Source organism: Eleutherodactylus coqui, chromosome 10 (assembly GCF_035609145.1).
Source record: "Eleutherodactylus coqui strain aEleCoq1 chromosome 10, aEleCoq1.hap1, whole genome shotgun sequence".
NCBI lineage: Eukaryota > Metazoa > Chordata > Amphibia > Anura > Eleutherodactylidae > Eleutherodactylus > Eleutherodactylus coqui.
The window spans coordinates 99,734,202-99,791,298 of NC_089846.1; the positions used below are offsets into that span (position 1 = coordinate 99,734,202).

Sequence of the window (57,097 nt, forward strand, 5' to 3'; positions counted from 1 at the left end):
GGGGTCGTTTGACCCCATTACCCATTGGGCTATTTGGGCCGCCTTGTAATATTTGATTATATTGGGCACTGATAGACCTCCCAGCCTTTTATTATAATGCATTGTTGTATTAATTTTATTGGCCCATATGAATCTAAATATAGCGTATTGGAAGTTGCGTAAGGTGGCTAAGGGAATGGGTGTCGGTAAACATCGAAAGAGATATAATATGCTTGGCAAAGTAGTCATTTTTATTGCATTAATTCTTCCTACCCAGGAGAGTTGAGGATTATCCCATTTCCGCAGGTCAGATGTTAGTCTCTTTATTAATTCTGGGTAGTTCCCCTTAAAGAGCGATTTTATTCAGGTAGTCAGTTCAATCCTTAAGTATGAGATGTAGTGTATTTTATACTGAAACTGAAAGTTTACGTTTATCAATTTCATTAGGGGTTCTGGGGTGTTGATAAAGGATATTTCGGATTTATCCACATTCACTCGAAGGGGGTTAGAACGGATTACTTCTGCCAGAGGTTCAATCGCTAAGCAAATAATGCTGGGGAAAGGGGGCAACCTTGTCTAGTACCTCTACCAATTGGTATAGGGGCTGCTTTGTTGGATGGTAGTTTAAGGTTTGCAGAAGGTGTCGAGTAGAGGGCTAGGAGGGCTGACAGATAGGGTCCTCTAATCCCAACGAGACGTAGGACTGAGAATAAGTAGCTCCAGGATAGTGTATCAAAAGCCTTCTCTAAGTCTAATGCTAGGAGGGTCATTTGGGATTTTAAAGTGTTAATGAAATCTATAATATTTAGGACTTTTCTTATGTTGTCTGGAGCTTGTCTCGCTGGTATGAAACCTACTTCATCCCTGTGGATCAGGGAGGGGAGAAGGTAGTTCAGTCTGGTTGCTAGTATGGAGGTAAAAATCTTGTAGTCCTGGTTCAATAATGAGATAGGTCTATAGTTTTTTGGTGACAGGTTGTCTTTGCCTTCCTTAGGAATCACTGTAAGTTGCGAGTCCAGAAATTCCTTTGGGGGTATTTCCCCATTCAAGAGTTTCTGGAACATTTTCTTTAGAGGCTGGACTAGTATGTCTTTGAATTTTTTGTAGTTTAGCACGGTGAAGCCATCGGGGCCTGGGGCTTTTCCCATTTTAAGATTTTTAATGGTGTCTAAAATTTCTTCATCTGAGATATCTTCATTCAGAACTTCTCTTTGAGAATCAGAGAGGAAGGGGAGTTTTATGGTGTCTAAGAAGGTGGCTCTCGGGGGCGCGGGGTTGCTGTCTTGGGCTTTATATAAAGTAGTATAGTATTCATGAAAAATATCATGGATCCTGTCAGGATTGGATGTAGTGGTTCCTTGGGGGGGAGGGGGGGGGGGTTAATCTTAAAGACTGTATTAATTTTTGTCTTGTTTCGCAAACTTGCTGCCAGCAGGCGATCCGGCTTGTTTGCATATTTATAACAAGTTGCTCTTGTCCATTGGAGGGCTTTTTCAACCTGTTGCGATAGTATGGCATTTATTTGTAATTTGGTGTCTTTGATTTCTTTGGTCGTAGCTATAGTTGGGTTTTATTGATTTAAGGTCTCTAGTAGGAAGAGTTTCCTCTCCAGAGCTATTATCGCCTGGCCCTTTTCCCGTTTTTTCTTGGATGCTAATTTGATCAAGTGTCCCCTGATGCACGCTTTATGGGCTAGCCATGTCCACATCGGGGAGGAGTCTGGGTTAGTGTTGATTTCAAAATACTCTGTTAGATGTTGTGTGATTTGTGTTAATAGTTTTGGGTCTCTCAGCAGCGATTCATTTAGACGCTACTGGGTCTTTAGGAACAGTGCAGAGGACCATAGTATAGAAGATACCACTATGTCGTGGTCAGACCACGCACAAGGTATATGTCTAATTTGGGCTAATTTTGGAAGGAGAGAAGTTGAAATTAGTATGTAGTCTAATCTGGAATATAAGCGGGCCGCTGGGGAGTAATATGTATATCCTCGCTTGTTGCCTTGGAGCTCTCTCCAGCAGTCCGCCAGTGATAGAGATGTTAGGGCGTCTGACCATCTTTGCCTCTGTGTTTTAGTGAACCTGTCAGGTCCAGGGGCCGTTCTGTCCAGCTTTTGGGAGAATGGGAGGTTAAAGTCTCCTGCCCATACCAATTTTGCCAATGTGAATTTTGCTAGTTTTTGGCTCAGGAGGAACAGCGTGGAGAGTGGGTTTTCCAAAGGGGCATAGACATTGATAAAGACTACTTGCTGGTCATATAATGTTCCCGCTATCAGACAGAAACGCCCTTCTTCATCTATGTCAGTTTGATTAACATGGATAGGAAAGGAGTTATGAAACAGAGTCAAAACTCCTCTGTGTCTTGTAGGGGCGGAGGCGGAGTAAAATCTTGTGTATTAAGGGTGAAAGTATGTAGGTGAGGAGGCTTGGGAAAAGTGGGTTTCCTGTATACAGATAACATCTGGGCAATGTGTCTTATAGGATATGAAGGCCTGTTTTCTTTTTCAGGGGGAGTTGAATCCCCGTACATTATGTGAGATGATGTGGACCATGTTTAGGAGGTGGGAGATGCAGTGGAATTTCTAGTGGACCATAGTACAGTAGGCTACTAGTGGAGCAATTTGATAAAGTGGACTCTATTGATGACCTAACTAAAGGGAAAACAAACGTAAACCTGAATTTCAGGAACATTATGAATAAACAATTGAAAACAATAGTGTGGGTTTTAAAGGCCCACTGATGGTGACTGAAGACCTTTCCCGGTGAAGGGTGTTCAGCAGTCATATTCAGTGTAACAGCCTGTACAGCCAGGCCGGACCTGCACTGGCCTCCTGTACAAATGGACTTTGAGGTTTAGCTCCTTAAATCCGGGACGGGGAACGAGTGTCCCTCCCCAAAAGACTATGACCTTAATCCAACGTTAACTTCACAGGTCCTTACTAGTACGATAGTTGGGGTTGCTGGTTCCAGGTCTCCCCCACATCCGCGTTCCGTGTTATACTTTGTGCTAGAGTGTAGAACCTAATATTGATCTTGAGCGATGAATGTGTGGGGGTAGTCCCGGGAGCAGCTTCAAAATCGGGTCATCTAAAACTTATTTAACGTGAACTTGGTTCTAATAACATTAACTTAGAAAGCATAACCAGCTTTGGCGTTATCTGAGTCATTTGACCCATATAAAAGCCTCTCCTACTTCTGCTCAGTATTTACCCTATAGAGCAAATCTGGCCGAGTATATGAGCTTACTGATCCCAGGTCCCGCAGCTTGGTATGCTTCTTCCAGTGTTTTCACCGAGTAAGATCTGCCCTGTTAGGGAAGATGAGGGCAAAAGGGAAGCCCCATCTGTATTTTATATTAGCTGATTGGAGGGCTTGGGTAATCGATCGTAGTAATCTGTGTTTCGCTAATGTGGAAGGAGCAATGTCCGCAAATAGTTGGACAGATGGTGGGAGGCCTGGGAGGTGGATCAGTTGTCTAGCTGCTGACAGAAGTTGATCCCGAAGTTCGCTATAGTGTAGCTTCAAGATTATATCTCGGGGCAAATCCGGATTAGGCGGTCGGGCAAGGGCCCGGTGGATCCTGTCGATTCTGAGCAGATTCTGGTCGACTGCTGGCAGTAATGCTGTGAACAGGTTGATCGCTGTCTCCTTCAGAGCAGTCACTGTTTCAGGAAGTCCTCGGATGCGGATGTTTGCTCGCCGAGATCTATTTTCGAGGTCTTCATATTTAGTTTCTAGGGCCTCAATTTTTGACTCTAAGTCATCAATACGTTGTTTATCTTCTTCCTTCGCTTCGACAATGTCATCTGTTTTACGTTCGAGTTCATCCGTTCTTTGGCCTAAATCTTTTATTTGATCCGTGAAATCTTTAACCGCCGTCGCTAATTCTTCCTTGAATATAGACTTCATATGGATTAGCAAGGTAGCATGAGGACCCGTCAGGGCAGCGGTTATTGGATCTGGAATTTGTTGTGAGGCGGGCGCTTCATATAAACATTCTAATGCAGCTGGACTTGCCGGTCCGGATGTTGTTTGGGATTTGGCTTGAGACTGTATTGCAAACATTTCTGGGAGTGTACCTTGTACAGTAATAATAATAATAATAATAATCTTTATTTGTATAGCGCCAACTTATTCCGCAGCGCTTTCAGGCATGGCTAAATGCAAAACAATACAACAATTACAATGTGAGGTACATTGGGTTAGACACAAATGGGTTGAGGGTGGTACAGAAGGTGCAGGGGTTGGGGAACACAGGCAATAGGAAATTTTATATACAGATCATTTATCAGAAGGCAAACAGGGTGGAGCACCATAGGGAGGGGCGAGGGACTAGGTCAGGAGATTTGGTATGCTTCCCTGAAGAGGTGCTTTATTAAGGCACGTCTGAAATTTCATGCATCGGGAATTGTCCGGATGCCTTGGGGTAGAGCATTCCAGAGGATGGGTGTTGCTCTAGTGAAGTCCTGTAGACGAGCATGAAAGGGTTCGTATTACAGGGGTGTTTAGTCTGAGGATGTTAGCCAATCGGAGTGAGCGCGCTGGGTGGTGTACTGACAGTAGGGAGGCGATGTATGGTGGCGCAGTGTGTTACACTGGTAGATTGGAGGGCGGGCATAGTCTATGGTTTCTGGTTGTCAGTACTGCATGTCACAGTCATGCGGCTCAGGCTCTTTGCTGATCATACATTCATGGAACCTGAGGGGGTTGATTCAACACCAGGGGAGAAGCTTGGGCTTTTAGAATGTGCTGTTCTAATAGATGACCACTAGGTGGCGGCGAATCTTCATTAATGTCCTGCTATTTTAGGATTACACACACTGTGCTTCTGCAGATTGTTACTCAGCTTTCTTGCACACTGGCTGCTGATGTTTTTCTGCAAGGGTGAGAGGGGGGTTGACCCCACAAAATCCCTCTATTGACGCAAGTAGTACTCCTGGGGCCCTACTACCCCTCCTGCTTGGATTTCACAGTTTCCGCAGATGGTGAGTGGGGTATTTCTGGAAGGAGGGGGCTGTTTGCTCCAGGTGTATAGGGGAGCTATAAATTCCCCTCTTTCCTCAGGCTGTCTCTCTGTATATGCATTCAGGGGCGCCCAGGGCTGTGTTTTAAAGTCCCCTGGCTCGCTAGGGCTCCTCCTCACCTTTCTTCCCCACTTTGGGGGTGTTGTGAAGCTCCCTCTCAGTCCTGGGTCGGGTCCTTATGCTCCTGGGCCCTCTGCGATCTCCTCCGGGGGGGGGGGGGGGGGGGGTCAGTCAGCAAGTTTGTGAGACTCACCAGGCCTCAGGGTCCTGCAGCTGCTGGTCGGGCCGTTACGCTCCTCCTCCCGCTTCCCCCGGTGTTCTTAGGGTAGCGGTGGGTTCCGTAGAGGTCTCAGGCGCTGTGTAGCCCGGGACGGCAGCAATCCTGTCTGTGGCCTTTATCGGGGAGCCTCCTCCGTTCGTCCGCTTCTTCCGGCGGCCGGCCGCGGCTACAACTTTAGCCCGGGGATGCGCCTCCCCGTGTAGGCTGCGTTTCTTCACTTCCACCTATAGAGTTGGGGAAGGTCTCAAATTGTTCCCCGCAGTCCCGCGGTGTCAGCGGTAGGGTTCTTCAGTGGCTGGAAGCCTGTGGGGCCCCGGGGTACCACCGTGAAGGTCGCGCTGGTCAGGAGCTCCTGTGAGACCCTCTCTTCCCGCCGCTGGCCAAACCACGCCCCCCAGCATACAAATTTTATAGAGGATTATTGGGAGAATGAATGAGTTTAAAACGTTTTTCCTTCCTCGAACCACGATATAAGTGGAAGGTCATATGAACTAAGGAGATTCTTGACCTTTGTCAGAAGGGGCTGGAAATTAGTCACATAGAGGTCTTCTATCTTCTTTGTTAATTTGATGCCTTTCTCAAGCATAACATACATGTAGGAACAACACATATGTACATAAATGCATGTGATACATTACCTGCAACCTGTCTCTTCTGATGTGGGTTGCACGCTGCCAAACATGGGTGCTGGAAAGGGACGTCACGGGCCACATAGGTACTAATCTAAAGGTCAGATGGAACCAAGCGGCATGACGTCTGTAATGCTGCAGATGGGGTGGATGGTGGAAAGCACGTAGCGTTCCATCTGACATTTTGATTACATTCTAGTACCTATGTGGCCCGTGACGTCACTTTCCTGCACCGATCTTCGGCAGAGTGCAACCCACCAGTGTTAAGTTATACTATCAGCCCGAGTGCCCTAGATCTCACCCACAACCCCTGTCCCTGCCTGCTTGCCTCCACTCCTGACTAACCCCAGGCGGGCAACTGGGCGGCGGTCCCTACTCTAACTAGGGCCAGAAAAGGGACGCTGGCGTACCTGGATGGAAAGGGTAGAATACCGACAGAAAAGGCAGATATAATAAACCAACATGAACAATGCTAAGCAGAACTGAGGCAGATGGAAAAAGCTGGCGGATAATAGCAAGGTATAGCAGACAAGCTGACAGAAGCAGGAGACCAACAGAGGCAGACTAGCTAGCAGACTGAGGGAAACCAATAACTGGCCGTGATTGCAAGTCTCTGCCTGACCTTTAAACCAGGGGCGGAGAGAGGGAGACAGCCAACTCCCAACAGAAATTAATAAAAGGGAGCTCGTGCACGGCAGCTGCACTCACAAATGCGTGCGTGCCACCAGCACCATGCCGCCAGGGCACCCGCATCCCCGGCAGCTGAACAACAACCGGGGGGGGGCGCCCCGACCGTGGGCCCCGCACACCACCACCCTGGGAGGACCAGCAACCGCCGCATGGTAACAAACAGGTCCCATAGGTCTCTGTAGCAGGCAAGATGGAAGATCTCTTCCCGCAATCAAACACTCACATTTATAACCTCACTTGTACCCCATGACACAATAGAATAGATACATTCAGCAGACAGAGCTGACAGGCAATGATTTTATTAAGGTTACCCCTTCAGATGCTGGAGCTGTGCAACACACATACAGAAAATGAAAGGACAGCTTTGCACAGTGCATCCACATAAGACAAAACATGTATGACATTTATGGAGGGGACCAGGATGGTGTTCTGGGCCATTACACCTAGATTGTATACAAAATGTGATACGGGCGGGCATGGAGGCATACAGGTTCCATATGGAATCCTGAAACATATTGCTCCACATTTGCTGTAACTCCGCCTCTAGATCGTGCAAACTCGTAGGCTGTTGAAGATAGCATCCTGGGTGGTCCCATACATGTTCTGTTGGTGATATATCTGGCGAACGGGCAGCCACGGAAGTGTGACAATGTTGTCGAGGCATTCCTGTGATACCCTTGTGTGTGCGTGGCCAAGAATTACCCTGCTGGAAAATGCCTCTTCAAAGCCCTGTCATGAGAGGAACACTTGCAGGATGTCCTGAACATATCGCTGAGCTGTCATTATCCCTCAATGACACAAAACTATGTAAAGAAATAAACACAAGAGAGGCCGCAAGGATATTGTAAGAGGATCTGCATAAACTGGGGGCAGAAAAGTGGCAAATGTCGCTATTAGACATCAAATGGGAAACCATGGGGTAACACTGTCATGGAAAAGTACATGGGGGTTTAAGAAGTTTACTGTAAGTTTAACTAGAGCAACCAGCATCAGGCAGCTGCTGCCAAACCAAATAGGATCATGGGGGCATCACAAGAGGTCTAGGGGCACATGATGAGAACATTGCTCTTCCTCTTTACAAGTCACTGGTCAGACCACACATGGAATATTGTGGACAGTTTGGGGCACTGGTATTCAAGAAGGACATATCAGAGCTTGAGCGGGTAGAAAGGCAAGCAACTAAAGTAATAAATGAAACAGGCAGATTACAATATCCAGAGAGGTTATCAAAATTGAGATTATTTAGTTAAGAAAAAAGACGCCTGAGGGGTGACCTAATAACTACCGCATGTATAAATTAGAGATAAATGTAGGGAAAAAATGTAGTTATAGGCGCAATCCCATTTAACTCAAAAACACGTTTCATGTCTCTAAGCTTGACTTCTCTATTTGTATTAAAAATTAATCCAGGATATAATAGACGCGTTTTGGGGCCGTTGCACCCCCTTTCTCAGTATTTTAGCTGGGACTGCACAGCCAGCATTGGTGCGTTCTCTTTGTAGAGGACAATACAGAGATTTCTTCCATCATCTATTTTACCCAGCATTTTGACTAACAAGGGGGTGCCCTCCACGTCTAGAGGAAAGAGGGTTTCTACACGAACATAGGAGGTTCTTTACTGTAAGAGCAGTAAGACTATGGGACTCTCTGTCTGAGAATGTAGAGATGGTCAATTCGATAAAAGAATATAAGAAAGACCGTGTTGCCTTTCTTGAGCAGTAGAATTTTATATGTTATAATCATCAATAACTTCAGAAGGGTTGTTGATCCAGGGATTATTCTGATTGCCAGATTGGAGTCAGGAAGTAATTTTTTCCCTTAAATGGGAAAAAGTGGCTTCTACGTCATTGAGGTTTTTTTTGCCTTCCTCTGGATTAACATTGGGGTATAATAGGCTAAAGTGGATGGACATGTGTCTTTTCTCGTCCTTATATACTATGGTACTATGTTACCACTACTAGGGGTGACTGACTGTCATGTGCGATGGCCGCAAGACCATTACACCAGCAGTGGGGGCTGCATGCCGCTCCACAGCAAAAGCAGGATTGAGGTACTCACCCCAAGGTCTCCAGATACAAACACGGCCATCATCAGTGCCCAAACTAAACCTGGATTTATCGCTCAAGACAACCAAGTTAAACTCTGTAGCAGTCCAATTTTCGTTGTTCATGGAACAAATGCAAATGGAGGAGATGGTGAGTGGGTGTCAAAGACAGTACACATAATGGGCACTGTGAGCCCAAATATCCTGCAGCCCAGTGCCTGGAAAGAATTCCAACAGAAAAAGGGGTGAAATGATGGCACCACCTGTCTCTGGATAGCGGAAAATGAAACAGCTGGAGCTGCTCATGCCTGTCGTACAATCCCCTATATGGGTGGTCTGTTGATGGTGTTCTGAGCCCCATTGCCTTGTTTGCCATCAAGCATCCATCGTCCTAAAACACCTCTTAACAGTCTGGTCAGAACAGCCCAGGTGGTGGGCAATTCATCGATACGACCATCCAGCTTCTCACATCCCAATAATGCACCCCTCTCAGACTCTGGTAACAGGTGAAATCTCCTCTCTGCATCGTAGAGGCGTCTAGTGGTCACCAAGCTCAACACAAGCGGAAAAGGTCACTACACACAAGGAGCCTTCGAGAGCCTCTTATAGGCCAAGGGGGGAACCACTTTTAGGGCTTCCGGTGACAAGACTGTTCATCTAATCACACCACTACTCTCATCATTTGCATATCAACTTGAGATGTAACGGTGTGCTGAGTTTTACAGCAAAACGGCAACTTCATCCAGGGGCTGATTTTTTTTCTTTTACAAAGAGTGTATATATAGTATATGTATCTACCACTGATATGTCCATATATTGTAAGCGGCAGAACATATTCTATCAGTCATAGATAATTCCTGCCTGTTGGGCTGGCGGTAAATGCTGCCACAACTTCCTCCGGTGTCAGTGTCTCGCTTGATGGGGGGTGTAGAATATGAGGGGTGATGAGGCTCATTGAGGCAGCATGCTTGATGGCTGGCTCTAACACCTTAACCACATTTTCAAAGATGAGTGAATTAGGCTGGGCTATGCAGAAGGTGTGGTGACATGGGGGGTAATGTCAACAGTTTAAAGTATCCATCACTGACAAAATGAAGCTTCAGCTCGGCCTCTTGTCTTCAGCTTTTCTCCTGATGTTTTCTGTTCTGCTGAACGGTAAGTAGATGATCGCATAGAAAATAATTATAATTTTATGTTTTACAACTTATCGACTAATCGGAAGCTGAAATGGTTCGGGCGATAAAATTACCCAGAAAAGGTTATTTATTCCACTTGTAGCTTCCATTTTTGTAATCACATAATTTTTGGGGTTTCCCATATCTCTTAGCAGATACATGATATTAGTATTAATCGTATTCCTAGTGTACAGGGTGCCGGAGCCACAATTGTCTTATTATTAGTAGCACTTGTACTAGATTATATATGACCTGAGTAATACCCCTCTTACTAATATCGATGGTTATCAGCTGTACTACTGGGCTCAGAAATATCGATTATTGGATTTAACCGTCGGAGTGCTGCTGCTTCTACTGATGATTAGTATCAATGTTACTTCATGTTCATTCGACTTTCATTATTCTACTGCGGTAAGCCCTCTAATGATTTTTATCTGTAATGCTTTTTTTTTGTAAATCATGAACTTTTAAGATAACTTCTAGACAAACAAAATCTCTTTTTAGATGCTTTTTTAAGCATTTTCATTACTTTTGCTCGCAGTGCTGGAAATTTTAAAATCCTTTTATTTGGCACTGTTGCCCCCTTATTTATCACTTGTTCTCTAATATAGTTCTGTCCCCACTTTTATTTTACCAGAGGTTTTTCGTGTTGCCAGGACTACTTTACATTTCATTCATTACAATTACATTGTGAAGTAACCTGAATATAAGGAAGAGATGAACTAGTTCTGACTAGTGACCTTATTTGCAGACCCATTCATAATCCTCTTAACTTCAGTATATAGAAAACTGAAAGCTATACACTCGCCTTCTGGATCTAGAGTTGATGAGGAGAAATTACTGGACAATGAACATAGAGCTGGCAATAATAATACCAATATGATGGCAATGAAAATTGCTAAATCTTTGTGATCGCCCTACATTACTGGAATCAAAAATATACGTTAGTAGCACGATTCTGTAAGATTTATCAGAATGTTACACCTGAAACTCTCAGACTGCAATTCTTAGGCCGGGCTCAGCCGTAATTTGCTGCATGCCGCCTATGAGATGCACACGGCTGGCACGCAGCAAGTGCGCAATGAACATTGTATGCAGGCCGCCAATACCATGAACTATCTTGGCATGTATAGCCACATAGTACGCGCCAAGATAGAACATGCTGTGATGTATCTTGCACGCATATTTTGCTGAATATCTGTAAGCAGCACAATGTAAGTCTATGGCCGTTCATCGTGCACAAATTTACAACACGGTTGTGTAAGAGAGCCAATAATTGCAGCAAAAAACGTTTATTAACCACAGTGGAAATACAACCTATAGTATTAAAGTATTATACTTGCCCATCTCTAACTATAATACTTTCTAACATTGCTCCTAACCAATCTCAGATTTCTCCTCCTTGTTCTAGTGTTTAGCTTCCTAATAAATACTCTTCCCTCCTGAGCCTTATCCCCTTAGTGACGGGACCATTTTATACCTCAATGATCAACCGATTTTTCTGTTTCCCCCATTGTCACATTCATAGCCATAGGTTTTTAATTTTTCCGACGACATAGCCACATGGAGACTTGTTTTTTGAGAGACAAGTTGCATTTTTCTAATTACATTATTTTGGGGGATATATAATACTATATTGTATAACTTTTATTAGTTTGGGGCGGGGATTGGAAAAAAAGAAATTCTACCATTGTATTTTTTTAATTTCACTTTTTATGTTTTGCTATTTTTGTACACTAAAATGTTTCTTTTTCTTTAAGATTTGCTTTTGTGTCCCGCTTTCCAAGAGCCAGGACATATTGTTTTTCCATCAACAGAGCTCTATGAGGGCTTGTTTTCTGTGGTATGAACTCTAGTTTTTATTTATCTGATTTTTGGGAACATATAACATGTTGATAAGATTTTATTTTTCTATAGGCAAGAGTAACAAAAGTTAGATTAGACTTACAGGTAATCGGTTTTTCAGGAAGTCTCCTCGACAGCACACCTGAGATCGCCTCCTCCTGATAGGACAGGAACACACAGAGGATTAACCCCTCCCCCTCCCACCTACCTCAGTGTTTTATAGCGGACCAACATATAACATATGTAAAGGTTTCCATCATGTCCTGCCTCTCCCTTCGCTCCCCCTGTAACATATGTAAAGGTTTCCATCATGTCCCCCTCTCCCTTCTCTCCTCCTGTAACATATATAAAGGTTTCCATCATGTCCCCCCCTCTCCCTTCCCTCCTCCTGTAACATATGTAAAGGTTTCCATCATGTCCCCCTCTCCCTTCTCTCAACTGCAACATATGTAAAGTTTCCATCATGTCCCCCTCTCCCTTTTCTCCTCCTGTAACATATATAAAGGTTCCCATCATGTCCCCCTCTCCCTTCTCTCCTCCTTTAACATATATGAAAAGTTTTGATCATGTCCCCCTCTCCCTTCTCTCCTCCTGTAACATATATAAAGGTTTCCATCATGTCCCCCTCTTCCTTCTCTCCTCTTGTAACATATATAAAGGTTTCCATAAAGGTCTCCAAAGGTTAGAGAATACAGATGAGCGAACCTACTCGGCCACGCCCCTTTTTCACTCGAGCACCGCAATTTTCGAGTACTTCTCTACTCGGGTGAAAAGATTCGGGGGGTGCCGTGGGTGAGCGGGGGGTTGCAGAGGGGAGTGGGGGGGAGAGTTAGAGAGAGAGAGCTCCCCCCTGTTCCCCACTGCTACCCCCCGCTCCACCACGCCATCCCCCGCTTCCCGGCGCCCCCCGAATCTTTGCACCCGAGTAGCCAGGTACTCGAAAATAGCGATGCTCGATCGAGTAATTACTCGAAACGAGTACGTTCGCTCATCTCTATTAGAGAACCTTCAATAAACTGTTCCGTCAGGGCCTGATCAGCACCATTTAGGGTCTGCATGCATCATGTCTTTCATGCCCTCTTGTAGCGAGAAAAAATAATTTCTTAGTGATTCTCCAAATTTCTGCCTCTTATTAAAAAACCTTTTTTTCAATTTCAGACATTGTGTGAACACCAAACGTATTTTTTAGACTGTCAAAGATATCTTCTACTGTAAGTTTGTGATCATGTGGCCATGTTTTTACTTCCCACGCTGCAGCCCCTTCTAGCTGACCTGCCAGAATTTCCATTTTCTGGTCTATAGCTGGAGGATATAGTCTGAACATTGCCCCCATCTTTTCTCTGAACGCCCGTAAAGCATGCTTCTCTCTGCTATAATTTTTCAACTAAGGACCCCCTAAACAATAAGGCATGGTTAATGGCGAGAAACTAGGAGCAGCGGGAACAGAAACAGAAGGTGAAGCAGCAGCTACAGCGACATCTGCAGACATAACTAACACTGGCGCAGCAGCTAATGCAGGACTTGGAGGTGCCACAGGAGCACTGGCAAGTGCCAGCGTTTTGGCAGGAGAATTTACGTTGTTCACAGACCTTTTTCAACATATTCGGTTTCAATGTAGAATTCTCTTGAAGTTGGTGCGCCAATACACCCACGTGGTTGAGGCACTCTTGCCCTCTTGTTACTGTCGCAGTCCTGAGTATAAATAGATCCTGGGAGAGATCCTTGTATCGTCCCCTCATGTATGTATACATAGTTATTTGGTCGCCCCTTAGCCGTCTTTTTTCCAGGGTGAATAATCCTAATTTTGATGCCTCTCTGGGTATTCTAGTCCCATCATTCCATTTATTAATTTAGTTGCCCTTCTTTGAACCCCCTCAAGCACTGTAACATCTTTCCTGAGCACCGGTGACCAGAACTGTACGCAGTATTCCATGTGAGGCCTGACAAGTGCCTTATATAGTGGAAGGATAATGCTCTCGTCCTTCGCCCCTATACCTCTTTTAATGCACCCCACTAGTACCCCCAGGTCTTTTTCTATATCGCTTTTCCCTAGCAGTACCCCATTTAGTGTATATTGGTGACATCCATTTCTCCTGCCCATCTGCATAACCTTACATTTATCAACTTTGAACTTCATTTGCCATTTTTCTGCCCAAGCCCCCAGCTTATCTAGGTCCGTTTGTAGTCGTGTACCTTGTCCTCTGTTGCATTGATTATCTTGTATAATTTAGTGTCCAGCTCTGTTCTTCATACCCCGCTCAGAGCGCTCGGCTGTATAATAGCCGGGTGCTCGGAGCGGGGAACAGCTGGATGCAGAAGACAAGCGCTTGTCTTCTGCAGCCTCCGCTCGGAGCGCAAGGTTATCACTCAAGTCTGAGCAGTCATCTTGCGCTGTACATGACAACGCTTTTCGCTCAAAAGACATCTTTTGAGCGATAATCGCTGTGTCTAAATGGGCCTTAACTCTCTCCTTTGGGAACTGGCTCTGACACACGCTCCGACCCCCTCCTCCTCCTCCTTCAAACAGGCTCTGCTAAACTGTCTACCCCTTTTCTCTCCCTTGCCGACTCTTGGCAAGGGGAGGAGGCGGGATGGGGTGGGAGTTAGTGTGCTAAGCTTTAGCCCCCTTTCCACCCCTTATCGGCAGACAGCAATTGGGGAAGCGGGAACTTAGCAACTATCTTCCCCCCTCCCATTGCAAACAGCTGACAAGCCGTGGAGAGAAGGGGGAGGGAATTTAGCAGTCACGCTGCTAAACTTCCTCCCACCTCCCTTCTCCAGCAGCTTTCATTGGCTCCCATAGGAATCAATGGCAGCGGCCGTATTTCGGATAGGGAAGATAGTTCCAGGACTATCTTTCTTGCCTGGTATAAAAGTGCCCGGTGCTATATTGGCCGGCTGGGCGCTTTTACGCCACAGGAATACGCCCGTCTTATCAGATGCATTGGAATCCATACAATGCGGGTGCTGGCCATTTCTTACAGCCGACACCCACCAGTAACAGCTCTAATCAACTGAGCCACTGAGCGCAGTTGTCAACCCTTGAAATGCCACAGTCAATTCTGACAGCGGCATGTAAATCGATGTTCAGGGACCCGACCTAAGTTAAAAAAAAAACAAAAGAAAACATATTTGGTATTGCTGCATCCATAAAAGTCCGACCTATCAAAGTAACGGATTATTTACCCCGCATGGTGAACGTTGTCAGAAAAAAAACACCAGAATTACACTCTTTGGCCAACCTGCGTTCATGCAAAAAATCGTATGTATTCCAAAATGGTACTGTCACATCCGTGCAGCACACGAGCTCCAGCTCAGCACTGATGCAGGGTGATGATAACCCCGACTGTATAAAATAGACTATAGTACTGATGAACAGTGTGCACCGAAGTATGTGGGATGGTAGCACCACTCCAGGGAAAGGGAAAGAAAGCCTGACCCTAAGCTAGCTGTGAGGGTGACGGGTCCCTACCTAAAGTGGGGACATCGTCTCTATAAAGACGGCCCAGGGGTCTTCTTTCTGGGACCTGATTGGCCCTATAGGAAATCCCGGAGAGACGCACCAACACGCAAAGCAAAAACAAAATAGGAAAGCGACAAAACCACCTGGAAAAGAACCAGCAGCTACTTATCTGTACATTGCAAACCACCCGGGCACAGTAGAGCTCCACACTCCAAGTAATCCACTGTGGAACGGAATAAGCAGCACTGCTCACCAGGAGGGGTGAGAATAAACAGCCACTCTGCACCTGAAACAATGGCAGAGTGAATGGAAAACCACACCTCCAGCTTACTCTCAGGCATGGCTAATCCAGCATGCATCCATGCAGCAAGGCAGACAGTACCAATAAACCCTGCACATAATGCATTAACCCTTGACCTGCTTAACCAGGCAACCGGACTTTGCCTGTGTTGAAGCCACCATGCCACGACTGACAAGCTGCGACAGGTACTAATAGAAACTACAGGATGTCTCACAAAAAATGAGCCCTTATCCAACGATGTTGAAGAAAAAATAAAGAAGTTATGGCTGTCAGAAGATGGCGGCAGAAAATAATTGTATTTTTTTCCAAAGATCTTATATTTTAAAAGCAGTTCCGAATAAAAAAAACAATATAAATTTGGTATCGTAGTAATCATACTGACGCATGGAATACAGTTATCACGTCATTATTGCTGCAGTGTGTACACCGTAAAAACAACCCCCTCTCCCCCAAAGACAGCAGAATTTTGTTTTCTTTCCATTTCACTCCACTTTGAATTTTTCAGTACATTATATAATATCATTGAAAAATACAACTCGTCCCGCAGAAAACAAGCCCTCATACAGCTACGTTGAAGGATTAATAAAAAGACATGATTTTTTAAAAGTGGGGTGTTAAAAAATGAAAGGAAAAAAAAAGGGTCTGCGTCCTTAAGGACTTAATTGTAATTATATATACACTTTATTTTACTGTTAAGGTGGTTTCCCACTGGCGATTTTGCCGCAAAAAGATCGCTGCAAAAGACCATCTTTTTTCCTGCAATTTTTGAGAGACAGAGTTGCTTTTTTCCTGCAAAAACATCGCTGCTGCTTGTGATTTTCTCGCTGTATTTTGCAGCAATTTTTTAGTGCGAAAGTCAATAGGACTTTCTAATGTTAAAAACGCATTGCATGAAAATCGCAAGTTTGGCTTTGCGATGCGACAAAAAGGAGGCTCCATAGGGAAACATGGGAGATTAAAAAAACAAACGCAGAAAGATAGGACATGCTGCAATTTTTTTTCATGCAACAATGCGTGAGTGAAAACATTGCAAATATGAAGGAACCCATTGAAAAACATGGGTTTCATAATTCTGCGTTTTCACTCACTGTTGCATCGCACGATTTTATCACAAGGTGTGAAGGCCCCCCTCAGAAATACATTATGCCCAGAAAAAAAATCATTTTTTCTTTATAACACAATGATCAGTTCCATCTGAATAGGGATGGTCTGGTGCCAATAATTACCTCTGCGCTCCCTATAACTATGCCCCTGAGTGCTATGATCTGTATATACTTGGCCTGCAGTCCTGGGCTCATATACTGCCACAGAACCCCTCGGTGCGTTATAATCTATCATTTACAGCAGGCGGTATTTTAGCTTATACACAGTCGCACAAACATGAATTGCTCACACAAACTTCACTTTGTAGCTGATGATTTTTTATGATCTTACTAGAGATGAGCGAGCGTACTCGTCCGAGCTTGATGCTCGTTCGAGTATTAGCGTGTTCGAGATGCTCGTCACTCGAGACGAGCACCACGCGATGTTCGAGTTACTTTCACTTTCATCTCTGAGACGTTAGCGCGCTTTTCTGGCCAATAGAAAGACAGGGAAGGCATTACAACTTCCCCCTGCGACGTTCAAGCCCTATACCACCCCCCTGCAGTGAGTGGCTGGGGAGATCAGGTGGCACCCGAGTATTTAAATTTGCCCCGCCCGCGGCTCGCCACAGATGCATGGTGACAGAGATCAGGGAAAGTGCTGTCTTGCTGTAGCTGCTATAGGGAGAGTGTTAGGTGTTATTTTAGTCTTCAAGAACCCCAACGGTCCTTCTTAGGGCCACATCTGACCGTGTGCAGTACTGTTGCACAATTTTTTTTTTGTATATTGGGCGTGCAGACCATTGCATCCTCAGTCTGCAGTCATTGTACAGAGCTTTTTCAAAAAAATTGGGGAAAAATACTATCTTTGGGCTGCCTGTGACAGTCTTCAGTGTGCTGCGTGTCTGCTGGCGGTAGTAGTCCTAATTAATACGCAGCTAAGCGTTACAGCAGGCGTGCACAAAATTGTTTCCTGGCTCTGCTGTGCCTGTTACATCATCGCCGTCATAGCGCCAGAGGGAAAGAGTATACAATATATACGCTGCATACAGTATCTGTCTGGTGTTTCAGCTCACCATTTAAACAAATTGAAGCAAAATACTTAAGACATACCACTGCCCTTTGGCGACTTGACAGCTTCTGCGCTGTGAATTCCACTAGCTCAGTCCTACGCACCTACGTCTCACTACAGGTGTGCGCTAAATTGTTTCCTGGCTCTGCTGTCTCCGTTACATCACCGCCGTGAGGGAAACGGTAAACATAATATACGCTGCATACAGTATCTGTCTGCTGTTTCAGCTCACCATTTAAAAAAAGGGAAGCCAAATACTTAAAGGGGTTGTCTCGCGGCAAAAGCGGCAAAAATTTTTTTTCACTTATCCCCGCATTCTGCCCTGTTAAAAAGAAAGCATAGGTTAGTTTTTAAAAAGCACATTGCACTTACCTGCATCAGCGTTCTGCAGCTTCTTCTATTCTTCTTTTAAAGATGGCGCCACTGGTCTTCTCCCACGGTGCACCGCGGGTCTTCTCTCATGGTGCACCATGGATTTTCTTCTCCTTCCTTGCGTTCCATTGCCGATTCCAGCCTCCTGATTGGCTGGAACCGGCACACGTGACGGGGCGGAGCTACAATGACGACGCGGTGAGCAGCTCTCCAGCATGAGCGGCCCCATTCACCAGGCAGAAGACCGCACAGCGCAAGCACGTCTAAAAAAGCAAGAAGTCAGCGAAATTAGACGGAGCCATGGAGACGGGGACGCTAGCAACGGAGCAGGTAAGTGAATAACTTCTGTATGGCTCATATTTAATGCACGATGTATATTACAAAGTGCATTAATATGGCCATACAGAAGTGTATAACCCCACTTGCTTTCGCGAGACAACCCCTTTAAGGCGTACCACTGCCCTTTGGCGACTTGACTGCTTCTGCGCTGTGAATTCCACTAGCTCAGTCCTACGCACCTATGTCTCACTACAGGCGTGCGCAAAATTGTTTCCTGGCTCTGCTGTGCCCGTTACATCACCGCCGTCATAGCGCCAGAGGGAAAGAGTATACAATATATACGCTGCATACAGTATCTGTCTGGTGTTTCAGCTCACCATTTAAACAAATTGAAGCAAAATACTTAAGGCGTACCACTGCCCTTTGGCGACTTGACTGCTTCTGCGCTGTGAATTCCACTAGCTCAGTCCTACGCACCTACGTCTCACTACAGGCGTGCGCAAAATTGTTTCCTGGCTCTGCTGTGCGTTCCATAAGCGAAGTCAGCCTCCAACCACAGGCCAATAAGCGGCACATTTAATTACAGCGTTCTGTTTCTGCTCTACTCGTAATACACCATGCTGAGGGGTAGGGGTAGGCCTAGAGGACGAGGACGCGGAGGCCCAAGTCAGGGTGTGGGCACAGGCCGAGCTCCTGATCCAGGTGTATCGCAGCCGACTGCTGCAGGATTAGGAGAGAGGCAAGTTTCAGGGGTCCCCAGATTCATCTCACAATTAATGGGTCCACGCGGTAAACCTTTATTAGAAAATGAGAAGTGTGAGCAGGTCCTGTCGTGGATGGCAGAAAGTGCATCCAGCAATCTATCGACCACCCAGACTTCTACGCCGTCCACTGCTGCAACTCTGAATCCTCTGGCTGCTGCTCCTCCTTCCTCCCAGCCTCCTCACTCCATGAAAATGACACATTCTGAGGAGCAGGCAGACTCCCAGGAACTGTTCTCGGGCCCCTGCCCAGAAAGGGGAGCAATGGTTCCTCTCCCACCAGAGGAATTTGTCGTGACCGATGCCCAAACTTTGGAAAGTTCCCGGGGTCCGGGGCATGAGGCCGGGGACTTCCGGCAACTGTCTCAAGAGATTTTAGTGGGTGAGGAGGACGATGACGATGAGACACAGTTGTCTATCAGTGAGGTAGTAGTAAGGGCAGTAAGTCCGAGGGAGGAGCGCACAGAGGATTCGGAGGAAGAGCAGCAGGATGATGAGGTGACTGACCCCACCTGGTTTGCTAAACCTACTGAGGACAGGTCTTCAGAGGGGGAGGCAAGTGCAGCAGCAGGGCAGGTTGGAAGAGGCAGTGCGGTGGCCAGGGGTAGAGGCAGGGCCAGACCGAATAATCCACCAACTGTTTCCCAAAGCGCCCCCTCGCGCCATGCCACCCTGCAGAGGCCGAGGTGCTCTAAGGTCTGGCAGTTTTTCACTGAGAGTGCAGACGACCGACGAACTGTGATGTGCAAGGTTTGTCGCACCAAGATCAGCCGGGGAGCCACCACCACCAGCCTCACCACCACCAGCATGCGCAGGCATATGATGGCCAAGCACCCCACAAGGTGGAACGAAGGCCGTTCACCGCCTCCGGTTTGCAACACAGCCTCTCCCCCTGTGCCCCAACCTGCCACTGAGATCCAACCCCCCTCTCAGGACACAGGCACGACCGTCTCCCGGCCTGCACCCACACCCTCACCTCCGCTGTTCTCGGCCCCATCCAGCAATGTCTCTCAGCGCAGCGTCCAGCCGTCGCTAGCGCAACTGTTTGAGCGCAAGTACGCACCCGCACGCTCAAGCGTTAAACGTGCACATAGCCAAATTGATCAGCCTGGAGATGCTGCCGTATAGGCTTGTGGAAACGGAGGCTTTCAAAAACATGATGGCGGCGCCGGCCCCGCGCTACTCGGTTCCCAGTCGCCACTACTTTTCCTGATGTGCCGTCCCAGCCCTGCACGACCACGTCTCCCGCAACATTGTACGCACCCTCACTAACGCGGTTCATGGCAAGGTCCACTTAACAACGGACACGTGGACAAGCACAGGCGGGCAGGGCCACTATATCTCCCTGACGGCACATTGGGTGAATTTAGTGGAGGCTGGGACCAAGTCAGAGCCTGGGATCGCTCACGTCCTACCCACCCCCAGAATTGCGGGCCCCAGCTCGGTGCTGGTATCTGCAGCGGTGTATGCTTCCTCCACTAAACCACCCTCCTCCTCCTACGCAACCTCTGTCTCGCAATCAAGATGTGTCAGCAGCAGCACGTCGCCAGCAGTCGGTGTCGCGCGGGGTGGCAGCACAGTGGTGGGCAAGTGCCAGCAGGCCGTGCTGAAACTACTCAGCTTAGGAGAGAAGAGGCACATGGCCCACGAACTGCTGCAGGGTCTGACAGAGCAGACCGACCACTGGCTTTCGCCGCTCAGCCTCCAACCGGGCATGGTCGTGTGTGACAACGGCCGTAACCTGGTGGTGGCTCTGCAGCTCGGCAGCCTCACGCATGTGCCATGCCTGGCCCACGTCTTTAATTTGGTGGTTCAGCGCTTTCTGAAAAGCTACCCATGCTTGTCAGACCTGCTCGTAAAGGTGCGCCGGCTCAGCGCACATTTCCGCAAGTCCAAGACGGACGCTGCCACCCTGCGGACCCTGCAACATCGGTTTAATCTGCTAGTGCACCGACTGCTGTGTGACGTGCCCACACGGTGGAACTCTACGCTCCACATGTTGGTCAGACTCTATGAGCAGCGTAGAGCTATAGTGGAATACCAACTCCAACATGGGCGGCATAGTGGAAGTCAGCCTCCTCAATTCTTTACAGAAGAGTGGGCCTGGTTGGCAGACATCTGTCAGGTCCTTGAAAACTTTGAGGAGTCTACCCAGATGGTGAGCGGCGATGCTGCAATCATTAGCGTCACCATTCCTCTGCTATGCCTCTTGAGAAGTTCCCTGCAAAGCATAAAGGCAGACGCTTTGCGCTCGGAGGCGGGGGGAGACAGTATGTCGCTGGATAGTCAGAGCACCCTCATGTCTATATCTCAGCGCGTTGAAGAGGAGGAGGGGGAGGAGCACTAGGAGGAGGGGGAAGAGACAGCTTGGCCCACTGCTAAGGGTACCCATGCTGCTTGCCTGTCATCCTTTCAGTGTGTATGGCCTGAGGAGGAGGAGGAGGATCCTGAAAGTGATCTTCCTAGTGAGGACAGCCATGTGTTGCGTACAGGTACCCTGGCACACATGGTGGACTTCATGTTAGGATGCCTTTCTCGTGACCCTCGCGTTACACGCATTCTGGCCACTACGGCTTACTGGGTGTACACACTGCTCGACCCACGGTATAAGGAGAACCTTTCCACTCTCATTCCAGAAGAGGAAAGGGGTTCGAGAGTGATGCTATACCACAGGACCCTGGCAGACAAACTGATGGTAAAATTCCCATCCGACAGCGCTAGTGGCAGAAGGCGCAGTTCCGAGGGCCAGGTAGCAGGGGAGACGCGGAGATCAGGCAGCATGTACAGCGCAGGCAGGGGAACACTCTCCAAGGCCTTTGCCAGCTTTATGGCTCCCCAGCAAGACTGTGTCAGCGCTCCCCAGTCAAGGCTGAGTCGGCGGGAGCACTGTAAAAGGATGGTGAGGGAGTACGTAGCCGATCACACGACCGTCCTTCGTGACGCCTCTGCCCCCTACAACTACTGGGTGTTGAAGCTGGACACGTGGCCTGAACTTGCGCTGTATGCCCTGGAGGTGCTTGCTTGTCCTGCGGCTAGCGTCTTGTCAGAGAGGGTGTTTAGTGCGGCTGGGGGAATCATCACGGATAAGTGTACTCGCCTGTCAACCGACAGTGCCGACAGGCTTACACTCATAAAGATGAACAAAGCCTGGATTTCCCCAGACTTCTCTTCTCCACCAGCGGACAGCAGCGGTACCTAAACAATACGTAGGCTGCACCCGCGGATGGAAGCATCGTTCTCTATCACCATCAAAAACGGGGACCTTTTAGCTTCATCAATCTGTGTATTATATTCATCCTCCTCCTCCTGCTCCTCCTCCTGAAACCTCACGTAATCACGCCGAACGAGCAATTTTTCTTAGGCCCACAAGGCTCAGTCATATTACTTTAGTAAACAATGTTTATACGTTTCAATTCTCATTAAAGCGTTGAAACTTGCACCTGAACCAATTTTTATTTTAACTGGGCTGCCTACAGGCCTAGTTACAAATTAAGCCACATTAACCAAAGCGATTAATGGGTTTCACCTGCCCTCTTGGTTGGGCATGGGCAATTTTTCTAAGGTACATTAGTACTGTTGGTACACCAATTTTTTGGGGCCCTCGCCTACAGTGTAATCCTAGTAATTTTTATGGGCTTCGCCTGAACTCATGGTACAGCAAGGTGTGTGGGGTTGGCCTACAGTTTTGCTACATAAATGTAACTGGGGCCTTGTCTATACTGCAACTACTGAAATGTGAAAGACTGTTATCTCCCTAAACCGCTGCAACGGGAATGTTACTGTGGCCTGTCTTGACTGCTACTACTACTGAAATGGAACTAATACTGTGCTCCCCCTATACTGCTGCTTCGGAATTGTTACTGGGGCCTGTCTGGACTGCTACTACTACTGAAATGGAACTAATACTGTGCTCCCCCTATAATGCTGCTAGTGATATGTTACTGGGGCCTGTCCCTTATGCTACCGCTGAAATGTTACTAATTCTGGGCTCTACCTATACCGCTGCTAATGCTATGTCACTGGGGTGTGGAAACGGAGGCTTCCCAAAGACATGATGGTGGCGAGGCCATTTCCCACCAACACGGTTACTGTTAAGGTGCATATAACCATGGACACGTGGAGAGGACACGTAGTGCCTCAAAAACATCCCCCTCCTCCTCCAACAATGAAAACATTCTTGGCAAATACTTTTGCATTGGTCCGTCTGGTGGCAGTCCAAGAATTTCACCTTTACCGACATAACGAGAGAGCCCCCCCACCATCCCCCCGCCACGGCCCACTTAATCCTGGCCACATTTCGAAAACCAACTAAATAAAACCGAGCCACTAGGTCCGCAGTCGCCACCACATTCCCACCAACGCGGTTACTGTTCAGGTACATATTACCAGTCTGACTGGGACATGCACTGTGGGCCGAAGCACACCTATATTGTATGTGACGTTAGCTCTGCTGAGCAGGGCACTGCAATGGGATACATTTATGTACCGCCGATGGGTTCCAGGGAGCCACCCATGCTGTGGATCCACAGGGACTTCACATTAGGGAGTTGTACCTGCCAGTGTCTATGTATTAAAAACCCCGGTCAGACTGGGGCATGCAGTGTGGGCCGAAGACCACCTGCATTTAATCGGACGTTACCTCAGCTGTGACGGGCATTGCAATGGGATATATTTATGTACCGCCGGTAGCTTCCTGGGACCCACCCATGCTGTCGGTCCACACGGAGTTGTAACTGCATGTGTCCACTTCTAAAGAACCCCAGTCTGACTGGGGCATGCAGTGTGGGCCGAAGCCCACCTGCATTAAACCTGACGTTACCTCAGCTGTGATGGGCAATGCAATGGGATATATTTATGTACCGTCGGTGGGTTCCAGGGAGCCACCCATGCTGTGGGTGCACACGGAATTCCCATTGCGGAGTTGTACCTGCCTGTGACTATTTATAAAAAACCCCGGTCTGACTGGGGCATGCAGACACCTTGACAGAATGAATAGTGTGTGGCACATGGGTTCCCCATTGCTATGCCTACGTGTGCAGCTCCTGATGGAGGTGGCACAGGATTGGATTTCTCATTGCTTCTGTACAGCATTGTGGGCTATTGCCCCGCCCCTTTTAAAGAGGGTCGCTGCCTGGCCGTGCCAACCCTCTGCAGTGTGTGCCTGCGGTTCCTCCTCATGGCAAACGCACTTATAAATAGACAAGAGGGTGGTGTGGCTATGAGGCCAGCGTGTGGCATGAGTGCAGCTGAAGGCTACGCAGGGACACTTTGATGTGCGCTGTGGACACTGGGTCGTGCGGGGGGGGGGGGGAGGGTTGGGCAGCATGTTACCCAGGAGAAGTGACAGCAGAGTGTCATGCAGGCAGTGATTGTACTTTGTTGGAGGTAGTGTGGTGCTTAGCTAAGGTATGCCTTGCTAATGAGGGTTTTTCAGAAGTAAAAATTGTTGGGAGGGGGGGGGCCCACTCTTGCCACTATTGTGGCTTAATAGTGGGACCTGGGAACTTGAGATGTAGCCCAACATGTACCCTTTCGTCTGCCCTATCCGTTTCTGTGTCGTTCCCATCGCTTTCTTGAATTGCCCAGATTTTCACAAATGAAAACCTTAGCGAGCATCGGCGATATACAAAAATGCTCGGGTCGCCCATTGACTTCAATGGGGTTCGTTAATCGAAACGAACCCTCAAGCATTGCGAAAAGTTCGTCTCGAGTAACGAGCACCCGAGCATTTTGGTGCTCGCTCATCTCTAGATCTTACCCTTTTTTTTACAGGAAATGACCAAAACCATCTGGTGGTGACTCAAGAAGAAATGGTCAAAGCAGAAGTTGGAGGGTCGGTCAACATCTCCTGTTCGTCTATGGCACTGTATCCCGTGTACTCCGTGGAGTGGACCTTTGGCTGCATTCTTACTACATCACTTACAGATCTCCCATGTTTCCAACAAAGGGTAAAACTCCTCGCCCCAGAGTCTGTCCAGGCACCACACAGCCCACAAGAACCAACCTATGAGTTCAAGGCTACACTCACTATCATCAACCTGACAGAGAACGACTCAGGAAGGTTCTACTGTCATATAAAGTCAGCTGGAGGCAAGTGGATAACTGGTAATGGAACAAGACTGGAGGTCACTCCAAGATCAAGTCCTGCAGGTATTTCCAGAGTAGTAGCGTATAACCACGTTCATTGCATTATAAGTATGCCCGTGCCTTGGAATCTTAGTTTACCCTTATAAGAGGAAGGCAAAAGAAAAAAAAATCCCTCCTTTACCAAACTTGAAGTAAGCATTGAGTATATATTTACAGCACCCATATGTTATTTTCCTTCAAGAACGCATGTAAGCCTCTATACCCGGCCTGCAGTTCTGGGCTCATATACTGCCACATAACCCTGCTGAGTATCATTTACAGTAGGCGGTATTTTTGCCCATATATGATAGGCACACAAACTTCACTTTGTAGCCGATGATTTTTCATGATCTTATCCTTTTTTATAGGAAAGAACCAAAACTAGTTGGAGGTAACTCAACAAGAAATGGTCAAAGCAGAAGCTGGAGGGTTGGTGAACATCTCCTGTTGATCTATGGCTCTGGCTCCCATGTACTCTGTGACATGGACCTTAGGATGTGGTCTTTTTGCATTACTAGTAGCTTATAGCAATGTCCATAGCCCGTGCCTTTATATCCTATTTTAGCCTGATAAGAGGAAGGTAAAAAAAACCCCTCCTGATCCGAAGTGGGACCAACAAATTGTACCAAACTACAAATAAGCAATTAGTATATATTAACAGAACCCGCGTGATTTTCCTTCAAGAACGAGTGTAAGCCTCACACTTTACTGCTCTTACTGGAAAGAAGCCTTTTACACAGGAGATTTCTCACTTTTTCCTTCAGTTGCGGAGAATCTATTTCATCATACTAGTTCTGCTGTGGGATAGTTATATATGTACATACGTGGATCTTGTCAGGCTGGTACCACACAGGCGTAAGCGCACATTTGTGCAATGGGCATTGTGTATTTGTGCACACATGTACATATTTTACTGTACTTTTTGCATGTGCAAATCTTGCACATGCAAGCATGCTCCCATTTTTTGAAGTGGGTAATTAAGTTAATTAGTTCAGTGTGTGCTATTTTCATACGCAAGTGTGCAGGACAATAGAGCATGCTGCATATTTTTTTGCGCAAACAATATACATGTGCAAAATACACTGTGTTCAATGAGTTCTATTCTCTGAGGATTGCGTGTGCAAATATCTGTGTGTGCCAATGATCTGATTGTGTTGGGGGAGGGTGGGTTAGAGAGTCTTTATTGCTGACCCCCTGTGCTCAGCTTTTTTTTGCTTGTTTAACATCACCCTTATGTTTTTATATTGTTTGAATGAAGATCAAATGTTGATGTCTTCATTAGAGATGAGCGAACGTACTCGTCCGAGCTTGATATTCGTGCGAATATTAGGGTGTTCGGGATGCTCGTTACTCGTAACGAGCACCACGTGGTGTTCGGGTTACTTTCAGTTTCCTCTCTGAGACGTTAGCGCGCTTTTCTGGCCAATTGAAAGACAGGGAAGGCATTACAACTTCCCCCTGTGACGTTCAAGCCCTATACCACATCCTTGCTGTGAGTGGCTGGGGAGATCAGATGTCACCCGAGTATAAAAGTCGGCCCCTCCCGCGGCTCGCCTCAGATGCCTTGTGAGTTAGCTGAGGGAAAGTGCTGCTGCTGGTGCTGCTGTAGGGAGAGTGTTAGGAGTGAGTGTAGGCTTCAAGAACCCCAACGGTCCTTCTCAGGGCCACATCTATCCGTGTGCAGTACTGTGGAGGGTGCTGTTAGCAGTGTTGCACAAATTTTTTTTTTTTTCAAAATCGGCAGTCTGCAGAGCATTGCGCCTTGCAGTAATACTACAGGGACAGAAGTGGTGGTTAGGTAGGGAGAGTGTTAGGAGTGAGTGTAGGCTTCAAGAACCCCAACGGTCCTTCTTAGGGCCACATCTATCCGTGTGCAGTACTGTGCAGGCTGCTGTTAGCAGTGTTGCATATTTTTTTCTTTTCAAAATCGGCTGTCTGCAGAGCATTGCGCCTTGCAGTAATACTACAGGGAGAGAATTGTGTAGGCAGGGCCAGAAGACATATATTATTGATTGAATATAGTCAGTGGGCCCTCCGTTTCCAAAAAAGGGAAAAATTGTATTTGTCCTGCAGTCTTGCGCCAATTTATTTCCTGCCTGGGAAAAGTAACTGCTCTGCTGCACTTCATATAACTGCATTTCTGTGCAACACATATCTTATATGATTGAATATAGTCAGTGGGCCCTCCGTTTCCCAAAAAGGGAAAAATTGTATTTGTCCTGCAGGCTTGCGCCAATTTATTTGCTGCCTGTGAAAAGTCTCCGCTCTGCTGCACTTCATATAACTGCATTTCTGTGCAACACATATCTTATCTGATTGAATATAGTCAGTGGACCCTCCGTTTCCCAAAAATGGAAAAATTGTATTTGTCCTGCAGGCTTGCGCCAATTTATTTGCTGCCTGTGAAAAGTCTCCGCTCTGCTGCACTTCATATAACTGCATTTCTGTGCAACACATATCTTATCTGATTGAATATAGTCAGTGGGCCCTCCGTTTCCCAAAAAGGGAAAAATTGTATTTGTCCTGCAGTCTTGCGCCAATTTATTTGCTGCCTGGGAAAAGTAACTGCTCTGCTGCACTTCATATAACTGCATTTCTGTGCAACACATATCTTATCTGATTGAATATAGTCAGTGGGCCCTCCGTTTCCCAAAAAGGGAAAAATTGTATTTGTCCTGCAGGCTTGCGCCAATTTATTTGCTGCCTGTGAAAAGTCTCCGCTCTGCTGCACTTCATATAACTGCATTTCTGTGCAACACATATCTTATCTGATTGAATATAGTCAGTGGGCCCTCCGTTTCCCAAAAAGGGAAAAATTGTATTTGTCCTGCAGGCTTGCGCCAATTTATTTCCTGCCTGGGAAATCACTGGTAATACAGCATGCTGAGGGGTAGGGCTAAGCCTAGAGGACGTGGACGTGGACGTGGCCGAGGACGCGTAGGCCCAAGTGAGGGTGTGGGCACAGGGCAAGCTCCTGATCAAGGTGTATCGCAGCCGACTGCTGCGCGATTAGAAGAGAGGCACGTTTCTGGCGTCCCCACATTCATCGCCCAATTAATGGGTCCACGCGGGAGACCTTTATTAGAAAATGAGCAGTGTGAGCAGGTCCTGTCGTGGATGGCAGAAAGTGCTTCGAGCAAGCTATTATCCACCCACAGTTCTGCGCCGTCCAGTGCTGCAAATTCAAATCCTCTGGCTGCTACTCCTCCTTCCTCCCAGCCTCCTCACTCCACTACAATGACACATGCTCAGGAGCGGGCAGACTCCCAGGAACTGTTCTCGGGCCCCTGCTCAGATTGGGCAGCAGTGGTTCCTCTCCAAGCAGAGGAGTTTATCGTCACTGATGCCCAACCATTCGAAAGTTCCCGGGGTCCGGGGGATGAGGCTGGGGACTTCCGGCAACTGTCTCAAGACCTTTCAGTGGGTGAGGAGGACGATGACGATGAGACACAGTTGTCTTGCAGTGAGGTAGTAGTAAGGGAAATAAGTCCGAGGGAGGAGCGCACAGAGGATTCGGAGGAAGAGCAGCAGGACGATGAGGTGACTGACCCCACCTGGTGTGCAACGCCTACACAGGACAGGTCTTCAGAGGGGGAGGCACGGGCAGCAGCAGGGCAGGTTGCAAGAGGCAGTGCGGTGTCCAGGGGTAGAGGCAGTGCCAGACCGAATAATCCACCAAGTGTTTCCCAAAGCACACCCTCGCGCCATGCCACCCTGCAGAGGCCGAGGTGCTCTAAGGTCTGGCAGTTTTTCACAGAGACGCCTGACGACCGATGAACAGTGGTGTGCAACCTTTGTCGCGCCAAGATCAGCCGGGGAGCCACCACCAACAGCCTCACCACCACCAGCATGCGCAGACATATGATGGCCAAGCACCCCACAAGGTGGGACGAAGGCCGTTTACCGCCTCCGGTTTGCACCACTGCCTCTCCCCCTGTGCCCCAACCTGCCACTGAGATCCAACCCCGCTCTTAGGACACAGGCACTACCGTCTCCTGGCCTGCACCCACACCCTCACCTCCGCTGTCCTCGGCCCCATCCACCAATGTCTCGCACCGCACCGTCCAGCCGTCGCTAGCACAAGTGTTTGAGCGCAAGCGCAAGTACGCCGCCACGCACCCGCACGCTCAAGCGTTAACCGTCCACATAGCCAAATTTATCAGCCTTGAGATGCTGCCGTATAGGGTTGTGGAAACGGAGTCCTTCAAAAGTATGATGGAGGCGGCGGCCCCGCGCTACTCAGTTCCCAGTCGCCACTACTTTTCCCGATGTGCCATCCCAGCCCTGCACGACCACGTCTCCCGCAACATTGTACGCGCCCTCACCAACGCGGTTACTGCCAAGGTCCACTTAACAACGGACACGTGGACAAGCACAGGCGGCCAGGGCCACTACATCTCCCTGACGGCACATTGGGTGAATTTAGTGGAGGCTGGGACAGAGTCAGAGCCTAGGACCGCTCACGTCCTACCCACCCCCAGAATTGCGGGCCCCAGCTCGGTGCTGGTATCTGCGGCGGTGTATACTTCCTCCACTAAAGCACCCTCCTCCTCCGCAACCTCTGTCTCGCAATCAAGATGTGTCAGCAGCAGCAGCACGTCGCCAGCAGTCGGTGTTGCGCGGCGTGGCAGCACAGCGGTGGGCAAGCGTCAGCAGGCCGTGCTGAAACTACTCAGCTTAGGAGATAAGAGGCACACGGCCCACGAACTGCTGCAGGGTCTGACAGAGCAGACCGACCGCTGGCTTGCACCGCTGAGCCTCCAACCGGGCATGGTCGTGTGTGACAACGGCCGTAACCTGGTGGCGGCTCTGCAGCTTGGCAGCCTCACGCACGTGCCATGCCTGGCCCACGTCTTTAATTTGGTGGTTCAGCGCTTTCTGAAAAGCTACCCACGCTTGTCAGACCTGCTCGTAAAGGTGCGCACATTTCCGCAAGTCCCACACGGACGCTGCCACCCTGCGCACCCTGCAACATCGCTTTAATCTGCCAGTGCAGCGACTGCTGTGCGACGTGCCCACACGGTGGAACTCTACGCTCCACATGTTGGCCAGGCTCTATGAGCAGCGTAGAGCTATAGTGGAATACCAACTCCAACATGGGCGGCGCAGTGGGAGTCAGCCTCCTCAATTATTTTCTGAAGAGTGGGCCTGGTTGGCAGACATCTGCCAGGTCCTTGGAAACTTTGAGCAGTCTACCCAGGTGGTGAGCGGCGATGCTGCAATCATTAGCGTCACCATTCCTCTGCTATGCATCTTGAGAAGTTCCCTGCAAAGCATAAAGGCAGATGCTTTGCGCCCGGAAACGGAGGCGGGGGAAGACAGTATGTCGCTGGATAGTCAGAGCACCCTCCTGTCTATATCTCAGCGCATTCAGGAGGAGGAGGAGGAACATGAGGAGGATGAGGAGGAGGGGGAAGAGACAGCTTGGCCCACTGCTGACGGTGCCCCTGCTGCTTGCCTGTCATCCTTTCAGCGTGTATGGCCTGAGGAGGAGGAGGAGGAGGAGGATCCTGAAAGTGATCTTCCTAGTGAAGACAGCCATGTGTTGCGTACAGGTACCCTGGCACACATGGCTGACTTCATGTTAGGATGCCTTTCTCGTGACCCTCGCGTTACATGCATTCTGGCCACTACGGATTACTGGGTGTACACACTGCTCGACCCACGCTATAAGGAGAACCTTCCCACTCTCATTCCCGAAGAGGAAAGGGGTTCGAGAGTGTTGCTATACCACAGGACCCTGGCGGACAAGCTGATGGTAAAATTCCCATCCGACAGCGCTAGTGGCAGAAGGCGCAGTTCCGAGGGCCAGGTAGCAGGGGAGGTGCGGAGATCGAGCAGCATGTACAGCCCAGGCAGTGCAACAGTCTTTAAGGGCCTGGACAGCTTTATGGCTCCCCACCAAGACTGTGTCACCGCTCCCCAGTCAAGGCTGAGTCGGCGGGAGCACCGTAAAAGGATGGTGAGGGAGTACGTAGCCGATCGCACGACCGTCCTCCGTGACGCCTCTGCCACCTACAACTACTGGGTGTCGAAGCTGGACACGTGGCCTGAGCTAGCGCTGTATGCCCTGGAGGTGCTTGTTTGTCCTGCGGCTAGCGTCTTGTCGGAGAGGGTGTTTAGTGCGGCTGGGGGAATCATCACAGATAAGCGTACCCGCCTGTCAACCGACAGTGCTGACAGGCTAACACTCATCAAGATGAACAAAGCCTGGATTTCCCCAGACTTCTCTTCTCCACCAGCGGACAGCAGCGATACCTAAGCAATACGTAGGCTGCACCCGCGGATGGAAGCATCGTTCTCTCTCACCATCCAAAACGGGGACATTTCTGCTTCATCAATCTGTGTATAATATTCCTCCTCCTCCTCCTGCTCCTCCTCCTGAAACCTCACGTAATCACGCTGAACGGGCAATTTTTCTTAGGGCCACAAGGCTCACTCATATAATTTTTCTAAAAATTTTTTATACGTTTCAATGCTCTTACAAGCGATGAAACTTAAACTTGAACCAATTTTTCGTTAAACTGGGCTGCCTTCAGGCCTAGTTACCACTTAAGCCACATTAACCAAAGCGATTAATGGGTTTCACCTGCCATCTTGGTTGGGCATGGCCAATTTTTACTGAGGTACATTAGTACTGTTGGTACACCAATTTTTTTGGGCCCTCACCTACAGTGTAATCATAGCAATTTCTATGTTCTTCGCCTGCACTCATGGTACAGAAAGGTGTGTGGGGTTGGCCTACACTTTAGCTACATAAATGTAACTTGGGCCTTGGCTATACTGCAGCTACTGAAATGGAACTAAGACTGCGCTCCCACTATACTGCTGCTTCGGAATTGTTCCTGGGGCCTGTGTAGGCTGCTACTATTACTTAAATGGAACTTAGACTATGCTCCTCCTATACTGCTGCTTCGGAATTGTTACTGGGGCCTGTCTTGAGTGCTACCATTACTGAAATGGAACGAAGACTGCGCTCCCACTATACCGCTGCTTCGGAATTGTTACTGGTGCCTGTCTTGAGTGCTACTATTACTGAAATGGAACGAACACTGCGCTCCCACTATACTGCTGCTTCGGAATTGTTACTGGGGCCTGTCTTGAGTGCTACTATTACTGAAATGGAACTAATACTGTGCTCCCCCTATAATGCTGCTAGTGATATGTTAGTGGGGCCTGTCCTAATGCTACGGCTGAAATGTTACGAATTATGGGCTCTGCCTATACCGCTGCTAATGGTATGTCTCTGGGGTGTGGAAACAGAGGCTTCCCAAAGACATGATGGCGGCGAGGCCATTTCCCACCAACGCGGTTACTGTTAAGGTGCATATAACCACGGACACGTGGAGAGGACACGTAGTGCCTCAAAAACATCCCCCGCCACGGCCCACTTAATCCTGGCCACATTCCGAAAACCAACAACATAAAACCGCGCTACTAGGTCCGCAGTCACCACCACATTACCACCAACGCTGTTACTGTTAAGGTGCATAAAACCCACGGACACGTGGAGAGGACACATAGTGCCTCAAAAACATCCCCCTCCTCCTCCAACAATGAAAACATTCTTGGCAAATGCCTTTGCATTGGTTCGTCTGGTGGCAGTCCAAGAATTTCACCTTTACCGACACAACAAGAGAGCCCCCCCACCATCCCCCCGCCACGGCCTACTTAATCCTGGCCACATTCCGAAAACCAACAAAATACAACCGCGCTACTAGGTCCGCAGTCACCACCACATTACCACCAACGCGGTTACTGTTAAGGTACATATTACCAGTCTGACTGGGGCATGCAGACACCTTGACAGAATGAATAGTGTGTGGCACATAGGTTCCCCATTGCTATGCCCACGTGTGCAGCTCCTGATGGCGGTGGCACAGGATTATATTTCTCATTGCTTCTTTACAGCATTGTGGGCTATCGCCACACCACTTTTAAAGAGGGTCGCTGCCTAGCCGTGCCAACCCTCTGCAGTGTGTGCCTGCGGTTCCTCCTCATGGCAAACGCACTTATAAATAGACAAGAGGGTGGTGTGGCTATGAGGCCAGCGTGTGGCATGAGTGCAGCTGAAGGCTACGCAGGGACAGTTTGGTGTGCGCTGTGGACACTGCGTCGTGCAGGGGGGAGGGGGGTTGGGCAGCATGTAACCCAGGAGAAGTGGCAGCAGAGTGTCATGCAGGCAGTGATTGTGCTTTGTTGTAGGTAGTGTGGTGCTTAGCTAAGGTATGCCATGCTAATGAGGGCTTTTCAGAAGTAAAAGTTTTTGGGAGGGGGGGGGGCCCACTCTTGCCGGTATTGTGGCTTAATAGTGGGACCTGTGAACTTGAGATGCAGCCCAACATGTAGCCCCTCGCCTGCCCTATCCGTTGCTGTGTCGTTCCCATCACTTTCTTGAATTGCCCAGATTTTCACACATGGAAACCTTAGCGAGCATCGGCGAAATACAAAAATGCTCGGGTCGCCCATTGACTTCAATGGGGTTCGTTATTCGAAACGAACCCTCGAGCATTGCGAAAATTTTGTCCCGAGTAACGAGCACCCGAGCATTTTGGTGCTCGCTCATCTCTAGTCTTCATATATTAAAAAACAAGAAATAATCATTACCCGGGGTGTACTTACTTTCACATGAGTCTACTAAATAAAACTTTGAGGTATGCCTTATTACAGAGGAAAGTCCCTATAAGAATTCTCATAATACATCTGTCATTTCTATTTTATGTTTCTTAGATCAAAAACATCAGGGAACGTCGCTGAGAATGTATATTCTGTACGCTGTTGTGGGGGCTGAAGCGTGTGCCATATTAATTGTCCTCAAGCTGTGGTCATGATGTACCGCCCCCAAGGTTAGTATGAATGTGCCCACGAGGAATATGTAAGCTCCAGGAACTAATGTGAAAGCTTTCCTTATCTTCTTGTGAAGTTAAAGTCTGGGTTCGCTTTTGAAGTTTAGCGTTTTTAAAGTTTATTGCATCAACAACCTATAAGACGTCTCAAGCCTATCTCTTATCTCCCATCCAAGAGCAGTTTTTTAATAGTCCCATACAATGCCCACACAATACAGTCATTCGGTGCCCTAATAACACTGCCATACGGCGCAAAATTACTTCCATACAGTATCCAAATAATACTTCCATGCAGTGTTCACATACAGCCACATATTTCCCACATAATAGTGCTCCTTATTGCATAACTAAAACTGCCATTTGGTATTCAAATAATACTGCTGTAAAACGTCTCAGAAGTGAAGAGGTTAAAAGGATTGTCTGAGATAAAACCTTTCTCTAAAAATGTGACCCAAAAAAGAGCTGATATCTCTCTCCACAATTCCCCCACCGGCAGCTCCAATACCGTAATGAGATACTAGGCCAGCTGAACAATGAGGATGTCTATGAAAAACTGAGATTTGATCCTACTTCCAGGTTGCAGATACAACTGAGAATTATCCTTAATGATGCCCTTAATCAGGGCACGATTAATTTGGACCTACTGACATATTTGGATGTATTACATCCTAAGGTACCAACCCTGTATACCCTACCCAATCCACAAGGATTTACAAAACCCACCAGGAAGACCAATCGTTTCGGGATGTGACTCATTGTTCACACCATAGTGGTGTGCACTACGGGCAGCGGCAGGGCACTGCCATGGGCTCAAACGTCATACCGACGTATGCAAACATATACGTACAGAGATTTGAAGAACAATTCGTTTACCCCTCTAGGTATTGGCCGATGGTGAGGTCATGGCTTCGCTACGTAGATGATATTTTCCTTATTTGGAAGGGTTCTGTGGCGGATCTTTTTGAATTTCAAAAGGAGTTAAACTCGGTTAATCCCGAGCTTCAATTCACTTTGACTTCTTCAAGTGAACAAGTTCAATTCCATGACGTTCTGGTATACAAAAAATCTGGGAAATTGTCCACTGACTGAACAATATCCTACAATACAATAGCAATCATCCGAAGAAAAGGATTCAATCTTTGCCATGGAGTTAGTTATTGTAGGTCAGGAGGGTCACCGATGACACCCACATAGATGAGAGATTACAACAAATGAGCTCGAGATTTATTGCTAGTGGATACCTTAAAATCTTGGTCAATAAGACAGCGGAGAAGGTACGCAAGACTGAGCGTAAAGCCTTGCTGGTACCTAAAGATAAGTATTCCTCTGGGACTAGGACCCCATTTTCTCCACGTATGGGGTAGCTAGCAATAGGATTTCAGGCATCATTAACAAACATTGGCCATTATTATTAAATGGCTGTCGGAATGTCACGGAGTTCAAAGAGAGACCTATTATGGCTTACAGGAGAGCCATGAATCTTCGAGATAGATTGGTCAAACCACTCTTTATCCCCGAGGTCAGTAGTACACTAAGAGTCTTTGCCCCCTTGAAGATTGGTAATCATCCGTGTTACAATTGCTCATGTTGCAGCAATATGTTAAGGGGTGATACGTTTTGTCATCCGTCTTCAGAGTAATTGACCATGTTCCTCCAGTGACTAGAGGGCAAGACCGACAGGCATTGCTTAAAAAGAAGGAATTGAAAGAGATCTACACATTAACCCTAAAGGGTCTAAATTTAGACTGTCATTATATGCCATATATCTAAGATAGTCCTCATTTGTTGCTTTCTTCAGTATAGATATCGTTTTGCCGATAATTGTATTTTTATCTTTTTTGTTTTTAATAGTTTTTTCTTTTGTTTCTTTTTTAGATGACGCAGGACTCCATCTTCCGGAATGTCTCATCTCCTTTAAGTCTCTGCAGCAAAATAATATGTGCCAATGTTGAATATTCACTCTACTCCCCTGTTTTTCTTTCCTCTACCCCATTTTTTTCCCCTACCCATTTTTTTCTTCATATATGATGATTTTTTTAGATGTATGCAAATAATTACTATTATAATAATAATCTTTATTTGTATAGCGCTAACTTATTCCGCAGCGCTTTTATTATGAATTTATAAATAAAATTGCCTACTTTTAAAATGATTATGGTTATTATGCATATTTTTTATATAGTTTAGATATTCATGTATATTTCTATATTCCACTTTTGGTGAGACTGTCCAAAAATTTGTTCTAAATGCTAATGATACACACACGTTCGTATATACATATTTATGTTTTTCATTATATTTTCACTTTATTAACTTATCTTTTTTTTTTTACACACAGTATACACAGTAACTTCCACGTATTTGGGGCTCAATGGTGACCTATGTAGATACATATAGATAATGGGATGTACCAGTGGGGGATGTATAGATGAGATTTACTTGATCGCGCTGCTTCCCGTTGCGATGTCGTGTTACCGTGCCTGCCGATGCCTTTTGGACATTCGTGTATGCGTGGTAGACGTTGCGACGTCTCTATGTAACCACCACGTGTTGCGCATGCGTGTTGACGCGACCTGCATCAAGCATGACGCATACATGTCAGAAGTGATCTGAGACAGACCGGATGTAGGCTGAGATGCCACTGCATAAAAGGAGGCACCGGGGATAACATCCGGAGCATGGACTGGCGGTTCTGTTGTCACACAATGGTATGTTCTATACTAGAATGATGCTGCGATGTTTTTAATTTGTTTGTCTTACACAATGTATATTGGTTGTATCTTTTACTTGCTGAGAGTTCTGGTGCATACTATCTATGTGACATTGTTTTTATGGCAATTTTAAGCTTGAAAATGACCTATACGGTTGAAACGTTCACTATTTTTAAAGATTACTAGAGATGAGCGAGCGTACTCGGAAAAGCACTACTCGCTCGAGTAATTTGCTTTATCCGAGTATCGCTGTGCTCGTCCCTGAAGATTCGGGTGCCGGCACGGAGCGGGGAGCTGCAGGGGAGAGCGGGGAGGAACGGAGGGGAGATCTTTCTCTCCCTCTCTCCCGCCCGCTCTCCCCTGCTTCCCGCTGCGACTCACCTGTCAGCCGCAGCGGCACCCGAATCTTCAGGGACGAGCACAGCGATACTCGGATAAAGCAAATTACTCGAGCGAGTAGTGCTTTTCCGAGTACGCTCGCTCATCTCTAAAGATTACCAAACAATAAAGTTTTGCTAAAAAATTTTTTTCATCATTTATGCTGCCACAACCTGCTTTATTCTTTATCCACCGGCAGCTCCAAGTCACCCTGGTGATATATTTTTTACAGGCTGCAGCCAGCTTATCATGCTCCAAACAAGATTAATCAGAAAGCAGCATCTGGAGGCCAATTCAATCCCCTGGTGTTTTACAAGCCTGGTTCCAAGGCAAGCAGAAAAGTGCGCAGCCCAACCAAGGTCCGGATGACGACCCAAATAATTGTCCAAATAAAGTATATGGTCCAGGCAGCATCAGATGAATAAAATGCAATTCTTTATTCCTTCATAAAAATAACCAGCGACGTTTTGACCCGTCCCAAGGGTCTTTATCAAGCTTGGTTAATGCAGACAATATGACACATATAAATACAAACTCTAAAATTACATAAACCATTACAGCTGCGCAAAGGCAAATTGCTCGCAATCAACTGCCCACTAATAATTTAACCAGTTTATGACCGGGTCACTTACATATATAATGTCTCACTTTATAGTGTATCATGGAGCCGTCTCCGCTGGTTACCTGAATAGGGTTAATCATGATATTTCACAACCGGCATATCTTCCCACAGGGGTGCGCATGCGTGGGATTTCATGAACTCACGCGATATCCGAGGGAACAAACATCACACCTGCCACACCATCACCTTCGGAGAGCACATGCATGAAAGACGCTTGTCCACATGACCAACTAATACATAGGTCATGTGTAGACCATACATCAAAAAAATATAGTATGCATGCGTACTAAAATATTACTTGCGTAACACATACAAAAGGGATCATGTCCCAAAAAAGACATAATGTATATGCATTAGAAACACATCATAATGAGCAAAAGGCTGTCATTGCAATCACCATCAGAGCAGCCTAGAGGGTCACATACATAAGAGCCTATAAACCATCTTTAATGCGCATGCGTCCACCTAATCTCACATCAACTTTAAGGGGCCGTAGTCATGGAAACAAGCAAGCTCTAATCTGCGCATGTGTCCGTCAAGCCATTATTTCCTATATCCAAAAGTGCAAATATCAATATACATATATTAAAGGGGTTGTCCCGTGCCGAAACGGGTTTTTTTTTTTCAATAGCCCCCCCGTTCGGCGCGAGACAAACCCGATGCAGGGATAAAAAAAACCAAACAGATAGTACTTACCCGAATCCCCGCGGTCCGGCGTCTTCATACTTACCTTGTGAAGATGGCCGCCGGGATCTTCACCCTCGGTGGACCGCAGGGCTTCTGTGCGGTCCATTGCCGATTCCAGCCTCCTGATTGGCTGGAATCGGCACACGTGACGGGGCGGAGCTACGAGGAGCCGCTCTTCGGCACGAGCGGCCCCATTCAGCAAAGGAGAAGACCGGACTGCGCAAGCGCGTCTAATCGGGCGATTAGACGCTGAAGATTAGACGGCACCATGGAGACGGGGACGCCAGCAACGGAACAGGTAAGTGAATAACTTCTGTATGGCTCATATTTAATGCACGATGTATATTACAAAGTGCATTAATATGGCCATACAGAAGTGTATAACCCCACTTTGTTTCGCGGGACAACCCCTTTAATCAAAGTTTTACATATTATAGACAAGAATAATCAAACATGATCAACTATAGTCAACAGCCAAAGTGTCATGGTTCAACCTCAACGTGACTGTAGACTGCATACAGTATCTGTCTGCTGTTTCAGCTCACCATTTAAAAAAAGGGAAGCCAAATACTTAAAGGGGTTGTCTCGCGGCAAAAGCGGAAAAAATTTTTTTTCACTTATCCCCGCATTCTGCCCTGTTAAAAAGAAAGCATAGGTTAGTTTTTAAAAAGCACATTGCACTTACCTGCATCAGCGTTCTGCAGCTTCTTCTATTCTTCTTTTAAAGATGGCGCCACTGGTCTTCTCCCACGGTGCACCGCGGGTCTTCTCTCATGGTGCACCATGGATTTTCTTCTCCTTCCTTGCGTTCCATTGCCGATTCCAGCCTCCTGATTGGCTGGAACCGGCACACGTGATGGGGCGGAGCTACAATGACGACGCGGTGAGCAGCTCTCCAGCATGAGCGGCCCCATTCACCAGGCAGAAGACCGCACAGCGCAAGCACGACTAAAAAAGCAAGAAGTCAGCGAAATTAGACGGAGCCATGGAGACGGGGACGCTAGCAACGGAGCAGGTAAGTGAATAACTTCTGTATGGCTCATATTTAATGCACGATGTATATTACAAAGTGCATTAATATGGCCATACAGAAGTGTATAACCCCACTTTGTTTCGCGGGACAACCCCTTTAATCAAAGTTTTACATATTATAGACAAGAATAATCAAACATGATCAACTATAGTCAACAGCCAAAGTGTCATGGTTCAACCTCAACGTGACTGTAGATAAACTATATGTATAAAGAGAACTATCTACTACAGAGAGTATCCTTATTGCAAGATTAAAGAAATACCAGGTATGTCCGTACAAAATTCACTTTATTAAGCCCCCAATTTGACAACAGCATCACTGTGTGTGTCCTGTCGATCCACACTATATAACCAGACTGTACACAGTTTTCACGGTCAATTTTTTGCTATAGTGTACGCCCTGTCGACCCACACTATATAAACAGACTGTACACAGTTTTTCACAGTCAATTTTTTGCTATAGTGTACGCAAAATACCCCAGAGGTGTGTCCTGTCGATCCACACTATATAACCAGACTCTACACAGTTTTTCACGGTCAATGTTTGCTATAGTGTACGCAAAATACCCCAGTGTGTGCCCTGTCGATCCACACTATATAACCAGACTGTACACAGTTTTTCACAGTCAATGTTTGCTATAGTGTACGCAAAATACCCCAGTGTGTGTCCTGTCGATCCACACTATATAACCAGACTCTACACAGTTTTTCACGGTCAATTTTCTGCTATAGTGTACGCAAAATACCCCAGTGTGTGTCCTTTTGATCCACACTATATAACCAGACCGTACACAGTTTTTCACAGTCAATTTTTTGCTATAGTGTACGCAAAATACCTCGCAGTTTGCGTAGCATTTTGACGCAGTACATTATACAACATGATCAAGACTAGGGGTGAAGGTCGAGGACAAGGACGTAGAGGTGGATGTGGGCATCTGAATGAGGGTGTGGGCAGAGGCTGAGGTCCTGGGCGGGGTGAAACAGTGCCTGCTGCTGAGGGAGAAGTAGAACGCCGCATATCTATACTCCCTAGCTTCATCTCACAGTTTGCCGGTCCGCGTGGTACACCATTATTAAAACCGCAACAGTGCGATCAGGTGATCACGTGGATAGCGGGTTACGCTTACAGTAGTTTATCCACCACCCAGTCTTCCACGCAGTCCACTCATGCTAGCCAAGGGACTGGACCTGTGAATCCTCACGCTGATCCTCCTTCCTCCCAGCCTGCTCACACTAGAAAAGGAGAAATTCAGAACAGGCATACTTACAGGAACTGTTCTCAGGTCCCTTCCCTGAGTCACAAACAATGGCTCATGAGCCACCTGAGGAGATTGTTGTGTCCGATGCCCAAAATTTGGACCTTTCACAGACTCAGGGTGGTCAGGGTGGGGACTTCCAAGTAGTGTCTCAAGAGGTATTTGTTGATGATGATGAGACACTGTTGTCTGTCAGTGGGGTTGTTGTTCAGGCAGTAAGTCTGAGGGAGGAGCAGACTGAGGATTCGCAGGAAGAGCTGGTGGATGATGAGGTGACTGACCCGACCAGGGTTGGTAAGCCTACTGAAGACAGTGCTTCAGAGAGGGAGGCAAGTGCAGCACCAGAACAGGTTGGAAGAGGCAGTGGGGTGGCCAGAGGGAAAAGCAGGGCCAGAGCAAGTAATACCCCAACTGTTCCACACAGCACCTACTCGCGGAAAGCTCCCATGCAGAGGGCTAGGTGTTCGAAGGTCTGGAGGTTTTTTAATGAAAGAACGGACGACCAACAAACAGTGGTGTGCAACCTGTGCCGTACCAAGATAAGCCGGGGAGCCACCACTACCAGCCTGACCACCACCAGCATGCGCAGGCATATGATAGCTAAGCATCCGACAAGGTGGAATGCAGGCCATTCACTGCCTGCGGGTCACACCACTGCCTCTCCCCTGTGTCACATGCTGGCACTGAGATGCAATCCCCCTCCCAGAACACAGGAATGAGCATCCCCTGCCTTGCTCCCACCTCTTCTCCTGCACGGTCCTCCATTGCCTCCACCAATGTGTCCCAGTGCACCGTTCAGCTGTCTATAACACAAACATTAGAGCGAAGCGCAAATATGCAGCCACCCACCCGCATGCACAAATCACTAAACGTGCATATCTCCAAACTGCTAAGCCTGGAGATGCTGCCATATAGGCTGGTAGAAACTGAGGCTTTCCGCAACCTCATGGCAATGGCTGTCCCTCGCTACTCGGTCCCCAGTCGCCACTATTTTTCCCGCTATGCAGTCCCCGCCCTACACCAGCATGTGTCACGGAATATCAACCTTGCCCTCACCAACGCGGTTACTGGGAAGGTCCACTTAAGCACCGACACGTGGACAAGTGCTGGCGGGCAGGGACACTACATCTTGGGTTAACCTGGTGGAGGCTGGGACTGAGTCTGACCCTGGGTCCACTCATGTGCTACCCACACCAAGGATTGCGGGTCCTACCTCGGTCATGGTTTCTCTGGCTTATTATGCCACCTCCTCCAACCCCCCCTCCTCCTCCTCCACCTCTCAATTACCATCTGTGAGCACGTCGCCTTCAGTCGGTAGCTCGAGGCGCTGCAGCACTGCTGTGGGGAAGGGTCAACAGGCTGTGCTGAAACTCCTGAACTTAGGTAACAAGAGGCACACCACCCAAGAGCTGTTACAGGGTTTGACGGAGCAGACAGATCTGTGGCTTTCGCTGCTGAACCTCTAACCAGGCATGGTCGTGTGTGACAATGGGCATAACCTGGTGGCGACTCTGCAGCTTGGCAGACTAGCACACATGCCATGCCTGGCCCACGTGTTCAATCTGGTGGTTCAGCGCTTTCTTAAAAACTACCCCAATTTGTCTGAGCTACTCAGCAAGGTGTGTTGCATGTGCGCATATTTCAGAAAGTCCACCACAGATGCTGCCACCCTCAGGACACTGCAACAGCGCTTCCAGCTGCCAGTTCACTGACTGTTGTGCGGCATGCTCACGTGCTGGAATTCAACATTGCACATGTTGGCCAGGGTTTACGAGCAGCATAGGGCCATTGTTGAATACCAGCTGTAACATGCCCGTTGGAGTGGTAGTCAGCCTCCGCACTTCTTCACAGAGGAGTGGGCATGGGTGTCTGACATCTGCCAGGTGTTAGGAAGCTTTGAGGAGTCAACACAAATGGTGAGCGGCGATGCGGCCATTATCAGCGTAACCATCCCACTGCTTTGCCTGCTGAGAAGGTCGCTGCTAAGCATTAACCCCTTGAGTGGCAGGTTTCCTACCACCCTGTCGTGCCCACCAGGGCAGGTTTTTTTAAAATGGTCTAATCATTGAATTTCAACTAGTTTTGCAGTTGCGTCTCAAGAGCCATAACTTTTTCATTTTTCCATTGACATGGCCATATAAGGGCTTGTTTTTTGCGGGACAAGTTGTGATTTTTTAAACAGGGGGGAGGAAAAAAAGAAATGGGGAAAAAAGAAAAAAGGGGCCATGTCATTAAGGGGTTAAATAATGTATTAACTTCCTTCTCTGGGTCATTACGACGCACATGGATACCACATGTGTGATTGTATTTTTGATTTTTTACAAAGTAAAGGGAGACAAGTGTTTTTTTTATTTTTTTAATAATTTTTTTACTTTTTTTTTTTTTAATTTTTTAAAAAATTTTTATTTTTTTTTGTCCCTTTAGGGGACTTCCACAGGGACCCATCAGGACCCCTGATCACATTCCAGGGGTCCGATGGTGACAGCCCTTTACATGCTGCAGTGACAGCCCTTTACATGCTGCAGTCACATAGACTGCAGCATGTAAAGGGTTAACACAGCAGAGATCGGAGGTTTTCTCTGATCTCTGCTGTAAGAGCTGGTACCTAGCTGTCCTCTGACAGCCAAGCACCAAGCTCTCCCTGCCACAGAGACCATCGGCTTGCTTCTGACAAGCCGATGGTCTCTATGGAAACCTGTAAACAAAGCAGGACATTGCCGACATGTCGGCAATATCTTCTGCTGGTTTTTCAAAGCCCTTGCTTTGTTCTCTGTGGGTCTGTGCAGGCAGAGCACACTGTCACAGCCTGTGGCATTGTGCTCTGCAGCTCCCATAGTGATACATAGCCCGGAAATCTTCAGGGCTATGTTGCTATGAGCAGTGGAGCTCGTCACGGAACTTTTCCGGGCGTGCCACTCAAGGGGTTAAGGCCGATGCTAAGCATTAAGGCCGATGCTTTTCAGATAGAACAGGAGATGGGAGATGACAATACGTCGCTTGATAGCCAGACCACACTCACGTCTGTTTCTCAGCACGTATTGGAGTAGGAGGAGGAGGGGGGGAGAGACTGCTGCCCACACTGTAGAGGGTACCCATGCTACTTCCTTCACATCTGTTCAGCGTGTATGGGCTGAAGAGGAGGAGGAGGAGACTAAGAATCATCCTCCTAATGAGGACAGCTATGTGTTGCGTACTGGGACTCTGGCACACATGGCTGACTTCATGTCAAGCTGCCTTTCCCATGACCCTCGCGTTAGACACATTCTGGCCAACACGGATTACTGGGTGTTCACCCTTCTTGACCCATGGTATAAGGAGAACATACAACTATTGGGTGTCAAAGCTGGACACGTAGCACGAACTTGCGCTGTACGCCTTGGAGGTGCTGGCCTGCCCAGCTGCTATCGTGTTATCAAAGAGGGTGTTTAGTGCTGCTGGGGGGGATTATCACAGATAAGCGTACCTGCCTGTCAACTGACAGCGCCGACAGGCTTACACTTATTAAGATGAACAAAGCCTGGATTTCCCCAGACTTCTCTTCTCCACCAGTGGAAAGCAGCTTAACATAAAGTATCTTTAAACTGGAACTGGAGAACCATACACCCTCTATCACTCCAAAAAAGGGTAGACGTAGCTTGGTTAATTCTTCTCTGATCTTCCTCCTCCTCCATCTCCTTCTCCTAAACCAGCATGTCAGCACGCTATACAGCCAATTCTTCAGAAGGCCAAAAGGCTCTGTAAAAACTATTTTTTTTTCAGAGGGCTGCCTCCAGGGTCTGTCAAAACTATTTTTTCTGATGGCCGCCTCAAACTTTGAAGAGGTTCACCACTAGAGTTCAGCAAACGTGCTGGTTCCAGCTTCATACTCCCACAGAGTCCACAAATGTATCCCAGCGCAGTGTCCAGCTATTTGACACCGAGACAGAATGAATTGTCCTGGTTTGGCCACTCTAATTTCTTCATAGTACATGCTGTCTTTCCCTGGGTCACTGGTTAAAAAGCCCCTGGGGGAGAGGCAGGGGCTGGGACAGCCGATAGCTTGCCTGTTGGTGGACTTCCACCTGGATCCCATTAAGCAAGTATGAGCTCTATGTTAAAAATATATTTCAGGATTCACCTGCACTCTGGGTAAAAAAGAAAAATCTTTCAGGGGTACACCTATACTCTTGGTACACAAATTTTTCAGGGGTTCACCTATACTCTTGGTAAACAAATACCCTGCACTTTTGCTCAAAAAATCTTTCAGGTTCTCACCTGCAATCTTGGTAACAAATTTTTTTTTCTTTTTAAAATGGGTCGTTTCTTCATTAAAAATGTAGAAGTACTGACCTCTGAGCCCCCCCTATGCTGGCGTTCATGGCTAATGAAATGCTGCGACGGAGGTGGCATGGGATGGCACTTACATTCATACATTAATTTGTCTGCGATTTATCAGCTATGAAGCACAATTTTAAAAGGGTCACATGGCACAGCGCTGTGTCCATCTTTGGCCACTAATTTCTTTACAGTTCATGCGATCTTTCCCTGGGGCACTGGTTAACAAGCCCCTCGGGAAGAGGCAGAAGCTGGGACAGGTGGTAGCTTGCCTGTCGGTGGACCGCCACCTGAATCCCATTAAGCAAGTACGAGCTGTCGCTCAAAAAAATCTTTCAAGTTTTTACCTGCACTCTTGGTAAACAAATCTTTCAGGGGGTGCACCTATACTCTTGGTAAACAAATCCTTTTAGGGGTTCACCTATACTCTTGGTTAACAAATCCTTTCAGGGGTTCATTTATACTCTTGGTAAACAAATCTTTCAAGGGTTCACCTATACTCTTGGTAAACAAATCCTTTTAGGGTTTCATCTGCACTCTTGGTAAACAAATCATTTGTTTTAGAATGGATTGCTGAATTGTGGAGATATGTAGAAGTACTGGCATCTGAGTCCCCTTTATGCCCACGTCTGTGGCTCATGAAATTTTGTGACAGAGGTGGCATGGGATTGGAATTATGATCATACGTTAATTTTTCAGCAATTCCCAAAGCAGGAGGCAGAGGGGAGACTCCGGTGTGCTCCTTCTCAGCACTTTAAGAAAACGCGTCAAAGACCAGAGCTCTTTTCCATTAGCCCCAACAAGGTGTTCATTGTGACGTTTTGCGAGGCCTTATTTTACCACCGTCGGAGCTTTCAGGGAAAACAGGCCTGCTCCTTCCGCCTTCCTGGAACTGGCGTTCGGCCTGGACCGCCCAGGATTTTCCTCATACTGGTTCTCTGACACCCCCTTCGCCTCGCGGCCATGGACACACCGCCGAAACAGCCTCCGTGGCCACGTTTTTGGGCACCTCCTGGAGCATGAAGGTTTGGCCCTACCTTGGGGTGTTAGGCGATTTTTTTCATTTTTTTTTCTATTTGCGCACTCTCACCTGACAGAGACATCGTTGTGTGCACGGCCATTCGGGGTGGGGTGCCCGGGTCGGACGGCCGCCCACCAGCTACTGCGGGTGGACAGGCAGAGTGGCGGCTGCGGTTCGTTGACTCAAGTGTGCGCATCCCCATTCCTTCTCAGCACTTTGAGAAAATAGGTCAAAAACCAGCTCTCGCCCAGTACTCCCAGACAAAGGCGGGTTGATCCGAAACGGGACAAGAGGAGAGGGCCGCTCCTCTTTCGCATGCTGCTCAGCGTGGGGGCAGCGGCGTTCCGTCGAATGTCAGGAGCCGGAAGGACCGGCCTACGGTGTCGTCAAGCTCCCATCGGTGAAGTGGGCGAAGGGGTGCGCCTTACCCCATCTGGAATGGGGACAGTTGGATGCTGCGCTGGGAAAAATTTCAGTACACTGTGGACGTAGGCTCGTGCCTGCATCCTGGGGGGGAATGGACAGCAATGCCAGCATGTAACACAGGAGAAGAGGCAGTGGTGTCACCCGCAGGAGGTGATTGGCCTTCATTCCACCTAGTGTGGTGTTTGGCTAAGATGTGCCAGTGAGTGTGCCTTGTTGATTATGGTCTGGCTCAACTAAATTGTTAGGGGGTGACCACCAGGCTCTTGTCCAGAATTTGGCTTAATAGTGCTGTTCCCAATCCATTTCTGTGGTGTTTCCATCACTTTCTGATGTTTTTAGGTGAATCACACGCCCTCCCCTATTCAGAGCATGGGTCACATTGAAAAATGCCCGAGTCTCCGATTGACTTCAATGGGGTTCGGTTCTCAAAACAAGCGCTCGAGCATTACGAAAAGTTTGACTCGAGTAACAAGCACCCGAGCATTTTGGTGCTCGCTCATTTCTAATTAAATTACATCTTTTACATTGGAATAACAGTCTTATTACCTCATTAGTATCTAAGCATTAGTCAGCCTGTTAGTCATAGTTTTAAATATAAAACACTGCATAGTTCTAGCACCACAATTAACTCAATATGCTGCACAGGTCTATTTAATTTAGGCAATTGGTGGTTAGTTTTCCAGTGAGACAAGGTTACACCCCCCCCCCCCCCTTCTGTGTCTCTGAGCCCTGAATTTTCAAGACGTTCTTGCTGAAATTGACAGCCCCCAACTTTGGAATATCGAGGATAAGTGCCTCTTCAGAACTAGATACATCTGTATACAGCAAAAGATTTCAGAGAAAAGACAGGAAATAAATGTTTAATTTAAACAACTTCAAATCAAAACTCAAAAATAGCTTTCTACACAGTGTAATCACACGGAATGGTCAAAAAGAAAAGTATAGACACGTAGGAAAACCTTTCTACACAGTGGAAGCAGCTTTTTTTTAACATTCTTTTAAGTGCATTTTTAACTTTTCTCCCCTCTCACTGGGGAAAAGAGCATCTGAGAGGGGCTCGACAGGTTCTTCTGGTATGTCCCTCTAGTACGCAGTGGTAACAAATTATCCTGCAGCTCCAGTATTTTCCTCCTTTAGCCACTTGCAGAGCCCCGCACAGAAACGTCACTCACCCGCCTCCAGCTCCGGTCTGCGCATGCGCCGGCACATCAAACAGCCGGAGCCGCAGGTGTGGGTGAGTACGCGCTGCTCTCTGCAGGCGCTCGGGTCGGGTCCTGCGGCGAGAATCCTCGCTGCCAGATCTGACCCGCCCGTCTGCAGGCGGCCTATGTTGGTTATACCCCAGCGGTATTCTGGCAAAAGAAAATTCTTTACTGTGTCGTCCTTTTCCTGCGTTACATTTTGTAAGTCTGTCCATACACACTGATAGGGAGACTGAGCGGTCCTTAAATGTCACTTACATGTCCAATATGGTGTATTGCTAAAAGGTACTATCAGTATATATTCATAAAGGGGTTCAAGGATTCTCTGTCACAGTTGTTATTAACTTCATATACTACCAACTTGCCTCATACCACATCTTGTCACCTCCTCTGATGCCTTTTTCCACTTGTTAGCCATTTCAGTAAACTTATTATCACTCAACCAACCCCTTCTGTTCACAGGTACATTTTCTCCATTTCCCCACATCCAAAAGACCCTCTGGCCGCACACCTGCGTTCAGACTGTATGCAAAACGTTTGTGAAATCGTTCAAAGGTACGTTTAGACTGAACGCTAAGCATTTGGAAAATTGTTCAAAGGAGCAAAACTGAACGCCAAGCATTTGTAACATCGTTCAAAGCTGCATTTAGACTGAACGCTAATCGTTTGCAAAATCGTAAAAAGGTGCGTTTAGACTGAACACCAAACGTTTGGAAAATCATACAAGAATGCAAAATTGAAAGCTAAGCGTTTGGAAAGTCAGTCAAAGCTGCGTTTAGACTGAACGCTAAGAGTTAAGAAAATCGTTAAAAGCAGCGAAACTGAACGCTTAGTGTTTGGAAAATTATTCAAACGTGCGTTTAGACTGAACACTAAGCGTTTGCAAAATCGTACAAAGGTGTGCTTACACTGAACGCCAAATGTTTGGAAAATCATACAAAAATGCAAAACTGAAAGGTAAGCGTTTGGAAAATCATTCAAAGGTGCATTTAGACTGAAATCCAAGCATTAGCAGCGACGGAATAGTAGTCCGCAGAGCTATAAATGCAGGCAGCGCATGACAGGGTTAACGGGGAGGGTAAGGGTTAATAGAAGCAGAGGCTACTGGGAAGAAGAAGAGTGAGGAAAAGGGGGAAGCTGGAAGAAAGTGCGGGAACAGGCAGGAGGAGGAGCCCCTTCTAGGTCAGCAATGGACGAGTGAGGAGCTGAAGGGAAGAAGACCACAGGACAGAGAGGAAGAGAGGAAGAAAGAAGACTTAAGAAGAGCCCTGAAGTAATTCATCAGGAAGAGCCTGAAGAGGATCCCTTACCTGAAGATGGAGGAAGTTCTGGAGTAGATCTGGGCAGCGGCGGAGGAGCTGGCTGGAGGAGACCCTCAGTGGAGCTTTGGAAGAGCCTGGAGCGGGGACCAGTGAAGCAGCAGGTCGGGAGTCCGGAGCGGCAGCTGTCACGGTGAGACGAGAGTGGCGGCAGAGAGCAGAGCGGTCCAGCCAGCAAGTGCAGGGAAAGAGAAGAGGCCATGGAGGGCACGTGTTCCCGTGCATCTGAATCCCAAGCACGTGCCCATGCATTGTCGCTGCGTAGGGAGCCCCTTTAGGGCACCTTCAGGCCCTCTCCCTTCTGCACCATCAGCAGGGGGAGAGTGCAGGCCCAGGAGGAATCCCGCAAGACGGCATGGCGCTGCGTCCAGCTCTAGGTCCCGTGGTGGCAGGGGGGCGGGGCCTAGCACCGGACTATCCATCAGGAACAGTGAAGGCGCGTGGGGATGCTCCCTCGGTGAGGTACCGGTCAGGGAGCAGCCCATGTGTGGGCACTGCCAGCAGACAAGAAACAGGAGGGTGGGCCAGGGGGCCAGAAGCATTCTGAGACGGGTGGAAGAAGATTGAGGACGGTGGCCAGTGGGAGCTAGAACAAGCAGCAGAGGTGCGGTTGCGACTCAGGTGGAGCGACTGCAGCCAGAGAAGGATCCCGATATTCAGCATGGACCGTTGTCAGATGAGGATTCAGATCCGATGGAGGCAGGATTGGCGGCTGGTGAAAATTTTAATTTGGACAAAGGGAAAAGAACAGAGTATAAAAAGGAAAAGCAGGAAAAGCGTCAGGGGCATTTGATCCCACAGACATTTTCCAATTGTCTTCAAGCGTTCGCTACGCTAGCCAGTGTTATAGGGAAAAAAGCGCCAGAAAACTGTTCCAGCCTTTTCTGTTACATTGATTCCATAGGTGAGGTGTATAGAGTATACGGGGGTCAGACATGGCTTAGGTACGATGAGCAGTTCCGACAGCGGAAAGCAAACCGGCCATTTATCCGGTGGGATGAGAAGGATATAGGGCTTTGGTTGTGGGTGATGGCCCCAGTGAGGTACGGGCAGCCCTTTCAAGGAGGTGATGGGACTTTGAGCTCGGCCACCGATTCTCAGGGCGGAGGTCAGGGAGGACAGGCCATAGGCCCGGGTTATGTTGGCAGTTTAATGACGGCCAATGTAAATTCGGAAGTAGCTGCAGGTTTAAGCTCCCTGTGCAACGCTGCGTCGCACAGAGCGACAAAGTGTTTCAGAAAAGGAAGAGGAAAATGTTTCGGTGGGGCCGGAAAAAGGGATGACACCAGTGAAACTGGCAAAGATGGTGTCGTTTCTAAATAGGTACCCAGATAAGGAAAATGCATGTTTATTGTTAGAAGGGTTCAGGAATGGTTTTACAGTTTCTGCCCCAGTTTATAGTGTTCCTGTTACAACAAAAAATTTACAGTCGGCGCTTTGGTATCCGGCTGTTGTAACCAAAAAACTGTTTACGGAGGTTCAGTTTGGTCCCATAGCGGGCCTTTTAGTTCCCCGACAGTTGCGAATTTCATGGTGTCCCCGCTGGGCCTGGTCCAAAAGTAGGAGCCAAACAAGTTTAGATTAATACACCAGCTGTCGTACCAAAATGTAAATGACGGTATAGATCCGAAAATCTCTTCCGTGGTTTATACTTCATTTGACGCTGCAGTTACTTGGGTAAGGAAGTACGGACACGGGGCTAGGTTGGCAAAAGTGGATACAGAGTCGGCTTTTCGGTTACTTCCGGTATCACCCGAGAGCATTCGGTTGTTAGGTTGTTTTTGGGAGGGGAGTTATTTTGCGGATAGGTGTCTACCCGTGGGCTGCTCTATTTCATGTGCTTATTTTGAAGCGTTCAGCTCATTTTTGGAGTGGGTAGTGTGGGACTCCACTGGACTTATGTCAGTCATCCATTACCTGGATGACTTCCTGTGTATAGGGCCAGCGAGGTCGCCAATTTGCACAACATTGTTGGGGTCTGTTCAATGGGTTTCTCGGCATTTCGGGGTGCTGGCACCTGAGAAAACAGAAGAGCCCACAACCTGTTTGAGGTTTTTAGGCATTACCATGGACACAGTTGCAATGGAGTGCAGGCCTCCCGAGGACAAATTGCCGGATTTAAAGGTGGAAGTGAACAGAGTGAGAGTAGTGACGAAGGTCACTTTGAGGGAGCTGCAGTCGTTATTGGGCAAGCTCAATTTTGCTTGCTGAATAATGCCGATGGGGCAAATATTTTGCAGAAGGTTAGCAGCGGCTACGGCTGGGGTTCGTTTACCTCACCATTTTATTAACCAAGGCAAGGGTCATAAAAAGGATTTGGCTGTGTGGGCGGCATTTTTAGAGAAGTACAATGGGTGGTCGGTAATGATGGAGGAGATGGTAGACAATTTCTACTGGGAATTGTTTACTGATGCGGCAGGGAGCGCTGGTTTTGGTGCATATTTCCACGGCTGGTGGTGTGCAGGTAGTTTGCCGACCGAGTGGTTCTTGTTGGGTTTTGTTAAAAACCTGTTGAACTGTTCCCTATTATAGTGGCCGTGGTGTTATGGAGAGAACATTTTAGGAACAGAAAAGTGCATTTTCACTGTGACAACTTGGGGGTGGTGCAGGCGATAAATAATTTGTCCGCCTTGTTCCCTCCAGTGGTGGCCTTATTGCGCCATTTAGTACTGGAAACATTGTCTTTGAATGTGTGGATAGGGGCGGTGCATGTACCAGGGGTTAACTCAATTGCGGATGCTCTTTCTCGTTTTCAGTGGGAACGATTCTGGTTGTTGGCCCCAGGATGAGAGGAGGGGGGGATGACTTGTCCGGCACATGTCTGGAGTATGGTCAGCGAGCAGTGGGACACTTGATAGGTGCTTTGCTGGCTTGGAGTACATGGGCTAATTAGAATGGGAAGTGTGGTTAAGGCAATTTGGGAATGTTAGCACTGAGGAGGATAGAGTAGGGGCATGCTTAGGTTGGTTAGGGGAAGGTTCTAAAAAGGGTTAATAAGTTTATGGGGGGTGGCTTTTAGCACGAAGTTGAGGGGATTGACAGACATAACTAAGAATTTTTTAGTTAGACAGGCACTAAAATGTTTTAGGAAGAGGGAGTCCAGATATGTGACGGCCGGTATCTTTTGCAATGTTAGAAAAAATGGGAAAAGCTTTGGAGGAGGTGTGCTACGACGGTTTTGAGTGTTCACTATTTAAGGCGTTTTTTTTAATTGGCATTTTTCGGGGCTCTTCGAGTGGATGAACTGGTTTCGCCCAGTAAGAAGATAGGTGGGGGTTTGCAAGCAGAGGATCTTAAATTGATTAATGGGCAGCTGGAAATATTCATCTGCTGTTCCAAGATGGATCAAGAAGGAAAAGGTCGTCGGCTAACAGTGGGGAAAGTGCGAGGAGGTAGCATGTGCCCAGTTAAGTGTTGGAGGGAGTATATTTTTTTTGTCGGGGGCAAGGTCAGGGCCTTTTTTATGGCATAGGGATGGTTGTTTTCTGTCCAGATTTCAGTGCTTTGCTGTTTTTAAGCGAACGGTGGTTAAACTGAGCCTGGATAGTTCTAGTTTTGGGACATGTTCATTTAGGGTAGGTGCAGCCACAAAGGCAGCAAAGGGGGGTATGGATAGTGTAGCAGTAATGAGAATTGGCCATTGGAAGTCAGGGAGGTTTCAATCTTATATTAGACAGCATTTGTTTTAAGGGTTGGGTAAGAATTGTACAAACAGGGGTATTATTTACAGTTGGTTTTCTTCTTCGTTACAGATCATCGTCCGGACCTTGTATGGATAATGGGCCATTCTTATGTTTATTGGGAAGGAAGGGGGGGCTAGGGTTAGGCCAGATGAGAGACAATTGAGATTTAGCAGGGATCCAGTGGATTGGAGTTAGGAGGATGGCGGGGTTTAGTGTTCTGCAGGACGTTCAGCACCTAGTTACTTTGGATATGATGCCTGATAATTTGGTACTGCATGTCGGGGGTAATGACCTGGGGCGGAGACCTTTCAGGGATTTGTCCAGGGACATACGGTACGATATGTTACGTCTACTGACATTGTACCGGGGATTGATTCTAAGCCAAAATAGTCCGCAGAAAATTTTGGCGGTATGCGCGGATTATTCTAGCCGATAGATAAGGCTACAATAAAGCTTAACCAGAGGTGTCCCATTTCGTGGGGCTTACTGGGGGAGTGGTGGTGCGCCATATAGACCTGGAATCAGGAGTTGGGAATTATTGGAGGAGTGATAAGGTGCACCTCAATGAAATTGGCATGGACTTGTGGTTGAAGGGTGTGCAGGAAGGGATAGAGCGAGCATTGGTTTTGTGGGGTACGGCGCAGGCATAAGGGGGTCATGCTGTGCTTTCTGTGGTGGTTAAAAAGGGGGGCTCTTGGAGTCAGCAGAAATGTTGGGGGGGGGGGGGAGGAAAGCAGGAGCTGGATAGCTACCTTTCCCCCTTGTTCATGGAGTGTGGGTGAGTCTGTCGGCTCTGTCAGGCTGGAGTCCCTGCAGAGACGTTGGGCCTAGCCTCCGAACGGCTAGTGGGTCTCTGAGTCGGGAGGTTGGCGACTAGGAGCAACCAGGTGTGTTTTTGCCTCCCAGGTCAGTTGTCTTGCGGTGGGAGGCATTAGTGGGAAAGAATTTTGGTCTCCCGAGCCGGTTGGTGTGCGGCGGGAGGCAGTACAAAAATTCTTTCCCTGTTGGTGAGGCAATAGAGTTGGTTGGGGCTCCAAGGACTTCCCCTTTTCTTTTATGGGTTGGTTGGTTTGATGGGTTATTTTTATTACAAGATATTTTTTACAAATTGTTAATAATTTTATAATAAATGGCTGCTGTGGTTACCTTAGCCAAAGCTAGAAGTTGTAGTGTGTTTAATGGGTTTGGGATAAGAGAGGTTGGGTCAGTTTTAGACTGAACGCCAAGTGTTTGGAAAATCATACAAAAGTGCTTTAAGACTGAACGCTAAGCATTTGGAAAAATGTTCAAAGGTGCGTTTAGACTGAACGCCAAACATTTGCAGAATCATTTAAAGGTGCGTTTAGACTGAAGTTAAGCATTTTGAAAATTGTTCAAAGGAGCGAAACTGAACGGTTAGCGTTTGGAAAATCATTCAAAGGTGCATTTAGACTGAGCGCTAAGCGGTTCGAAAATTGTTCAAAGCAGCGAAACTGAACGCCAAGCATTTTAAAAATCGTTCGAAGAAGCAAACCTGAACGCCAAGCATTTGGAAAATCGTTCAAAGGTCCATTTACAGTGAAAGCTAAGCGTTTGGAAAATCGTTCAAAGGTGCGTTTAGACTGAATGCCAAGCATTTGGAAAATCACTCAAAGGTGCATATACAGTGAAAGCGTTTGGAAAATTGTACAAAGTGCGTTTAGACTGAATGCCAAGCGTTTGCAAAATTGTTCAAAGGTGTGTTTAGACTAACGCTAAGCCTTTGGAAAATCGTTCAAAGGAGCAAACCTGAAAGCTAAGCATTTGGAAAATCGTACAAAGGTGCGTTTACAGTGAAAGCTAAGCGTTTGGAAAATCGTACAAAGTGCGTTTAGACTGAATGCCAAACGTTTGGAAAATCGTACAAAAATGCAAAACTGAACGCTCAGCGTTTGCAAATTCGTTCAAAGGTGCGTTTAGACTGAACGCTAAGCGTTTGGAAAATTGTTCAAACATGTGTTTAGACTGAATTCTAAGCGTTTGGAAAATCGTTCAAAGCTGCGTTTAGACTGAATGCCAAGAGTTTGGAAAATCGTACAAAAGTGTGTTTAGACTTGACCAGGGTATAACGGAGTCATCTCCACTGTAGCCATTCCCCCTTCAAAACCTCCCTCACCCCACTTACCTAAAAGTAACTACTGACACCATTCTATTTTTGGATAATTTTGGCCACAGCAGCTATATTTATTAACAAACTACATTAACATAAAACAACATTTTATAACCCTCTGGAAAAACTGGGAAGAGATCCTTGGAGCCCTGTACCACTCTGTTACCTCACCACCTAGGGAAATAGTTGTAACAGCCGCCTGTCACATAATAACCGACTCGGGTGACCCTATTTCCCAACAACACGCCTCCTGCCACAAACCAACCGACTCGGGAGGTTCACCAACTTGCCTCTAGTCGCCGACCTCCCGACACAGAGGCCGACTAGCCATATGCTGGCTAGCCACACCCACCAACTATGCAGGGCACCGACCTGGCAAAGCAAAGAGGCAACAGACCCACCAATTAAACAAACAAAGGGGAAGGTACCTATCCAGCCCCTGCCTTCCCCCCACCATACTTTTCTGCTGACTCCAAGGAACCTTCCCCTCACCACTGCCATGACAATGCTTCCTAACCCTTTTTGGCCATCCTGCCTCCCCCCCCCTAATCCTAGGGCGGGCAGGTAGGACTCTTCTTCCATGGCACTGATCTTCCTTTTCCTGGTTCTTCAGCTACTGCCCTGGCTCCTCCTCTCTTCCTCTCACAATTTCCTGTAAAAACTTCCCCCTTAGCTCCCAGCATTCCCCTGGATTAGATAACCCCTTTACTCCCCAATAACCCTGTCATGCTGCTTACACTTATTGCCCTCTGTGCTCAGCTCTGGCATTTCTTGACCTGGTATAATGGAGTCATGTATGCTGTAGCCATTTCCCCTTCAAAACCTCCCTCACTCCACTTACCTAAAGTAACCACTGACACCATTTTGTTTTTGGCTAGCCGCACCCATCAACTTTGCAGGTCACCGACCTGGCAAAGCAAAGAGATGACAGACCCACCAATTAAACAATCAAAGGGGAAGGTAACTATCCAGCCCATGTCTTCCCCCACCATACTTTTCTGCTGACTCCAAGGACCCTTCCCCTTACGGCCACAGCCAGCACGGCTTGAACCCCCTCAAGCCTGCGCCGCCCTCCACAACACTAGAGCTCATTCAATGCCCTATTGAATTCCTTTTGACCACAAATCCATCCCTATGACGTGTCCGTGATCCCGGTCCGATCTCCAGTAATTAACTGTGCCTGCCTTCAAATCTACATGCCTAACTGCCGCGCCACACTTGTGACCTATAATTTGAGAAACCTCCCCTGTTTAGCTTTATCCTGGCCTTATTCACACCCTTCACCGACCTCACTCACCTTTAACTCCTCTTAGGGACTCTCTCCGACCATACAATTACCAGGCCCCAGTATGACGTTAGCAGCCACCACATGTCATACCGAATATCCCTTGAGAGGTCCCTGAATGGTCTCCTGCCTAAATCGTTCTCCCCCACGTGCAAAACTGGTATATCCGTAACTCTATCCAGACTCACCATCCTCTCCACTTCTTCTAACACCCTGCACCACCACATCCCCCTCAAGCCCATCTACCTAATGACCGCCTCACTCTTTCCAAATCTTAACTGCCTCCCTTCCGGTCAAACTGCCTCTCTTACTGCCTCCCACAAAACATAGGAGTGCCCCCAACATCCACACTAATGCTAGCCAATGACCCTTAACCAAAACAGAACCACAGAATAATTCATTACCCCACGAATACCACCTATCCTCACTACTCCTGTAATCTTCCCACGTATGGACCGGGCACATCCACGCACCCTTTAACCCCTCCAAAGCACACCCTCTGTTCACAACCCCCTTGATCCATCTTTGACCGCAGAATGAAAATTCTAGCCTCCCGTCCAGTAATCTAACATCCTCTGTCTGTAAACCGCCCCCACCTTTTTCTAGGCAAAACTAACTCCCCTATCCTTAGTACCCCAAAAAACGCCACTGAGAACGCTGCCTGAAATAACGTTCTCTCAAAAGGATCGACGCATATGGTATCCAATGCCAACCCCATACTTTCCAGCAGGCTAAAAGATACCAGTCTCCTCAAATTATGCTGCACATTCCCCCTCCTCAATCCTCTCACTGCCTGCTTAACTAAAAAATTCTTTGTAACATTCCTCAAGCCTCATAACTAACCCCCAAAAAACGCCACCCTGGCCATAAACCGATACTACTGACCACTCCTCCTCTGAAACCGTACCATGCCAACTCAACAAGGCCCACCCACCCTGTCATCCTCAGAGTCTGCAGCCCCACACTGTAATATCCAGGCCTCCCACTCATGCTATGCCGTATCGTATGCCACCCTCATACCCCGAGCCAGTGACCCTCATCAGGTGTCCAACTACTCCCCTCTACG

At 47.6% G+C, this 57,097-nt stretch overlaps 1 long non-coding RNA gene across 1 annotated transcript; it reads left to right on the plus strand.

Moving 5' to 3' along the window:
- The first annotated feature begins 4,826 nt into the window (after positions 1–4,826).
- LOC136579795 (uncharacterized) lies at positions 4,827–36,008 on the plus strand. The gene is made up of 4 exons (XR_010786925.1): positions 4,827–4,963; positions 24,768–25,145; positions 33,852–33,967; positions 35,843–36,008. It is a non-coding gene; the product is annotated as an uncharacterized lncRNA (long non-coding RNA).
- Positions 36,009–57,097: the final 21,089 nt, after the last annotated feature.